This window comes from Mangifera indica, chromosome 13 (assembly GCF_011075055.1).
Source record: "Mangifera indica cultivar Alphonso chromosome 13, CATAS_Mindica_2.1, whole genome shotgun sequence".
In the NCBI taxonomy this organism is placed as follows: Eukaryota; Viridiplantae; Streptophyta; class Magnoliopsida; order Sapindales; family Anacardiaceae; genus Mangifera; species Mangifera indica.
Genome location: NC_058149.1, coordinates 657,128 through 708,766, shown reverse-complemented (window position 1 = coordinate 708,766; position 51,639 = coordinate 657,128). Strand labels below are relative to the sequence as shown.

Below are 51,639 nucleotides of genomic sequence, written 5' to 3'. Positions count from 1 at the left end.
CAGAAGCACATTCACATGCACTTACCCAAAAAAAAAAAAAAAACCACATTCATATATAATTGAATTATATGGGAGATTACATCTATCATTATAACTATTTAGTATTTCCCACTCAAGAGCAAGGAAAAGTGTCGAACATATCATTATTTCTCAAATGTTCGGTTAATGAGTGGACTCATATGCATGAAATATCTTATAAAGAAGCGATTGAATATAAAAATAACAATTCACACTTCAACCTATGAATAGATTTTCCGTATTAAGAAGACACAATCTTTTAGTTGGTATTCATTATATGTCATTTGACTACAATAGGTAAAATTAATTTTTTGTCTTATAAACTTTCGATTGTTATTCCATTTCTAATAAAACATATTAGAAAGTTATAATTTGATAGAAATATTTATATATTATAACTTATTTTAACTTATCAAATAAACATTTTTTAACTTATTTTTAATATTATAGTTGAGTTGAAATAACTATTTTTTTATTAAATTGTTATAATTCAACTAACATCGAATAAATCTATGGGTATGTTTGTCACTTTTGAAACCCTTAATCACTTTTGAAATTGTCCTTCCTCAAATAGTCTTTGGCGTCTGAATTGATAACACATCTTTACCGAGTAGATTGTTCAATTCATTCTTAGTGACATCCTCATGGGAAACATGTCCTAATTCGTACCCCACTAGGTTGACAATTGCACCTTCCTCCTAAGCTTCCGCCTGTGAATTAGATAAAAAAGAAAAAAAAATTAATAATTTGATAACCACCAATGAGAAATCGACATGTTTCGGATTATAACCCTTAATCAAAGATTGATTATATTAAATGTTTGAATATCCATGAAATGGGTCATACTTAAAATGGCGGTGGTCTATGTGCAAAAGTCATGGAAATATGGAATCAAAGTGAATATCCTCTTTCCGTCAGAGAAGTTCTTTCGAGAGATAAGATGATACTTTGTCTTTTTTCATCCTTTTCTCACTTTAATGTATTTTATTCAGACACTTAATCAAATTTGTCTCATACTTAGGTAGAGATAATCCTATTTAGTTCTATCGGTCGCTTTAACTTGATAGTTTTAATTAAGGATAAATTTGAAATGAACTGACTCTAACTTGATTATCAATTTGGCTTGAGAAAATTTGAAACAAGTTTGATTTAGACAAGCTCAAGATTGAGCTTAAAGATTTTATATTGTTGAGCTCCAATTTGAAGGTTGTTTAGCTTACTAAACTAGTTAACATAGAAAAGTTCAATTAGAATCAACTATAAGGATATTATTTTGATTAATATATATCAAAATAATATTGTTTCGGTTAATACGCATCCAAAACAACATTGTTTGGGTTAATGTTGACTCGGCTACAATATCGAATCTAGCTTAATTCAAATTCAATTCGATATTATAGCCAATCTCAAATCGAACTTAAGTTCAGTTTCTTTCAAACCTAATTGAGTTTAAGCTGGTTTAAGGTGAGCTCAACTTTTTTAAGTTGAGTCAAACTCAAGTTGGTTTAAGTTTGAGTATGACTCGATTTGAAACTATCTCTAGCTTGACTTGAGATTGACTTATTTTTTTATTTAATAATATTGATTATCTTGTTATCGATATTGTTTATCTTTATCAAAAATGATACTATACACTACAAACTGAGTGTTAAGAATTTGATCGGAGCTTTAATCAACCTTAAGCTTGACTCATCTCTGATCAAATCCATCCTAATTTAAGTTGATTACATCAAGTCATAGTAACTAATTATATATTATAACTTTCTTAGTTGTTATTTACAGTTTAAAACAGACTTGACTTTTGACCCTGATGTTGTATGCTTCTATAAGACACTTTCTCAAAATAACTTGTCCTCATCCACTTTCTTGCATTTTCTTCTGGTTTTCATCCACACCATTTATCCAAATTTGATGGTTTCAATAAACCATTAACAAACCCTACCAGGACCAACTACCAACTTGGCTTCCATAAAATATTGAAGTAAAATAACAAACACCTATGCACATGCCTTGATTTATGGCTCTATATTTTTTATATATATATTATGTTGAACAAGGCAAATGGAGGTGACAACAACATAATGTTGTTGCATGTAAGACTAGAAGGAATAAGAAAAAATAATAATAATAAAAGCATGCAATTTGCAATAAATTATAGATATTTGTTTGGGTATTTTAAGGTGGGGATATGTAGAAATTGATAGATCAAGTACATGTAATTTTAGTCTTTCTTATTGTGGTTTCAAATTGCCCCAAACTCTCAACTTGTATTAATGGAATCAACAATAGAATTTAGGGGGTCTAAGGTTTGAATAACAGTATAATATAAGGTCAATCAAAAAATAATAAAATTTAGAGGGTTACATAAAATTTTGGAGGTTTTATTGATAATATATTACACTAAAATTTTACAAAATACCATATCCGAAGTTTTATGTTATTTGATGTAGTTAATTTATACTAAACTAAATATTAAAAAAAGGTAACAATTGATTAAACATGAAGAAGATAGTTTAACTCGCATATTAAAAAAAGGTAACAATTGATTAAACATGAAGAAGATAGTTTAACTCGCATCTTTTCAAACTTTTTTAATTTTAACTTTAAATCTCTTTTTAACTATTAACTCTAATAGTGATACCAAATATTATAACTAATAATTATCGGAAATCCTACACTAATAATAAAATGATTATAACACTGGTATTTATAAATTATTATTGTATTAGGCTCATATATTTCAGGGTGTGTTTGGTTTTGATACCTTTTATTTATAAAAAATAAAATTATTATAAATATAGATTATCTAGAATATTATTAGATACAAATTATTATTAAATTTGATAAAATTGACATATGTAAATGATTATTGTATTTAACTAGTAGAATAATGAGACATTATTTTATTTATATGCCCAAAAAAAATTGTTTTGTGTATCTTTTAAAATAATTTTCTTATTAATAATATATTATGATTTTTTTTTCATATTATCAAATTATTAAATTAATTAACTAAATTATGATTTCAAGTTGTCGTTTTATTGCCAATATATTTTTAAAAAAAAAATGTGTTTGATGTCACTTGTTATTTTTATTAAGAACAAGAGTATTTTTATTTTAAAAAATAATATGTAAAAAGTTGTAACAAAATTAAGACTGGTAGGTCCCTTATATGGATAATAGACATTCCAGTTGATCAAACCTAATTTGAATTGGTTTGCTTAGAAGGAAAGATATCCATAAGGCGGTTCACCCTATTCGGCTATTCACGACCAAGAAGAAGAAGTATTAGATTCTCTTTTGGATGGGTCTTGAAATGAGAAAGAAGGTTGGAATACCAATAGACGTTTATTATTGAATTCACCTTACCTAATAGTACCAATTTTGGGAACATCCAATGCCAAAGTCACTAAACTGACAAGTCGTTAATCAGTAAAATAAAATATGTAATGTACCTTATGGTAAGGTGAAAGTGATAAACAAATTACTCTATATTATTTGTCACATCATCCGATTTCTAAAATTTTATCATATGTCAAACCAGATAAAATAATACTAGTAATAAAAATAAATTATCTAGATAATCAAATATCACCTCAAACCAAATATCCTCTAAGGTGGTATATATTTTACTAAGTAATTTTATTATCTTTGGAATATTGTATGAATATATACTATTGTATGCATGGTTATTTATTGAGTTCAATGAATGAAATGGGAAAAAACAAATAAACAAGTTACTTTTTTCTTTTTCCTTTTTTAATATTACTTTAAATTAATATAATTTCATTAATAAGATATGAAACATATGTGTTTTGCGGTCAAACTTCTCTTAATAAAATCAGAGAGTTGCACTAAATACGCAACTAGCTATGTAAGTGGGATGCAACAACTAAACACATCATCTATGTACATGTTAATCCGACTTGTGAATAGAAGTTCATCCAAAAACATAATAAGAGTGATTCTTGTCAATTTCAATCGTTTTCAGGATTTTCTTAGCATTTGATTTTTGTTAATCATTTGTTGTTTGAAGTGAAAATTCTTGATAAGCCCCCAAGGGATAGTTTAAATGGAAAAAATAATCACCCCAACAATAAGGAAAACATAAATTTGAAATCTGTTGATGATATATCAAGTTTAGAATCTTAATTTACCTGATTTAATAGTTATAATATTGAATGTTGGACTTTCAACTATACCTGCTTGATGTATTCAAATCATACAACTCATGTAAGAGTCCCTTGTTAACCAAAAATAAAAAAATCTCAATCACTTTATTTTCAAGATAAAATCTAATTGGTCTCGAAAATTATCCTTTTTCCTCTAATTGAAAGATGTGGCAAATTCAGGGGGTCTAGCACATTGGGCTTGTAGCCTTGTACGCACAAGGCACACTATGGCGGGCCTTAAGCGGCAAATTTTCATCAAAAGCATGTTAAAATATGATCGAATCAAATTGGAGTTTCATTACATCTAACAATATAACTATTTACCCCTCAAGAGTTAGGAACATTACCAAACATATTTAAGACAAAATAATAATTATTTTTCAAACATTTAGTTCTACAGTTGATCGTACTCATCAAAAGTGACTACAACTAGCTTCAAAAGTGATAGCTCGTATTTTGACTTGTGAATGGACTTCCCTTGTCCAAAAGATGCAATCGTTCAATTGATAGTCTAATGCCTGTGATAGAAAACATTAATTATTTACCTTATCAACTATCTACCATTATCTTATTTCCAATACAATGGATTAAGAAATAATTATTTGAACTTAAAATATAACTAATAAAATTGTAATATTTTTTTGTTCGTTCTATAAATATAATGATTATTAAAGTAAAATGAGGAGGGAGAAAGAGAAAAGAGATAAATGCAAAGAGACATAGCAATTCGAATCTCATACTTAGAATTGGACAAACATCATTTTAAGTTGGTCAAAAGACTTATTCCCACCTAAGGTTTAGTCTGTTATCAAACTCTCACATAGTATATGTTGAAAGTCTAAATATTCACCTGTTAATTGTTACTATTAAAAAAATTTGTTAGTATCAATGGTATAATTGTTATTTAATTAATAATATTAATAAAAATAAAATTTTATCTCTTTTTTCCACTTTAATTTTGAAAATTGATAATTTCCCCCTCCAACTTCGTTTTGAAAACTTACTTTCCCCCTTGGGTTTCATTTTTCTTCCTTCCTTCTCTAGTGACCAGACTCTAGTTGAGATTGTCTTCAACCCATCTTCTTTCTCTGTCGATACTCTCTTAGTCTTCAAAGACGATGAATCGATAGAAAATGTCCTTTGTTTGAAGATGGCTAAGACGACGAGAGTTTTCATTTTTTATTGATTTGTCATGAATTGACAAATCGACACCCTAGGTTTTTTTATCATGAATCGACGAACCTCATGAATCAACGTTTTTGTTTTCAATTTTTGTTGATTCATTATGAATTGACAAATCGATGCCTTAAGGTTTTCGTCATGAATCGACAAATCGATGAACCTCAAAAATCATCTTTTGGCCATCTTTGGATGTAGGACATTTTTTGTTGATTCATCGTTTTCGAAGATTGAGAGAGAGCATTGGCAAAGAAAGAAGATGGGCTAAAGACGATCTCGACCGAAGTCCGATAGTCGGAGAAGGAAGGAAGAAAAATAAAACCCTTGGGGGAAAAGGTAAGTTTTTAAAACTAAGTTGAGGAAAATTATCAGTTTTTAAAACTAAGATAGAAAAATGAGATAAAATTTTATTTTTTAATATTATTAATTAAATGACTATTGTACCGTTAATACTAATATATATTTTTAATAATAACAATTTATAGATGAATATTTAGATTTTTCAAAATTTAACAATGAACTAAACCTTGGGTGTGAATAAATCTATTGGCCTTTTAAGTTATGCAAAGAAACTCTCATAAAATCTAGCAACTTCCTTCGGGATCGAAATCCAAAATCAATATCTTTTTAATTTTTATAATTGAGGGGATATGATAATTATATCCTTTGATTGTTAAAGCTCAACTAACATAGAATAAACCTATGAGTATGTTTGTCACTTTTCAAAACCCTTGGTTACTTTTGAGATTGTCCTTCCTCAAGAGTCTTTGGCATTTTAATTGAAAACACATCTTGAACGTGGAGATAGTTCACTTCATTCACAGTGATATCCTCATGGGAAACAAAACATATCCTAGTTCATACCCCACTTGGTCAAAAATTGCGCCTTCTTCCCAATCTTTCGGTTGTGAATTAGGTAAAAAAGAGAGGAAAAAAAAATTTAATAATCTGATAACCACCAATGACAAATTGACACGTGTGGTATTAGGACTCTTAATCAAACACTAATTATATTATTTTTGAAAATTCTATGAAATGGGTAATTCTTAAAATGGCGGTGGTCTATATGCAAAAGTCATGGAATCAATGGTGAATATCCCCTGCCGATTAGAAAGTTCTCCCAAGAGATAAGATAATAATTTGTCCTTTTTCCATCTCTTTTTTCACTTTAATGTATTTTATTCGAACAGTTAGTCAAACTTGTTTCATAAGCAAGATGGGATCGGGGTATTTTTCGTTAAAATCGATTTAACACAAATTTATAATTTGATTTGATATTAATTGATTAATTAATTTAATAATATTATTTATTTTATTAATAATATTATTTATTTATTTATAATCTTTTAATAATATTTTTTTTAGAACTCAAATTTAAATAAGATATTATGAATTTAATTTTAACTTAAATTATCTCAGAACTCGACACGGCGGTGACTATTTTGCAAAAGTCATGGGATCAAAGAAAAATTCCTCTTTCAATTAAAGAATTAAAAAAAAAAAGGTAATGATATTGTCTTTTTTATCTGTTTTTCTTTTAATTTTATGTATCTTCCACAAACAATTAGTCAAATTTGTCTCATATTAAACTACCGGTGTTTCCTAAGTCGGTTTTGTTCAAATTTATTATTTGATTTGATATGGGTTCAATTTTTATTTAATAATATTTTTATTTAATTAATAATTTTTTAATTTAATTGATAATTTTTTAATAATATTATTCTTTAAACCCTAAATAAACTCAAACTCGTCGATTGAAGTTTAAATTGATCTCAAATTTAATTTAGTTTGAATTAAAATCCATGCTAATTTAAGTCGATTACATGAAGTCATAGTAACTAATTATATATTATAACTTGCTTGGTTGGTTATTCTCCGTTTAAATTAGACTTGACTTTTGACCCTAATGTTCTATGCTTCTAAAAAAGAATTTCTCAAATGAACTTTTTCTTATCCACTTTCTTGCATTTTCTTCTCGTTTCCATCCATTCCCTTTATCCAAATTTGTTTGTTTCAATAAACAAAGGCTAAATGACTATGTCCCACCCAAGGGTTAATGAGACGATAAGTCATATACTTTAAATTTTAAAAAGTCAAATTTTTATATATCATACACTTTTATTAATGAATTCGTTTGAATTTTCATAGAAATGACTATTTTGTTATATTATTAAAATTATAAAACTATTATTACCACTTAATATACATGTCAAATTACCTATGTATCCTTACCCAATTAAAAATTTACACTTAAACCCATAAAATAGCAAAACTTTAACCAATCTTTAATTGTTCAATTCTTTGAGGTGTAACTGTTATTTTTCAAATTATTGAGGGGCACATAAAAGTTTAAAATTTTTAGAAACACTTCAAACTTTTTCAAATATCTAAAAAAACTGTGAAAATTTCATTAATGCTTGTACCATTTTCAAAAATTATAATCTACTCCCAAACATATTAAAATAGAAATATTTATGTAAAATGAATTTTTTGAAATTTAATTAAAGAATCACTATCCCTAATGTATGATGAATGAGAATTTGGCTTTTTGAAACTTGAAGGATGAAAAGATGACGTTTCAACAAACCTTTTTGGGTGGGCAATATTCTTTTGGCTATAAACAAATAACAACGTTGAAAATACCGGTAAACTATGAAGTAACAAACCCTACGGAGACCAACTACCAACTTTGCTTCTATTTAAAAAAAAAAAAAACAGAAGAAGTAAAATTGAATAGAATAACAAACACCTATGCCCATGCCTTGATTTATGGCTTTATATTATGTATATTGTGTTGAATAAGATAAATGGAGGTGACCACAACATAATGTTGTTGCATGTAATACTAAAAGAATAAGAAAACAAAAAAAAGTAAAGAGCATGCAATGAGCAATAAGTTAAACAATGTCAAAAGCACATAGTTTTAAATATTCAGAAAAATATATAGATAATGTATTATCATATAATTGAGAATTATTTTATACTTAATCAAAAGCATTTAATCACATAAATAAATTATAAGTATTTGTTCATGTATTTCAAGGTAGGTATACAAAAATTAATAGATAAAGTAAATGTAATTTCAGTCTTCTTATCGTGGTTTCATTCAACTTGTCTCAAGCTTCGAGACTCAAAAATAAAACTTAGGTAATCCTAAGAGTTAGCAAAATTGATGGAGTATTAGAATTTTTAAAGTAAAAGTCTAGATTTAAGTCTATATCACACTTATGAAATCTTGTCTTATCTAGTGTAGTGATTGTGGGTCTAACAAATATGAACAGAATTTCTGATTAACCAGAAAAAAAAAGTAATAAAACGTAGGTGATTAACATTGAATAATAGTACCTTGAGACGTTTTTCATTACCATTACAAGATATGATAATAATCATATTTATCTATTAGCTTTTGATATTAGGGAATAGGGACGTGAACGTCATTCTTAAGGTACCTATATATGCGCATCAATGTGTCCCAAACTTGGCCATTATTTCTTATTGGCATCATTTAATCATTGTGTCGGTGGCAAATGTAATACATAATACCCTCCACGATTTTTGTAACTACCATATAAAATGTAACATGCGTACTCAGTTAAAAAAAATCAAACATATCACCTCCCTGATTTCGATTATGCTATGAGTAAAATTTCCCTTGTAAATGTTGACACAACAGTCTATTTGGCCAATACTGGATATGAAAGATAGGTGCGAGCCTATTTTGGAGAGTTACGGTACAATATCATGATTATCAATATTGACAAGCCCTTTAATGTTTTATCACAAACCGCTCGCATTTTGCCATTACCATTTGGGTTGAGTTTATTGGAAGCACATTACATCATTAGTTTTACAATAAACAAAGCCTAACAAGTACCATAGGGTCTTGCAAGTAATACATATGTGTGATCATTATTTGATGCACTATGATACCATCAATTGAATACACTATAAACCTATGCCAATGACGTGTTTAGTATAATAGTGGGCACACTATCCTTCAGGGCATTAGATATATCAACAAATATACTCTCCTTCGCTGCAATGATCCTTCGTGTCTTTGTCAAATTGGTGAATAGACTAATAAATTATTTTCTTTTCCATAAAACATGACTAAATGTTAACCTTTCTGGGCTAGTCTAAGTCGGTTGGGCTTGTGTGTAGAGAACCTCTACCAATTGTGATAGGTCCTTATGTTGGGGCACATCTTACAACACATCTTCCTACACATATTGTATATAAGTCACATTTGGCCAATATTAGGTATGAAAGATAGGTGCAAGCTTAGATAAAATATCATGACTACCAATATGATCAGTCTTTCAATGTTTTATCATAGACTGCTCGTGTTTTGCCTACCACCATACTGGTTGAGTTTATTGGGAACATAATACATCATTGGTTTTACAATAGACAAAACCTAACAAGTACCATAGGGTTCTACGAGGAATACATATGTGTGATCATTATCTAATGCATTGTAATACCATCGATTGAATGCACTGTAAACCTATGCCAATGACATGTTTGGTACAACAATAAGTGTACTCTCCCTTGGAACATTAGATACATCCATAGATGCACTCTCAATCGCTATAATGGTCTTTTGTGTTTTAATTAGATCGATGAATAGACAAATCAATTGTTTACCTTTCTGTAAAGCATGACTAAATGTTAACTTTTTTAGGTCAGTCCAAGTCAGTTGGTCTTATGTGTAGAGGACCTCTTCCAGTTGTGATGGGTCCTTATGTTAGGGTACATTTTTTAACGCATTTTCCTATACATATTATATATAAGTCATTGCAAGATAACAAATATAATAACATGTAAACAAAGTAAATCCTAATCGCTTACACACCTAAATTGCTTGGGATGCCTAAGGTGCTTCAAGTTTCTGATCATATAAAGCCTTAACAAATTTTTAACATCAGGTCAAATGATGAAATTAAAAGTCTATTCACTTGTGCAACTATGAATAGCTTTGCATCATCTCCTCATACAACATGGAACTTTGTTAGTGAAGGACCTGTTACACAACCTCTTGCATCATCAATATCTATCGATCGATGAGTTGTTACATCAAATCTGTCATCATTAAGGCATGTTGCAAAGATATGTTATAGGCACTCATTTGACACACTATTGGAAGAAGCGCTGTGAAATGATTATCGTGCAAGGGAGGTGCTCGGATATTATCGTGTAGTAAAGGTGCTCAAATATTATCATGAGATAGAGGTGCCCAGGCTGGGCACCCATACGAGGGATCTCAAACAAGGGATGAGGCAATAAGGTGTTGAGGGCTCAGAACCCCTAGGGTGGAAGATTGACACAACTCCCCAAATGGTGAATTAAAAGCAATAGGACGTGCCAAGTCATTATTCTCAGACTTAGTGGCCTTATCATCTAATAAGGTAGCTAATGCCCTTTCTTACATGAAATCCAATGCCCATATATACCACTTTATCTCCTACTTAGTATTCGTAAGACGTAGTACATGAGTAATAATCTCTTGGAAAATAATGGAAATTCGTTAATATTAAACAAATGTAATATGAACTAATCAACTGTAAATGTATGAATGATTTTTCTACTTATAGGAAAAACATCCAATATTGCAAGCACATGAACCCATGTCGATAGTATAATGATCCTTCACTTAAGCATATGGGAGACCTTATCGTCTACTTGGAGATAGACAAAAGTACCTAGGTTTCCCAATGTCTTATAAATCCAATATTAGATAATTGACAAAAATTATAGTTAGTATTAACAATTGTATATACTAATCTAACTTGATGGATTAAGCCATGGTTCCTTGGAATGCAATTGGGAACCCTATCAATGGGTAATTAAGAAATAGGGGTGAGCTCATGTAAGGCAGGTAGTTCTTTGAACATTCCTCATACCTAACATGTATGCCTTGCCTTATCAAGTCTATTGTCTTAGTCTAGACCACTAAATTCAAAGGGTAGTGACTAAATGCATCAAGGTTGTCCACTAAATGTAATATGCGATCTTGAATAACATTTCTATTGTTTGACCCTAACAGTCTAACATACAATAAATATAATACCGCAAAATTCATAGTACCTTTGTCATTGTCTCCTTATATCTATGGCTCAACTACCCTTTGGACGTCCAAATAAGTTAATGATTGAACACCCAAGAAGTATTCAATTCTGAATAATCAATATACTTTGACACATTTGTATCATGCTCGAAAATGAGACCTATGACCATAGCAAACTCTGTTGGGCTGAAATAGACATCAACATCATTTATTCTAAGCCAAAGTTCTCTCTCTACATCTCAATGGTTAATTAAACAAAGTAAAATTGAATGTATAAGTATGATGCTAAACCAGGTGTGCTCCAATCCCAAGAAGTGGCCAAAACATGTTGTTCGGAATATCTCTCTTTGGATTATCCTTAATTTATTGATTATGATGCTTATTGTGTTCTTCCTATAGAGTGTCATTTGGACCTGAAATGCATAAGCCTTATGAAATTTGTATGCACTCTCTTGATAATTGATCCCACATCCCTAACAATATGACAAAAGCATCAATTACTTTGTATAATAACACAAATTTCCACCAAACATTAAAATTTATACATTTTGTGAACAATACAATCAAGCGAGCTCGCCTAGCTGTTATATCTCGCCTAGGTGAGACTTTCCTTACCAAGCGATACTTTTTTCTGCCTACCTATTCATCCATTCAAAACCCTTAAACCCAACTCAAATCAACTAGTTTCTATCGTAACACAACCAAAAAATAAAACATAAACATAAATATTTGTGTTTCCAACATAAACCTTTGATTTCTAACAATAAAAATGCAATTTTTTTTATACCAAAACCCTAAATCTAACAAAAAAAACCCAATCATCATCAAAATCCATTAATCTTAGTTCCAAACGCAAAGAAGGAATTACCTCATCTATCATTATAACCTCCCCTTCTAAATGCAATTTCTAGGTGTGTCTGTATCGACATTGGCTATGTCTGTGATTCGAATGTATCAGTTATGTCTAAGATTCAAATGCTTCGGTGTCGATTGTGTCTACAATCTAAGTGTGTCTGCGATCCAAGTGTATCGTCATTAACTATATCTACGATTCAAGTGTGTTGGCATCAATTGTGTTTGGATAGAGATGAATGTGGTGTCGGTTGTGTTTGGGTGGAGATGAATGCTATGTCGAGTGTGTTTAGGTGAAATTAAATGATGAAAGAGCAAATATCACTTGCCAAGTTCGTGAAATGAAAAGTCATGTGTGAACAATTGCTTTGTACGGATTCAAAAGATTAGTTAAATGCAAGGGTGTTTTAAGGAGTCTATTGATTTTGTGGTATAAATGTTTAATGAGTATACAATGTGGTAAATATGTACAAGGAGCTCTAAAAGTGATAAAATTTTCAATTTCTTGTATGATCACATGATTATGTGATTTTAAATTAAAAATTTTAAAAATAAATAAATAATATCATAATAGAATATCTAAAAGATCAAAGAAAAGATATTTAACATATATCTTAAAAAGAAAAAAATTAAACATAAGAAAGATCAAACCACTCTGCCTAAGCTCCTTCCTGAATCTCTTAATGTGTGTAGTATGAAACTTTTGACATTATTAACACTAGTAAAAACCAAAAAAAAAATATATGACAATCACAAAGATGTTATTATACATAATAATAAAAATGAAAAATCTCAATCATATAAAATAAAGTTGAAATTTTGAAAATACGACAAAAGGAATATTATATACACTAATAATAAATACATATATTTATGTGTCATTACATGATTGAATATTACTTTATATATAATAATAAGATTATATACATCAAGTTTTTAATACATAATTGGATACTCATATGATATGTTACTATGTGATTAAATTATTTTAAATTAAAAATAAAATAACGTTTAACTACATGATAACATATAATTTAGATATCTAATTAAATATACAAAACTGGATAGAAATTACATTGCTCTATATATAATTCAAAATCCATTGTTGTTGGATTAAGTAATATTTTGGGTGGATCCGATTTGAATTGATTCAGTTTAAATTTATAATTTGGTCTCAAATAAACCAATATTGAACTAAAATTTTAATAAGATAACTAAAGTTGAGATTAGCTTATGTATATATATTCTCTAATATTATTTATCTTATTGATAATATTATATACTTTTTCGACAATCTTGTCAATAATTTGTTAACAATAAAACTATGTGTACCCACTTTGGATATACAAATATATACACATTTATATGTGTCATTATGTGATTGGATGATTTTGAATTAAGAATAAAACAATAATCAATCATATGATGATATATATAAATATGTATATATTTGTATACCCAAAATAGGTATACATAGTATTGCTCATTTGTTAATGACACTGTAAATCATCTCATACATCCTCAAATTTGAAGTTACCAACTTGATTCAAACTCAAGCGTGATCGCTACAATGGTTAAGTCACTTTCTTAATTGAACTGTCCTAAGACGCAAACACATTGCATGAAACACTCCACGTGCCATCGCCCCTTCACCCTCCGTTCGCTTTCTTATAAACTAAGAAAAACCAAACACAACAAATACAAATTTCAACACCACCAAAACTCTTTATCTATTTTCTCTATTTCTTAGTTCAACCTTCCCCCACAAAAATCCAAACCTTTATATTAAAAACTAGCAACCAGCGACAGAATCTAGTAACCGAGAGATGGAGAGAGAAACAATTGAGCTCAGATTCTGAATAAGTAGGTCCTGAATCAAAAGCTTGTGCCAGCTTCACCGACTCAATCTTTCTCTTTCTCTCTTTTTTTATCTCTGTCAATAGCAGGTACCCATTTCTTTGTTTACCCTATTTTTATTACGCTTTTGTAAAAAATAAAATTCCCCTTTTTGTTTGTGTTGTCGCTGGTTTTGTCTAATCTCATTAGGGTTTATCAGTTTGCAGCTTATTACGTCGTTTCAACACGATTTTTGCTCTTTAATGTGAAAATAATCAATACCCAGAAGTGAAAGATTTCAGCTTTACATTGATTCAGTGACGTTTAAAGTAAATCCCATTTTGTAGATATGGCTTTTGATCAAAATTCAATACCAAAAGATCTAAGGCCGATAAATATAGCCAGAAATGTTGCTGAAGAGCCCCGCATTGTGGTTGCTTCAACTGCCAATCAAGGGTTTTATCCTAGCACGGTTCGTGAGCCTGGTAGCCCTAGGTCTATACCTGTATTTTATCCAGCACTAGTTCCTGATGCTGGCTTTGTAGGTGTAGGGTATAGCAATGCGGTGGCAGCTGCTCCAGATGTGGCTCCTACCGTTTGGGGTTCACATATGCCCGTGGCAGTGGGTGTTGGGCAAGCAGGTGTTAATCCGGTTGTTGGGTACACATATAATCCCAATTTAGGGACTAGGGTTGTTGGGAATGCTGTTGATCAGGCTGGTAGTGAAATGGGGGCTGGGTTTGGTTATAGTCATAATTTGGGGAATAGGGTTGTTAGTGGTGGTAGTGATAGCGATCAGGTGAATAACAATGATCTAGCTGTGGGTTGTGGTGTAATTTCTAATTTGGGAAATAGGGGTAGTGGTAATGGGATAGATCAAGCTAGTGATGAGGGTCGGGAGGATTCAGTATCAGGGAAGAAAGTTAAGTTTTTGTGTAGTTTTGGTGGCAAGATTTTACCTAGACCAAGTGATGGTATGTTGAGATATGTTGGAGGGCAAACGAGGATCATTAGTGTGAGGAGAGATGTGGGTTTTAATGAACTAGTACAGAAGATGGTGGATACTTATGGACAACCTGTAGTTATTAAGTACCAACTTCCTGATGAGGATCTTGATGCATTGGTGTCAGTTTCGTGCCCTGATGATCTCGATAATATGATGGACGAGTATGAAGAAAGGTCTTCAGATGGATCAGCTAAATTAAGGGTGTTTTTGTTTTCGGCTTCAGAATTTGATCCTTCTGGGATGGTGCAACTTGGAGATATACATGATAGTGGGCAACGATATGTGGAGGCAGTGAACGGGATTCCAGATGGAGGTGCTGGTGGTATCATGAGGAAGGAGAGTATAGCTAGTCAGAGTTCAACACAGAATTCTGATTTTAGTGGGACTGAGGCTATTGATGCTGTATGTTCTGGTCCAGTGGATGTTGGTGGGCCTTCGTCAAGCAGCATAGTATCACCAAGGGAGAATTTCAGTACTTCTTGTGAAATAGCTCCAGAAATTGTGTATGTGGATCCTAGTAATGGATTTTATGCAGATGCTTCTGGTGTTTCATTGGGCATTCCAGTTGTTAAGTCCAGCCCTCCTCAGACTTTATCTTCTCAGCCTGAGGTTGATTCAGAGAGGGCAGCAGCTTTCTCTGTACAGCAGCAACAAATGGGGGTTGATCTGCATCAACCTGGAGGGGATATTCCTCCTCCCAGGACATATGTGCAAGCTTATGTGGATCCTTGTCAAGAGGCTATAATTCGTCCTGACTATCTACATCTTCCTCCACAGATGGGGTTCCCCAATCCTGAACTGTTGGGGCATGCTGCACCTATGCTTAATCAACAGCAGCTTCGTGATAATGCACCTGGTCTCCCTTCCCAACATTTTATTCCCACGGTGCATATGACCATGGTTCCAACATCATCTCATGCTGGTATAAGACCAACTATGATTCAGCCCTTAATGCAGCTGCAGCAAACTCAGTTGGAGCGTTGTCCCGATGAGAGTACTTTGGGGACAAGGCTTGTTCAGTTTCCTGTTGATCAGAGCTACAATGTGTACCAGAGCCAGGTTCCCCCTGCAGTAGTTGGAGGAGCTTATGGTTGGCCTCAAGTTTCTTCATCAGAGCATGTTGTCTTTTCTGATGGATCTATGTCTCATCAACAAGTAATCATTCCTCAGAAAATCCCCAAGTTGGATGATTGTCATATGTGCCAAAAAGCATTACCTCATGCACATTCAGATCCTCTGGAAAGAGACAGTGTTACGACCCCCTTATCTGATTCAAATTCAATCTATCATAGTCTTCCCAAGGAAGATGCAATGAGAACTCAGCCAGTAAACAGGGTTATGGTAACTGGAGCCTTGGGGGAAGGTGTTACTGGACAGGGAAGTATGCCTCAAACGGTAGTCTTCAGTCAATTGGATCATCAGGTTGGATCACCTCAATCAGAGGCTGTTGGTCTCCCTCAGAATGTTGAGGCTCCGCGGGAAAAAGATCGAATCCTCCATCAAATAGACAATTCCGACCATCCTAGGATTGCAGTGACCCATGGTGGGATTGGAGTGGCAGGTGATGTACAGCCATCTTACAGTGTGTTCACAGGTGCTTCCACTGTTCCTCAGTCTTGCCAAGAAGAACGTTCATTGCCACCAAAATACCAGGTCAAACAAGAGGCTTTACTCAACAAACCTGTTAACATTGATGCGCCTATTGCGGGCCTCACACATGTAAAATCTTCAGAACGGCTGACTCATGAATCTCCAAAAGAATATTCTAGCAAACTTCCTGTTGTCTCTAAAGAAGATACCATAAACCCTTGCACATCATTTGAACATATGAGGCCAATTGATGGGGTGATGGAATCTCTCCGGGTATGCCCCAGTGACAATATAAAGAATGAACAGAATAATTTACCTGTTGATATAATAAGAAAGGATTATATCTTGGGTAGCAGACCTCAGCAAATAGTGGGAAGGGAGGTGCTTATAGATAATACCTTTAGCCACCCCCCTTTAGTTCTTGACTCATATCAGAATAAAACATTTGAAGTGCTGCCTTGTTCCAATGCAGAAGTTCTACACGTGAATAATACTCAACCCATGGAATCCTATGAGGTAGCTCAACCTCCCATTATTGGTAATCCAGGATTATATCAACACTCAAACACTGGAACTCTTCACGTGGATTCTGGTGAAGTTTGTTTTGTCAACCCTGCATTCTCTGCTGCTGAACCAGTTCATTTAGTTGGTAGAATCCAAAATGCTGCTGATTACGAAGCCATCCTGGCAAATGTTAATACATCGTCTTTAGCACCATCAAGCAAGGTTGGGGATGTTCAGGATTCCTCTAACTCACTGTTTAGCAATCAGGATCCTTGGAATTTACAACAAGATACTCATGTTCTTCCACCTAGACCTAACAAGATTGCAACAAAAAGGGAAGCCTTTCTTCCTGTGGATCCTTTCAGTGAGAATCGTTCAGGGAATACGGGGGAATTAATTACAGCTGCACCGTTTGAGGATGCAGTTCAACAGCCGAGTGATGCAAACAAGGATTTCAATTCAGAGCACACAAGCTCAAAAAAAGGTTAGAATTTGGAGTTGAGTGGTTTTGTCTGCTTGTTAATGACATAGTTTCAAATCTCTTAACATCTGTGGAGTGGTTATTTATTGTTTTGTACATCATTTTAAAGGATCAGCTGAGGATCTCATCAAGAAAGAGCTTCAGGCTGTTGCTGAGGGTGTGGCTGCTTCTGTTTTTCAGTCAGCTGCAAATTCTAACCCAAAGTCAATGACACGCGAGAAAGAGGAGTCTGTTTATGAAAGCAATCAAGAGAGAGAAGCTCAGGATAATGATATTGAAATGATGCACAAAGCAAAACTTGAGGTGCTCAATTTAATTTTTCATATCCCATGTGTCTGCCTTGTTCTTATGACTTCTTTAGTGTTTCTGCTTGTTTAATTTTTTAAGTTGCCCTTTACTGATTAATTATGCTAATGTTTCCCAAATGGTCTTTTACCTTTTTTTTTGTTCTTTTCAACTTAGGTTATGAAGAACAAAGCGCCAGATAAGTTGAGTTTTGGTTTTCCAGCTTCTGATGTTGGCCGCTTGCAGGTTGAAGACATATATTCATTTGATTTCTCTTTTTCTATGGTTTTACTACCCTATCAAATTTTTTATTTCAGCTATATGTTTTACTTTGCAGATAATAAAGAATAGTGACCTTGAGGAGCTGCAGGAACTGGGTTCTGGAACCTTTGGCACAGTTTACCATGGGAAGTGGAGGGGTACTGATGTTGCAATTAAACGGATCAACGACAGATGTTTTGCTGGAAAACCTTCAGAACAAGAGCGCATGGTTTTTGTCTTTTCTTTTGGCATTAAAATCTCCAATTTTATCTATTTTGCATCTAGTTAATGATATTTCTTGTAAACCTTGTGTCCCCATTTGATCAGATTGATGACTTCTGGAATGAGGCCAGTAAGCTTGCCGATTTGCACCATCCTAATGTGGTGGCATTCTATGGTGTTGTGCTCGATGGCCCTGGACGCTCTGTAGCAACGGTAACAGAGTATATGGTTAATGGTTCTCTAAGAAATGCTTTGCAAAAGAATGAGAGGTATGGATTCTGTATTGGTTTTCTTCTGTTTTACGTAGTATATGTTCATTTTTTCCTGGGTAAGGTTGTTTGGTTGGAAGTATTTTTTCATAGTGATTAATGGACTGTTTCATAATTGCTTTTATCATTCATCAGGAATCTAGATAAACGTAAGCGTCTCTTGATTGCCATGGATGTGGCCTTTGGAATGGAGTACTTGCATGGAAAGAATATAGTGCACTTTGATTTAAAAAGTGACAATTTACTAGTTAATCTTAGAGATCCTCACCGACCAATATGCAAGGTGAGTAATCGAGGCCTGGAATTAATTTGCAGTTCATTTTGTTGAAAATTTGTAGAAGATCATTTTTCATATGTTTAATTTTCTAATAGGCAACCAATTTCATCATATTGGTTAAGGGGTTGAAAATATCTTCTATGCACTTGGAAGGTCTAAATATTTGAAGTGGTTATCTCCCAAGTCAGTAACTGACTTTCGTCTGTAGCTTCTGAGGGGAAGTTTGAGAAATCAAGCTAATATTTGATTTTGTTTTGAATAGATTATGCTAAATAGATATTGTCATTTATCTGTGTGCAGTTTTGGGGTTATTCTGGTTTTTATTCTCTTAATGGATTGGTGCAAGAATGAAAACAGAAGTTAGGGTTTGAGGTAGTTTTGAGATCAGGTCTCTTATAATTAAGTTTGGTGCACACAACAGTTTCTAGTAACACAGCCACTGATAAGGCAATCACAATAGAAGGCTTGAAGGTGGATATTTTAAGTCACTGCTCATTAGCAGGGATAGACTTTTATGATTGAATAATATATAATGTGGTTCCTCTCCATTCTCAGCTTGTCACTTGAGTGAAAATGTCTTCCATCATATGTAAAATCTTTCCCCAAATAAATTATTTACAAAGGTCAGCATAAGAATCTCTCCATGTGAACCACTGCCATTAATTTGCAAGCATTTCAATTTTAATCTTGAATTGGAGAAACTTATTTCTTTCTCTTGTATGCTGTAGTTTTTCAGGTCGTGCTAATGTAAATTTGTGATGCTTTGGCTGTTGACAATTCAATTGCACAATCAGTTAGCTAAATGATTCCCAGAAGTTCTTTCGGAACCTTCTCAGTTTTCTCTCATGACTGTTGACAATGTTCTCTTTGCTTTGTTCTGTTGTTGGTTACACTGCTATGTATTTCTACTGTAATCACTTCTGATTTCGCATATTGAACACAGAAACGATTTAGCTCTGTTCTGGTTGTGGTACTAGGTTGGTGATTTGGGTCTATCTAAGGTGAAATGTCAGACTCTGATATCAGGCGGTGTTCGGGGAACACTTCCATGGATGGCGCCAGAGCTTCTGAATGGCAGCAGCAGCCTTGTTTCTGAAAAGGTTTGCACTCTTTTATCTATTGTCCCAGATCATTCCTTAACCTGATTCCTCAAAACTTTAAAACCTATTTTTGCATTTCTTGTTATCTAGGTTGATGTGTTTTCGTTTGGCATTGTAATGTGGGAACTTCTTACTGGAGAAGAACCGTATGCAGATTTGCACTATGGAGCAATTATTGGTAAACTGATACTCATTTACTTTGTTTTTCATTGATGGGTACAGAACTTGAAATGCCGATTGTTTGACTTGAAATGCTAACCAGGTGGTATCGTGAGCAATACATTGCGGCCACCAGTGCCAGAATCTTGTGATCCAGAATGGAGATCACTGATGGAGAGATGCTGGTCATCTGAGCCAGCAGAGAGACCAAGCTTCACGGAGATTGCAAATGAATTAAGATCAATGGCAGCCAAGATTCCTCCCAAAAGACAAAACCCACCACCACAGCAAGCCTCCTAGGCACAGCCCCAAGTTGAAAAATAATTTATGCCAGTGGCTTTCCTGCTTTTCTTGTTGAATTCTTTAAATCTTTCACCATACATAGACATGCTGAGTCTTTGCCTTGAAATATATCCCAGAAATGATTTTCTTTTTAGCACTTCTTCCTGATACAAGTTATAGGTCTTACACCTTGTGAAGAGGTTTCCTTCTGTTTGAAATGAAAGAAAATTTTCTCAAGATGTAAAGTAGCCATCTCTTTTTGACATTCTTCAGTTTCCCACTCTTATGGACCTTGTCAAAGCCTTATCATTAGTTTCAGCAGTATAAACTCTTTTAACGGATGATGTCAAGAGAAGATATTCTTGCTTGAAATCTGGAAATCTCGAGCTCTTGGTAGTGTTTGTGTCATGTTATTTTGAGTTTTTTGTCAAAATACAATCTGAATGGAAATAGAATCGTATTGAAAATATTTAACTTGAATACAATTTGAATTATTAACCCATTCAAAAAATGAGTTAGTGTTAAAGTTGGATCTATTTTGTCTTGAAATGATATGTTTTTCTATGTTTTTAACATATGCTCGTTCCAAATTGACTTGATCTGACATCATACAATTGCAATACGATATAACACTTATTTACATTGTGTTTAGAATATGAAGGGTCAATTCAAACACAATTTGATTGGCAAACAAGGTAAATTAGAATTTGCATAAAAAATACTCAATTCAAACCATTTTTTTCTCGTTATGTTATGTTGGGTTAATGGCCATATAAAAAACTGTTAGCTTGGGCTAGATTAAAACCAAGTTAGCGTGGCCTTAAAAGTTAATTCGATTTAATTAAAATTTATTTAGCTCGAATTCAAATGTAATTCAAGTCAAGAGAGTTGACTTGTTTTTTAAATTAAGTCGAATTCAAGTTAAAAAAATTAGGTTTGATTTGACTCATAAATTGAGGGATAGTTTGATTCAATTTGAATTTGATTCGTAACATAATTTGGATTATGTTAAGCAATTATCAAAATGACATTTGACAAAATAATGTTATTTTGTCAATGAGCACCAAACTCAAGTCACAAATCAAAAGCACATGTTTGAGCTATAAACTTAATTCAAACTCGAACTGAGTTATTTTTTATTTAAACCAAATTTAAATCATTCGTTGTTTTAATTTGATAAACTCGAATTATACTTTTTTTTTTTTCAAACCAAACTCGAACTAAAAAGTATTCAAACTCTGATTTGATTTGTATACATCCAATGCTTGCAAATATTACAGGGTATTACCATTAGCCAAATGTTTTAGATATATTTTGTTTTGGTTTCTTATTTCTTGTTTGACTGAAACAAATTGGTTTCGGATTTCGATATTTGATATGTTTTTCTGTTCAGTTTTTCAAAGAAACCGTGTGAAGTAGCAAATAAGAAAGCAAGCCGGCAAAATACTGGGTCAATGCCAATATTCAGATTTTCTTCTTCTGTTATTTCTCCTGAGCTTCCTTCTAGACTCTCAATAAAAACCTCTTCTTTTTCATTTCTTCCCATATTCTTCCTCACCTATGGCTCTTTCTCAGGACAAAGTCACCTTCATCTCGCCATTAAACCAGCATGAACAAGGAGAAGATGTTGATGACTACTATGAAAACAATGTTTCTCCACAAGGGTGTGATTGCTTTCCTCTCTTCTGCTTCCAGTGGCGGCGAGGCAGTGAAAGCAGCCGGCTTTTGCACCAGAATGGAGGGGAGTACAGAGAATCATGGCTGATACAGAAGGTGAAGAAAGTTAAGGAGGCATCTGAGGTGTTTGCAGGGCCCAAATGGAAAACTTTGATCAGAAAAGTCGGTGGATATGTTAAGAGAAACAAGTACAAGAATAGATTTCAATATGATCCTCAAAGCTATGCTCTCAATTTTGATAGTAGTGTTGATATGGAAGATAGAGGTCTAGTTTCATGATTTGTTACTGTTGTTCATATATGATTCTTTCATTGTTGATATTGTTTCTGTTTTATGAAATGAAGTTGATTTCCATATTTGTTTTTTATTTATTTCTCTTCTTTTTCCTGACTTGACTGCATGTGCTTCTCATTTGAGCACCAATTGGGACTAAATATTGAAATTTCTTGAAACACAAAACTCCACAACTTGCTCAATACCTTGTCAACAATGCTAAAATAAAATGACTGCTTTTATATGGTTTTGTCTTCTTTAATCTTATCAGTTAGTTTTTGGGCGTGGATTTCCCAAGGGTTATTGAACTATTATTATCACGTCTCCCAATTAGCATAAAGTTAGCCCATAGCTAACCCGTGTGGGCAGTTAGGGCTGCCAGTATAATTGTATATTACAATCCAAGTACCATACTCGAAAGTAGGAATCAGACAACCAATATTTGTATCAGTTTGAGTAATATTATGTATATACATTTTTAATTATACAATTATATGCACAAATGATATATCCTGATTTGGTATTCTTTTATTCTCAATTCAAACTCACACAATCACACTGTTTACACAATTGTGTACTAAAAAATATATACACATAGTTTTATTTAAAGCAAAATGTAATAGCAGTAACATAGCCTAACTATCAAGAGCCTGTTAAATTTTGTTGAATTTTAAATGTGATTGCCTTTAGCTTTGCATTGGAGTATTTGGTACTGATGAGTGGTGATCATTCCAATATGCTTCTTGCACATTAACTAATATGTACACCGTCATTGCTTACATCTTAAACATAGAAATTGTACAGCCCAGAGTGTAGAAAAGGCATTCTTATTCCCAGATATAAAAAGCAGAAAGCAAAGGCAAAGCTTCTTCAAACTACAGGACAGGACCATGATCTGAAAAAGCTACTAAGAAGAATATTGTTCCAATCTCATAGTGCTTGAAATTTGAACCTCTAAAATGAAAAAGCATTGACATCGTCAGGCATACCTATACATGATAAGAATCAATCTAAGTTTTGAGTCAAGTGCTATTGTAAGTATAAAAAGGCAGCCTAGTTTGCTAGAGATATATGCCAACAGTCTTCATAACTTTCCCTTTCAGTCTTATTTACCTCTAATAAGCGTTCTGATTTTGCTTCCCACCAAGATTTGGACATGAAGTGAAAACTAGTAGTCGTGCTTCAATCCTTCGTTTACGCAAAACTGCTAGACTTGCCTGCATTACTTCTTTCCCGAACTACAGTTGGAAGATATCGTAGAAAAATAAGATTGAATACAGGAAACACTGAATAATAGCCTACCTCTTGCGTTTGCTCTTGGAAGAAGTAGAAGATGAAGGATTACTATGCCAATTCCTTTTTCTTTGGTTTATAAACCAGTTATTTATCTGCTTTAACTGCAAGCCAGTTTCCTGCACCAATTTAGCCTTGTCTTCCTCCTGCAAAAATAAGTTTGAGAAGCTGTTGAATTTGGCTGATGGGTATATATGAGTTCAATATATACTTACTGTTGGGTATGGCCACTTAGCATGTGACTGCCACCAAGCTTTTAAGAGTGAGGTGGTGTCACCTGGCAGTTTTCCAGCTCTTCTCTTTCTTAGAATTTCTTCTCTAACGTCCACAATCTTCTCCTTATAACCCTGAAAGAAGAAATTGTATCCGTTGCACCAACAAGTAGTACACCAAAAGAATTTATCCATCTTACCTGTTTTAACTCATGCTTTAGTTCTATCCGAACACGCTCCATCAATGATCTCTCGGTTTCAGTTGGAACAAGAGGACCGAATCCCATACTATCAGACCCATCTAGACTTCCATCATACAAGTTTAAGTCACTATCTGCCTGGTCTTCATCATCATCTGACATAGTTGCACCTGTGCCTTCACCCGGTGATACACCTGTTCATGGATCATGGTTTAGTATCAAGTTGAGAACTTTGCCTCTGAATCTGATATGAGGTGAGAACGAAGATTTAACAAATTTAAATGAAAGAAAGCTAAGTAGACATTGACTATAAATTTCATCACTCAATGGCAACTATCTGCAGCCAAATTAAAGAAGGGTGTCCTATAATTTCTATGAGCTATATCTGTTGTTAAAGACAACAACTACAGTGAGAAAATCAATCTACACAATATGCAGAAAAATCAATTTGAAGTTCACCAGGGGAGAGTCCATAAGCTGATGTATCACATTAACCGAAATTTCTCATTCACCACATACACAATGGTTTAAAGATGAAACAGAAGAATTCTGTCAAACAAAAAAACTGCTTTATAAGTCAATTCTAGTGTCATGCTATGGCAAATCCCATAACAATAAAACACAGAAAAGATCCTAGGTATATACGGATATCCCATATCATTTAAAGATGATAAAAGAAGCTTGGTTAAATAGCAGATAATGTGTTGATAATGGGTCTCACTATTAGACCAGTATGTTAGTTGCATCTAGTCTACAGCAATTTCTCATAATTTCTTTTGATGTTACAAGGCCCTTAACTGGATAGAGAGGAGGCTAAATCAAAGTTGGTAATACCAAATATTGTCTTATCCTTTTTGAGATCTGATATATATTGCACATAAAAAAGCAACAGAGTAAAGTAGTACCTGTTAAGCTTTGCAAAGATTGCTCAAGCTCCCAACAAGCCATTACTGCTTCCATTGCATGAACACGGACATGTTGTTGCAATTGGTCTTTAAAGGAGTAGAGCAACAGAACATAATGCGTCTACATCAGAGAGAACAAAGAAACGGAATAGGGAAAAAGGGTAATCAGATGAAAAAGAACACAATGTGTCTACATACAATATATCTATGTCTAAAGAACCATATGGGCATAGACATATTTAATCCAAAAAAGAAGATATAGCTTGATTATCAGTATGGGAAAGTTCTAAATTATAGATATAAGAAAACTACAATTTCATAAAAGTTTTCTAATTCTGAAACAATCTGTTAAACTACAAAAGAAGTTAAACATAAACAGTGGCTGGAAGTCTGTGTATGCTTTGTATCAATCTACTCTGATAAGAAGAAAATTTTTCCTCAAATTTGAGCATATCAAGGCTTTTTAAAGTATCATTTATGTAAAATTAGTATTGAAGAAGTTCTACATTGTGGTTCGAGTCACAGTGAAGGGCAAGCTGCAACAAGGAGAAATAACTACCAATGACTAGACCATAATTGCCTAAATGCAAGCCACCATCTAGAAAGGTAAGGTAATACAGAGAGGACTATCAGGAGTAGACCACCTTTTTCTTTTCAAAGGATGAAACTTTATTTTTTCCTCTATTAAGGGGAGTGAACACTTAAAATTTTTTTAATTAAAGAGACTAAAATTTCAGTGTATTTTATTTAAGGTACAACAAATACATAATTAAGATTGTTTGTGTTGTTTTGGAAACAGGATAATTAATTTAGTATCTTTAATAGAAAACAGTAAAAATTTAGTCCCTTAAATTAAAAAAAAAATGAAAGTTTTGTCACTTTAAAAAAAAAATGTCAAATTATAGTCTCTTCAATAGAAAAACAAAAGGTTTAGTCCCTTCAATTAAAAAATAGTGATAATTCAATACTTTTAAATATATTTATCCCTTGAGAATGATTTCAAATAGCGAAAAGGTTAACAGGTAGTTTAAAAATCAGTTTGCCATCACAAATCAGTTTTATATTTTATTTATAGAAGTTATAATTGAAAATTGATCCCAGAACCTTATCTTCAGCATGATAGCTTCCATTCTCATCACAATAAAGGAAGCATGAGTGTTGAGAGTTGCAGAAGGGATAAACTAGGCTATCACTGTCCTATTGTCACAATAATAACCAACACTTTTGCATTTGCAAAAGGCCAACTTATATTTTCACAAGCATTTATTTTTCCAAGAAGCAAATTTAAAAAAATACAGTTTAAATTAAAAATTTACTGAAGGGTGGAAAACAATCCACTAGGCAAGAGTTGTTGGTAGACTGGGGAATGGAGTAAAGAAAAAGCAGTCCTGCAGCAGAGAGACTTGAAATTGGTTCAGTGAAGCAAGCACAAATTCAACAAGAAACACCAACAGAGAAAGGACTACGTACACTAACGGATCTATATCAAGTGGAGTAATAAGACAAGTTGATCATTAACAAAGAGATTCTCTAAAGTACTCCAAAAGGCGTAATTGTTAAGTGTACCCAATATCATGATTCTTATAATGATGCCATCACATACCACACAAAACACCCCACCTAATTATCATCATCATCTTCTTCTTCTTCTTCTTCCTCTTCTTCTTCTTTATCATCATCATCCTCCAGAAATAAAAAAACACCTCACTACCCTCTTGACATAACCCTTTTAACATCTCACATAAAGACAGTCTCAACTCTCTAGTCTAAAACCTACCATGGCTTTCACAGACCAATCTAGTAAACTGAAAAGGGTGTCTCACACTCTTCATCACTTACCCTCTAAAAACCCCAAGACTAAAAATTTATCAAAATTCTTATTCATCTCATATTGAAAACCATCATGAAGATAATCAAAATTCATAATAAAGGTAAAAAAAAATAACATAAAAAAGCAGACTTTAACATAATTAGAAGCTAACCATGAACTGATCGAGCTCCTTACTATCAACCAAGTGTCCAACTCCATTTCCAAGAGCTGAGTACTTAGCGATGACATCCTGAGACTGACCCAACTGAGCGTCTATCCTGGGCAACTGGTCAACAGGCGTGGCGATCCTTAAACAAGACACATGTGCAGACAAAAGTTGTTCATACAAAGGATGTCCTAATATCTCAGCTTTACATTTTACGCTCTCCCAGTCCTCTCTAGAGTTATTACTATCACTGTTGTTGTTGGGTGCCGAAACAGAACCCGGGTGGTGGTGGTGGTGGTGGTCAACGTCATCGTTTTGTTGCTGGAGAATCGCGTTGTTGAGCCACGTTGGTGGTGGAGGCGGAGGAGAAGGAGGGGGATTACCAACAGTTGAAGCTGATGTTGTTGTTGTTGTTGCTATGTGAAGAATGTCAAATCTTTGTTGCATGTTGTCTTTGGCGTTAAAGGCCATTTCTGGGTCATGAAAAGCCATCAGATTTGAGTGTAAAAGAAAGTGGTTTACAAGTTTTCATGCAACAAGAACGGAATGGAAGATGTTGCTCAGAGACGAGTTTGAAGAAGAAAACTATGCTAGATAAGGTCAAGTTTTGGAAGGAACGAGGTGGGTGAAATATCACATTTTTTACTTGTGGCGGGTTAATAGACGGCGTTTATTATTGACGTGGTACTGCTAAAGACAAAAGGAGGAGCTAATCATGTAGTCAGAATTGCATATTCAATAATATATTAAAACACCAATTTTTTATATTATATATCATATTATATTATAAAATAATTTTTTTTAAATAATAAAAAATTTTAATTATCTTATCATTATTTTAAAAAATATTACGAATAACCCATAAAATTTACTATAATAATTTAAATCAAATTAAGTCTATTTATGTTCAGGTTCAACCTCATTAAAATCCTAGTATTATTTACTGTCTCCGGTTGATTAAGTTGAACTTGGGCCCCGCTCCTTTCACCCCAGCTTTTTAAACTTCTTTCCAACCCTTTTTCACTGCACTAACTGTTAAGGTAACCGCAGACAACTAAAGTTTACCGTACAGAACTGAACAAAACACATGACATTGACGTGGTTATCTTTGTTTGTTTTGCTGGTGCCTTAACTTGAGCTATTGTGCGTTTCGTACAGTGAAACACGTGTCGACGTCAGGTTTCAAGGACCACAAAAAGTGGGGACCATATTGGGAACACGCGTCGAGGAGTAGGCTAGCAGAATCTCGACACGTCAACCTGTACGACTCCTCCACTGGCACTCTATCTTTGAGGATAGAGAACCACGACACACGTAGCGACAGGTGGCGGCGGCTGAGCAATTTCACAGACTTCACGGGCCTGCTTTGTGGTCCCCGCTTAGTGGGTTGGCCCACCTCCCCCTTCTTGCCGACGCAGCTACTACTCACTATTTAGTTTGAAAATTTTGCCACCCGAGTCATAAATTACACATTTTACCCCTCCAAACTTGAAGGCTTGGAACTATACATTACAATTTTACCCCTATAAATTTATGTCCGTTTTGAAATGTAATTCATCTCATAGGAGTGACCATGGACATATAAATACTCTTGAGAGAGAGAGAGAGAGTTTAAACAATAATAGACCAGCTTTATCGGTGTAAATAATTATTATATTTAGTTAGAAATTATAAAAAAATATTAATATATTATTTTATTTAAATATCTTTTAGTATAATTATTTTAAAATATTTTTTATATTATGTATTATATTAATTAAAAATAAAATTATTTTTATCTTTAAAAAATTAATAAATATATATATAATTATAATAAAATAAAAATTATCTTAATAATTTTTAAATACTTAAGATTGAAATGTTAATAAGATTATACTTATACTATTTGTCACATCAATAGAATATTATTGAAATTTTTTATTACTTATCAACTAAACAAAGTAACGAAAATAATAAAAGATAAATTACGAGAATAATATTTCTTTACCCCTAACCAAACCCCACTAAAAGTTATTTGAACTTGTAATCAATATCAATTTTAGTGTTAATGATAATTGTCATCATGTGATTTATTATTAATATTCAAATCGAAACTTTGACATTGATAATAGATTTCCCAATGTACTTCATGTACTAATATAATAGATATTAGCAAATATTATATCGTCGTATAATTGAATAATCTTAAATTAAAAATAAAATAAATAATTAAATTATTCAATCCAATTATATGATAATACGTGGGCATCAATACTTAATAATACCCATTTTATTATTACATGTAATGTTTCCCTTTATTTATTGACATGAATTTCAACAAAGGAGGGCATTTTTTTAATGGCATTCCAATAAAATATGAACCTATTGATTGGGATTTGTTAGTTGGGTTGGACTTCTTTTTATCTATTATAAAAAGTACCTTGTTTCTTTCCCAAGTGCAAAATCACAGGGCAACAATTTTGTCTCTTTGTCTAGTGTTGTTGTTGACATTACATCCCACATTAATTTCTTCATGTAATAGTAGAAAACCAATTAGGTCTTTTTGGGATTATTAGAAAAAAGAAAAAAGGAGAGAGAGAGAGAGATTGGATTTGATTGAAACCATGAAATTAAAAAAATAAAATAAATAAGTAACAGGGAAAGTTTCTCATGAACATATTTTCCACTTGAGCTGAATGAGTATTTCTAAGCTAAAGTTCAGCTTGATAGTGTGATACACGACTTTGTTTAAGTTTGGGAGTTACAACTTGAGTGAGAGTTTGAGATAGGAATTGTTAACTCGAGCTAAAGTTTGGTGTCGAGTTGTGTGTGCTAATTTTAAAAGTTGAGAGGGTCTAATCAAAATTTTTAATATAAGATATAAAAGTTTAGGGGGGATAAATATGAGATTTTGGAGATTTAAGATAAAGATTTCAAGCCTTTTAAGAGATTATAGATATACAACTTAGGCTAGGCTAAGCTTGTGAGTTCACAAGCTGAATATTAACCTACCCGAACTCGGCTTGAGAAAGTACTCAAACCATTCAAGCTAGAGTTCAACTCATAAGTTAGTTTCTATGTTTGTAGTAGAACAATGTTATATATATTTATAATAAGTATTCATTTGGGTATCAATAATAATATGTCTATATTATTATTTTAATTTTAATTTAAAATTACTCAATCATATAATAATATATCATAATTAATACCTAATTTGGTACTCATTATAAAAACACGTAGTTTTATTGTTTCTAGTATATACTTATAAAATCTTTCCAAAGAAATGATGTCAAACAAGTTTGATTAACACAATGAATAATATGAAGATGTGATTTGATGGGTTGGTGTGGTATAAATTAGAAACTAAGTGATAATGTTTGAAGGGTTGATAAAGAAAGAGATAGAAATAGTTATGATGATGCTCTTGAAAAAGATTGAGAGGAAGATGAAAGGAATCTTCATACCTCACTTTGATTGATCTTGAAAAAGATTGAGAGGAAGATGAAAGGAATCTTCATACTTCACTTTGATGGATCGTACGTGTCATTGCTTAGCAAGGGAGCTTAAGATAAGGAAATTTTAGTCTATTCAATTGAAAAATGTGAAAGTTTGGTTTCTTCTATATAAAGATTTGATAGTTCAGTATCTTTAATTAAAAGAAAAATTTAATCTATTTAACAAAAAAAAAATGATAGTTTGATAAATTCAAAAGTTAATAAATTAAAATGTCATCATTTAATTGAATTAAATAATTAAGGTATTTTTAATTTAATCCGAGTCTCGGATCAGCTTAAGCTCAAATTAAATTCATAATGCCCAACTTGACATTCAATATGATGCACAATATCATCGAAAGGGCTACTAATAGGAAGAACAATATCATACAAAAAGGCCAACAATATTACTTATAGAAACCCTTCTTAAGTCAAACCTCCTTTTTAGGACTGTGTCAACCAGGCCAAGCAGGACTTGGATCAGTTTAAGCTCAAATTAAATATATAATGCTCAACTTGACATTTATTATGATGCACAATATCATCCAAAGGTTGCTAGTGGGAAAAACAATATCATAGAAAAGGTTGAACAATATTACTTATGGGATAAACAATGTTAACCCTCCTTGAGTACCTCCCCTTTGAGATTATGTCAACGAGGCTAAGCAAGTCAAACCTTTGATCTAATAATCGATCTTATAACTATCACACTAAATAAGTCAAGATTTGATATTGATATGGTTCGTTGTGTCTCATAACCAGACCTTCTTCTTAAGAATCCCAAACTAATATCACTCCAGCTACTTGGGCTTTTTTTTTTTTAATAACGAAAAACCCCATCCAAGTCAAACTATCTTTTGGGACAGTGTTCATTGTGTTTCATACAAAAAACCTTTTTCCTAAGAATCCCAAACTAATACCACTCAAGCTACTAGAGTGTTTTTTTTTTTGTTTTTTTAATTAGGAACACCGCTTGAGCCAAATTGCCATTTGAGACTATGCCAACTAGGCTGAGTAGGTCAAACTTGTATCTAATTATCTCACAATTATTACACAAGATAAGTCAATATTTGATCTTGATATGATTTGTCAAGTCTCGTATCCAAGACCTTCTTCTTAAGAATCCCAAACTAATGCCACTCAAATTATTTGGGATTTTTTTTTTTTTATAATGAGAAATCTTATTTAAGTCAAATTATCCCTTCAAGACCAAACTAATCATATCAAGTATGACAAACCTAAATCTAATGATAGACCTCATAACCAATGAACCAAGTAAATCAAGAAAAAATTCAAATCTATATTCTCTCATATATAAAATTTCCTCTTCTATCACTTAAATTAACCATGAGAGGTTACTTGGGGGTTATTAATATTCACTTTTGTATGCCATCGATTTGGTCAGATTATGAGAGGTTACTTGGGGTTATTAATATTTGAGTTAGATTATGAGAGGTTATTAATATTTGAGTCAGAAATCTTATTTGAGTCAGATTATCTCTTCAAGACCAAACTAATCATATCAAGTATGACAAACCTAAATCTAATGATTAGGGGTGTTCAAAATTATCCGATAACCGAATCAAATCGATTTTTAAACCGAAAATCGAACAAAAAAATAGGTTATTCAAAAAATCAGTTCAAAAATATATAAAAACCGAATTTTCAATTCAGTTACCGGTTTGCCTAATTTTCAAAACCGGTTAATCGAAATGAACCGGTTTTTAAAAATCGAATAAAAATTTAATAAAATATTGAATAAATTTTCAAAAAAATAGAAAAAAATAATAAAATATGATAATTTTTAAAAATTTGGTTAAAAAATCGGTTAACTGAAAATTTAGTTCGGTTAATTGATATTTTTGATTCGATTCAAAATCAGTTAATCTTAAAATCGATTCAGTTTCGGTTTATGATTTTTTTCAAACTAAAAATTCAATTCGGTTCAAAAAATGGGCAAAGTAGTTCAGTTAACCGATTTTGAAATGATCAATCTGATAATCACTAAATCGAATAAATAAATAAAAATTTAAATCTATATTCTCTCAAATATAAAATTTTCTCTTCTATGACTCAAATTACCCATGAGAGGTTATTGGGGGTTATTAATATTCACTTTTGTATGCCATAAATTTGGTCCCCAGGCTAAAACATTTATAGCTGACCTGCCCTACCCTGCTCCTACGACTTTACCTTTCCTTTTAAAGCTCTGGCTCAGAGTTGGGATCTGGTTTGCCAGTGTGGTCCCCTTCCATTATCTTGTGCACAATGTGACTTGATTGGAGGGCCCTGGACCGGACCCAATTCTAATAAAACCACGTAGGGACCAAGACCCCCTGCTTCCTTCCTCTTTGCTCACAATAAAACTGTTTATAATTAATTTTTAATTTTTAATTAGATAACTAGATAATATATTATTATATAATTATATAATTTTAAATTAAAAATAAAATAATATTTAATTATATGATAATATATTATTTAAGTATCAAATTAGATATTCAAAATTAGGTATACATAATATTATTCTTTTACTGTATAGTTGTTAAATGGGTTATTTACTATAAACAAAGCAAAAGTTCTGTTTGAATTTTTTTTGTATTTATGAAATTACCATATCACCCTTCATGTACAAAAACACATTGCATATACGAATACACATTTGAGTTGGAATACTGTCAAAGTTTTTTTTTCTTTTTGGATAGGCTAATAAGAATAAATAACTACTCTTTTTTTTTTTTAAATAAAACTATATATACTAAGTATTAATTTTTTACTAACGACAATGTTCTAGTTATATAGTAATATGTTATCATTAATATATAAAAAAATTAGTATTTTTAGTTACTGCACATAGTTTTGTTGTTTTTTCTTGGCCAAATGAGCTATTCTCACCCAAAGATTAGTGTTTTCTCAAATTTCCACTATTAATTTTGAAAATATCAAATATCCACCTATCTATTTATTTTTATAGTTAGTATTAGGGGTAAAATTGTTATTTAGCAAAAATATTTAAAAAACTAAAAATTTATCGCATTTCTCTCCCTAAGTTTAAAAATCTAACAATTCCATCGCCCACCCCCACCAAAGGTTTGAAAAATCACTATTTTCCCCTTAAGGCTTTGATCTCCTCTCCAACAATCCCTTCTTTGGCCATTTGTGTTCTCTTTCCTAGTCAACTTATCTCTCCCTCTCAATCTCTTCGTCACCTTCCCTTGGTCGTCTTCATCTCCGCCACAAGAAAAATTATCATCATCTTCATCTCAGATGAAGATGACGAGTCGTCTTAGTCTGAAACATCTTCATCTCCAATGAAGACGACATGGAGATTGTTGGGAGAGACCGAGAGGGAGAAAGAAGTCAAGAGGGAGAGAAAAAATTGATGGTCGGAGAAGGGATTGTCGCCAAAGAGATCCTTAAGTTTAAAAATGTAACAATTCCCCCCACCCAAGGTTTGAAAAATCGTCATTTCCCCCCTAGGGTTTTGATCTCCTCTCTCCGACAACAATCCTTTCTTTAGTCATCTATGTTCTCCCTCTTGGTCAACTTATCTCTCCCTCCCAGTTTCTCTATCACCCTCTTTTGGCTATTTTCATCTCCGACGAAGATAAAATCATCATTATTTTCATCTCAAATGAAGACGATGAATCATCTTAGTCTGAAACATCTTTGTCTCTGAAGAAAATGACATGGCGACTGCCTAGAAAGACCGAGGGGGAGAAAAAAGTCAAGAGGGAGAGAAAAAATTGATGGTCGGAGAAGGAATTGTCGTCAAAGAGATCCTTAAGTTTAAAAATCTAATAATTCTCACTACCCCCACCTAAGGTTTGAAAAATCACCATTTCCCCCCAGGGTTTCGATCTCCTCTCTCCGACAACAATCCATTCTCCATCCATTTGTGTTCTCCCTCCTGGTCAACTTATCTCAGTCTCTCTGTCGCCCTTCCTTGGTCATCTTCATCTCTGACAAAGACAAAATCATCATCGCCTTCATCTCATACGAAGATGACAAGTCATATTAGTCTAAAACATTTTTGTCTCTAATGAAGACAACATAGAGACTACCTAGAGAGACCAAGAGAGAGAAAGAAGACAAGAGGGAGAGAAAAAATTGAGGGTCGAATAAGGGACTGTCACCAAAGAGAAAAGATTGAAACCTTAGGGGGCAAATGGTGATTTTTCAAACCTTAGGTGGGAGAAAAATTGTTAGATTTTTAAACTTTGTGAGAAAATATGATAAATTTTTAGTTTTTTTTTAATATTTTTGCCAAAAAATGATTTTACCCTTAACAATAACTGTAAAATTTGATAGATAGATGAGTGTTTGAGATTTTCAAAATTAATAAATGAAAATTTGAGAAAACACTAGTATTTAGATGGGAATAAGTCCTTCGGCCTTTTTTCTTTGTTTCATTGATTGTGTTGCACCTTAACCAAGGTACTATGTGTTGGGTTTGGCCCAACTTTAGTTTGCTTGGGCCAAAATTTCACTTCACATCCGTGTTGGATTTTAGAGATATATAGAGACTCTCCAGCATAAGATTGGATTCGAATCATACCAATTCAAACTCGAATCACCATGTTTAATTTAAATGAGTCAAATTAGAATTAAAACTTTAACTTGATAGCTTAGTTCAAGTTTGTGGATTCATCGACAGCATTGCATTGAAGTTCTTTTTCAATAATTCTTATTTTCTGATGACTCTTTTCTTCTTCAATAATTCTTTTTCTCCTTCAACGACTCTTCTTTTTCCCTGGAAATTCCTCTTCTGTAGCAACTCTTTTCTTCTTCCAGACATCATTATTCACCATTCTAGCAAGCACAGACTCTTTCAAACTTGACGATGTGGTGAGACTATAGTTAGACATGAATGCTTGGTCATTTCAATTACAAGCAGAAAAACAACCTTTTTTTCCCATCTTGTGAGCACAAAATCTGAGAGTACAAAATCATTATCAAGATGGAAAGGTTTATATATGCAAGAGTATACACAAGTGGTGGCCCAGAAAGCCTGAAAAAATGAATAATGGTATCAAGGTAAACTAGGAGAAAGGGAAGGTCTTGTGACTTTGAGCTCGCCGCAGTCGCTTATATACACAGTTTTAAGAGGTCTGTTCCAGATTGTGCGAGCTTGCTGGGCTCTTTTGTCTCCCAGAAACGCCGCCAGATCATTGTATTGCTGGATTCTTTCGGATGGTTTGTATGTTGGAATGGAAGCAATGGTTGTCACAGTATCCAGTCCTGGAAAGTGAACAAAAACTCAACAATGAAATTGACAGAGTTCGTAAAATCAATAAAGCAAACAAATATATTTAAACATGACACACGATTTATCTTGATTAATCCAAAAAATAAGATTACATACTGCAGAGTCGAAATTAGTTAAATAATTTCACAACTCCCACTTATAATTAATATATTTGTTAATAAATTATTATATCATTCATACAATAAAATAATATTTATATATATTAAGAGTCTTATATCTAATAGAAGCTTTACTGAAACCCAAATCGCTTATGGGTTTGGGAGCATTGTCCTATGCACTCACCAAAAAGTGGGGCTCTCGTTGACTAATGAGGCAACGAAACCACAATATGCATAGCACCTTATAATCGAAGTGATTGTCAGTTTCAACATAAACTACATACCATATCTACAAAATCTAGTAAGTGTATTCGATATATTTGGAGCTTTAGCTCGTTAGTTCAATTTGAATTCCCCTTCAACGATATTATATATTTTTTTGATAACCTTTCGATAACATTTTTAACCAGTTCAATCTAATTATTATGGATTCGAGTTAGTCTATGTTCAAATTTGATTCGTTTTGAATCTAGCCTTACCTTTGAAAAGAATACATACATGTTTTCGTATATTATTCTAATAGACAGTTTCAATTTATGAAAAACAAGCTGCAAATAGATGGACTCAAAGTAACCCCAGTTGAGTGTTAACCTGAAAAAATGCAGAGGCTTTAACCTCGATGCAGCATCACTAGATTGCAAATAACAAAGCTAAGCAGAGTCAATTGATGTAAGGAAATCAGGCAAATGGCAAAGATTACTAGAACCATGAGCTTGCTCAATCTGTCACGCAGTCAAACTCCTTGGTTAAACTCATAGATACAATACCAAGGAAGCAACAACCTACATGATTCAATGTTCAGCCAAGTTATCTACTAGCGGGTTAGCATAAGATGTGAGTATAAGACCTTAAATCTGGAAGTAGTAGAAAGAGTGAAACTTGGCATTATCACCCTTTTCTATGGAACTTAATTTCTTATATTCACAAGATTATATTTTGATTTTCTCCTAAACCCTTATAGGATAACAATCACTTCCTATCAAATTAGAAAAATATATTTTCCATAAAAGATGATCGTTTACACTTAATCGCTTAATTATATGTAACCCTATCTCTTTGTACATGACGATACACTATTAATAGCTTAATGGTGAACATATGCTTCCGAGAAATGGATCGAACAACCTTAAAATGTTTTCTTGTTCTTACTATTTCGTTATTTGTTTGCACTTAATTACATCTCTAATTTGGTATACTTTTCGGTTGGAACAAATTTCCTAATCAACACAATCCAATCTCTAAAAACTCATTATCAACATTATAAATGCACAAACAAAAATTAGCCCTCAAAAAGCACAATCTGCAATCATTATTTCAATAAAAAACTGACCTTCAAGAACTTCCCCAAAAACAATGTTCTTGCTATCCAACTGTGGGCAAGGACCCGGCCCAGTAGTGATCAAGAACTCAACGTTTCTATAATCAGGATCCAGCTTAATCTCTTCCTCATCATCATTCTCAGACAAGCACAGAGAAACAACGCCACCTCTCGAATGCCTCAACAAGAAGGCCTTAGACTCCACAGTCTCTGTGTTGCGAGCCAGGAACTCCAATGGCGGATGCACTTCTCCTGTCGAAAAGACTTATTTTTATATTTATAACTAGTTGAAACATTGATGATATTTAGGAAGATATTACCTTTGGTTTCTCTGCGGCCTTGCCGTCCGGCCAAGAAGAATTGACCAGGGAAGATTTTGTGGACGAGCGTGTTTTTGTAAGTGGAAGAGGTAATCATGGACTTGAAGTTGGAGACGGTGATGGGAACTTGATGGCCGTAGAGGCCGATGACGAGGCGGCCTAAAGGGGTGGAGTCAGTGCACAGAGAGTCACTTTCAGGGCGGAAGAAGGTGGGGCAGAGGGAGAAGTCCATGAAGACACGGTCGGTGATAGTGGTATCAAGCTGAGGTTGTGGAGGAAGAGAGAGGGAGGACGAGGAGAGGAGAAGGAGGGAGCGGCGGGAGAGGGTTGCAGCTGGAGAGAGGGGCGGTGGTGGCCGTACTGGTGGAGTGAAGGAGGCCATGAGACATGGCCGGTGTGGTCCTAAAATCTCACTGGATAAAGATATATATTATCAATAAAAATTATATATATTCATTTTGATAAATACATATATGTATATATATATATATATATATATATATATATATATATATATATATTACCATGTAATTAAGTTATTTGAAATTAAAAATAAAATAACACTCAATTTAATTATATAATAATATATATAAATGTATATACATTTATATAAAATATAAAGAGAGCCTTAGGCTCCTTGGGTGTTGGTGATCATATTCATATACCCATCACCTGCAACTCAAAATCATCACTCCTGTGTTCTACTATTTTTGAGCGGCCAAACGACTATTTTCTGCCCAAGGTTTGATGTTTTCTCAAATGTTCTCCTTTTAACTATAGAAATATCAAACACCCACCTATGGCTGATTAAATTTAACAGAACCCTAACGCCTAAAATTTTTATCTCTTTTTGCCCCCCTAAACTTTAAAAACTAAAATTTTCCTTTAGCTTAAGTTTTAAAAAATCGCGATTTCACCCTAGGGTTTGGTTTTGAAATCTCCGGTGACCTCTTCGGCTCCGTTGCCGACGACTTCTCCCTCCCGAAGCAACCTCTCCTTCCGACGATCTCTTTTCTCCCCCTTGGAGGTCCGATCGATGTCGGTAGACGCCTTGGGAGACGAAGAATTTCGTCGGGGAAGACGGTCGTCTTCCTAGAAGAAGACCTCTGGGAAAACGACCGTTTTCCCAGACGAAGACGACGGCTTCGTCTTCGTCTGGGAAGACGAAGAACTTTGTCTCCCAAGGCGTCTCCGACGCCGATTGGACCTCCAAGGGGGAGGAAAGAGATCGCCGAAAGGAGAGGTTGCTTCGGGGGGGAGAAGTCGTCGGCAACACAGCCGGAGAGGTCGCCAGAGATTTCAAAACCAAACCCTAGGGTGAAATTGCGATTTTTTAAAACTTAGGCTGGGGGAAAATTTTAGTTTTTAAAGTTTAGGGGGGCAAAATATATTCTATTTTAGTTTATTTTTAATATTATAGCGAAAATGATGATTTTACCCTTACCACCGTTAAGGTTTTGTTAAATCTAACCGGTCATGGGTGAGTGTTTGATATTTCCATAGTTAAGAGTGGAAACTTGAGAAAACATCAAACCTTGGATGGGAAATAGTTGTTTGGCCATTTTTGAGCTGGGAAAGCCAAGGGAACAAAATAAAAAATAGGTAATTACTGGTAAATTCTTATGTTCTTTAGGAACAACCCAGAAAGTTTGTGAAACCAGTAAAATAAAAAATCAGGTTCAAACCAATCCAAATAATTAAAAGAAAAGACTCACAATTTATCATAGTTCATTCGAAATAGGACTACATACAACAGAGTTAATATTATTTTAATATCTCCTCGTATTTCCTATTACAATGAAAATATTAATTTGTTAATGAATTATCATATCACTATTTTAAGAGAAATATATATATTTATATATAAAGATTCATATATTTAAGAGAAACTATGATTCTTATTTTTAACAAAAATTCTAAAGTCCAAATCTCATATGTCTTGTGTTAGGGTTGGATTCGAATCGAGTTCATATTATTTCAAATTTAAAATTACTTAATTATATAAAAAGACGTCTATATTTGTATTGGTATTTGTATTCTTTGTTAATGTATAAAGTATTTTTGATTCAAAATACATGAGATACATGGTCCGACATAAACATATGAATGCATAGATCAAGGAGATAGAAAAAAGACGTATATAGAATAAATTAAAATTGAAGTTACAGAAGAACTATATGTCGAAGATAGAAGATTAATAATCCAAAGAACTCTTGCCTCTTGCCATTTTCTGTCATCTATCCGTTGAAGTAAGGCTCTAATTTGAATCTTCGACATTCCCAATGGACAAAAACGAGGACGAGGACGAGGAAGATTGAGAAGAGAAGTCTTCATGAGAAGCATTCACATTCACATTCATATGCAAACAACCCTGATTCCATGGCCGTTTCTTGCTGCTGAAAGAAACATTCTTCTTATGAAGAGCACAAGCTGCAGCCTCCCCCACATCGCCTTTCAGCTTGTGCAACGCACATCTGCAGTTGCTGTGGTACGGCCGACGCTGGATCTCCCAGTGAGCGCACGATAAACTTGCCACAAACAAACACCCTAGCGTCATCATTGATATATACAAACAGTACTCAACCTCTTTTCTCTGAAAACCCTAGTTGAATGTTGGAGAGTTTATATCGAGGAAGATGGCGATTTTTCTCGAGAAAATATTGGTCGGAAGAGTCGTTACGCAACCAAGAAGATGAAGGGATGATTTAACCTAAGGATTGATTGTGCCAAAGGCTTGATTTGGATCGACTTATAATTGGAAGTTTGTCGGCATGCATTGTTTGTAACGTAGAGGTATTTTCTGACTTTATGAGAAATTAAGTTTCAGTTGGTAAGAATGGACCTTTGAATTGTCAATCAATCAAGTTAGTCACTTCATCCAAGACTTTGGAATGTACCCAAAGTATATTTTGCACTCCATTTTGAGCATTCAATTGAGGATTCAGATGATATATTATCATATAATTGGTATTATTTTATCGTTAATTTAAAATCATTCAATTATGTGATGACACATTAAATTGGACACTCCAAATGATAAACACATATATGTTGTGATTTTCATTACTAAAATATGATCATTATTGGATGAGTCTGACTATGCTTAAGGGTATAGTCGAGCAAAGGTTAGTTGAGTAGTGTTTGAAAAGAACTCAACTTTATCGCATTAAGACAAAGCTTGAGCTTGAGTTTAAGTTAGAAACTGTTGACTCAAACTCGACTCCAAAATTTCACTTAAACCGTGTAAATTGCAAAACATTATATTTAGACCTAGTAATTTATATATTTATCAATTATCTTTTATATTCGAAGTCAAATGGTAGATTTTAGGAGTACAAATGTAAAATTTGAAATTTTTAGAAGTCTATTGATGTTTGCTCCAATCAATTTGTAAGCTCACGACTTACCAAGCTAACCAACAATAAACTTGAGCTCAATATGATTCCAGAATCGAACTTAAGCCTCTTGAACTTGGTTCGACAGTAATCAAGTCAAACCCAACTCGATTACACCTCTAATCATATCTAAAAGACATCTTCACAGGATTGATTGAGTGTCAATGTGAAGGTAGCACCGCAACCAGTGGTCAAGGCGGTGGAGGCATTATTAGGCTGGTGGGATAGTGAGTATGAGTCTCGGTTCTTTAAGAATGGACCTCTAAATTGTCAATATCATAGTTAGCTAGTTCATGTAAAACTTCGGGATGTACAAAATTTGAAATAGAAAGGGATATTCATTTAATATACATGTAATCGAGTAGTTGAGATTTTCATTACTAAAATAGGACTGATGTAGTGTGGAGTTAAATCATGTCTAAAGATTTAATCAACCCAAGTAATGTTTGGTTCGAGATTGATTCGAAGGTATTAAGGTAAATCTTGAACTCAAGACGAAAACAACTAACTCAAACTCAACTCTAAAAATAATTTAAACCTGATTTTTTAAAATTATATTTAAATCTCATAGCTAATATATTTATCAATGATCTTATATTTTGAGTATCAAAGGATAGAATTTTAGAGGTTTAAATATAAAATTTGAAATCTTTAGAAGTTTGTTGATATTTACTTGAGCCAATTTGCAAGCTTGTAACTCACCGAGCCGACCAATAGCAACTTTGAGCTTGACTCAAAAATTGAACTCCAGTTTCTCTAGCTCAGTTTGAGAACCAAACTCGAGCTGCTCGAGCTCAATCTCAACTTAACAATTATCAAGTCGAGTCTAACTTGAGTACATATCTAAATGACATCTTTGCATGGTTAATCGAAAGTCATTGCAAACGTAACCCTACAGTCAAAGGTCAATAGGGGCAAAGACATTATTAATTAAACTATGTAAATTTGTCTTGCTGTGTGTCTTGCTCTGTGTTGCCATAATGCCTTATATTAGAAGTCATAAATTCCAACGAAAACAAGAAATATATTATTAGAGAGATCGGCAAGGAGATGTTATAGAGACATTGGATTCCTTTCTTGTTGGGAAGTTATAATTTAGAGAGTGTCTGAGTACGTAGTTGTTTGGTTAATTAGCTGAATAAATTAAGAGTTCGGTTGTTAATTATAGTTGAAAGAGAGCATAGTTTTCTCAGAAGAAATGTTTTCTAAGAAACCTCCTGATTTGGAAAAATCGATGGAGGATTTTAATACAATCAATTGATACATGCAAAGATCTCCGCGGCAACAATTTTCGTTTCGAACAGTTTGTTATTCAATGTACAAATAAATTAACATGTTATTATATAATTAGAGTTCTTTTTTAATTAGAAATAAAATAAAAATTGATTCAATCACAATTATAATGTCTTGTTTAAACTTGTTTGACTTAGTGTATAATATCATTGAAAGATTGATGATGAACCGAACAATATTGTCAAATAGTTGAAAAGTGTGGTCGATGAGATGAATAGTATCATAGAATGAAAAAACAAGTTGGTTTTGAGTTGAGTTACTGAACTAGAGCTCTAACTCGAAATTGAATCTTTCAAGCCAATTTATGGATTCACGTTGAGCCAGCTTGGATAAGATACACTTTTATGATAAAATAAAAAATTAGATAATCAAATATCATAATGACATATCTATTTATTTGTACTCGTTCATACCTACTATTTGGAGATATGTGTTAAAATATGATATTGCCTAGAAAAAATAAATTTAACGGTGTTAAAGGATGTTTGCTCCAAATGTGTGAGACAAGGGAGGATCCGATTCAAGCTAGTTTGGCTTAAATTCATGCCTGGGCTTGAACAAACTAAATCAAGTTAAAGCTTTAGTTCAATAAATTGATTTAAGATCAGTTTATTTATTCATTCAATGACACTATTTATCTTATTTACTCCTTTGACAATATTATTCATCTCATTAGTTGCCCTCTAGTGACACTATATGTCAATTCGAATAAGCTCAAATTTAAGTTGGATAATATGGATTTGATTCAAGCTCAAGTTGGTTTCTGACTTAACTTATGTCGGATTGAATCTACCCCTGATTTGGGAGGAAAAAAAAAAAAGGCGGAGATAGTAGTTTCCTCTAGAACATGTGCTTTTCTTGTAACGAAAACCTTGTTCCAATGAACAACTTTGAATTTGTAGAAAAAAATCAGCCTAGTAATTGACTAAAACTTTGTTTGACATGCATATATAGTAATAAAATGACAGGAAAAGTGAGAAAGTTAAGGCTGAAACTTTGATTCTTGACCATAGGTTAGAAATCAAGTTGGTTTTGTCTTCTTCTTGTTATCAATATTGTTGCCGTGTAGAACTCGAATCCATTCATTTGTTCTTCGTTCAAGAGTGTATAACTAACTTCATTTGTCTCTTTGTTAGGAATATAATTAACTTAATTACCGTAACCACCGCACGAGGTGAGGTTTTCTTTCACACATATGAGATGAGAGTCTCTTCAATCTGCAAAATTAGTCTGACACCTCTCACAATTGAATCCAGTAACTTTCCCCTCATTTGGGTCTTTAGATCCAAGATAAACGGGGAGTAAAGAGCAAGAAACATTCCCTTACCTCTCACAACCGAACCCAACAATCTCTCTCATCTGGGCATTCCGAGGAAGGCCATTGGGATCACTCACTCTAAACCTAACAATCTCCCCTCGTTCGGGTTTTCTAATCAAAGCTAATTAGGGAATAAAGTGCGGGAAACCTCCCACCTTATGGGCCTTGGGGACCTCTCACAACCAAACCAACAACCTCCCGTTTATCTTGGGTTTCAGATCCAGGCTAACCAGGAGTAAAGTCCAAGAAATCTCTCCTCATTTAGGCCTTTTAGGACCTCTCACAACCAAACAAAACAATCTCCCCCTCGTCTAGGCCTTCAGATATAGGCCAACAAGAAGTTAAGTGTATAAAAGTTGGGATTTTACGAGTATAAGTTATAAGTGTAAGATTTGAAACTATTAAATGTCTATTGGTATTTTGCTCAAATCGATTTGTGAGCTCACGTCTCACCAAATTAATGAACAACAAACTTGAGTTTGACTCAACTCAAGAATCGAACTCAAACCTTTTGAGTTTGGTTTAAAAGCTAAGCATGATTTGTCAGTAATTGAGTCAAACCCAACTCAATTACACTCCAAATCATGTCTAAAAGACATTTTCTTATAATTAATTGAGAGTCATTGCGAGCATAGCCCCGCAAGCAGTATTCTAGGGGCGGAGGTATTATTAGGTTAGTGGGTGAATGAGTATAAGTTTCAATTCTTAAGAATGGACCTCTAAATTGTCAATATCAAGTTAGTTAGCTAGTTCATCCAAGACTTTGGGATGTTCAAAAAGCATATTGAAATAGAAAGGGAAATGTATTTAGTATACATCTAATCAGGTAATTGGGATTTTCATTAATAAAATGGGCCAATGGACCAATGTCAAAGTGTGGAGTTAAATCATGACTAGAGATTTAATCGAGTGAAGTAATATTTGATTCGAGGTTGGTTCAATGGTATTAAAATAATGTGATCATGGGATGAACCGTATCATTAGATAAAGACACAAGTTGATCTCGAACGAAGTTATTAAACTAGAGTTCCAATTTGAAATTGAATTGTTCAAACTGATTTGTGGATTCACGCTAAACCAATTTGGATCAGATACACTCCTAAGATAAAATAAAAAATTATATCATCAAATATCATGACAACACTTCAGTTTATTTATACTTATTATTAGCTACAGTTTGGACATGTATTATTCAAATAAAGTATATAAGGGAGTTAAAATATAATACTAATATATTTAGTCATTAAAGTCCGCTTATTTTTTTTTTTTCAAAGTTCAAAGCTAGCAAGAATTCTGATTGTATTAAAGGATGTTCGCTCCAAATGTCTGAGATAGAGGTGGATCTGATTTAAGCTAACTTGACTTAAATTCATGTCTCGTCTTGAATAAATCGATATTGAGTTAGAGTTTCAATTAAATAAATTAGTTTGAAATTGACTTGTTTATCGAGGTAATACTATTTATTCTATTAGTAAATTGTTCACTTTTTTATTGATATTGTTCACCTTATTTTTTGCCCCCTAGTGAAATTGTATGCCAATATAAACAATCTCAAACTTAAACTGGATATTATAAATTTAATTCAAGTTCAAATCAACTTCAACTCAACTTAGTTTGGATAGAATTCAACCTTGGTTTGAGATAAGTAAAGGCGGAGCTAATAGTTTCTTCTAAAACAAGTGTTTTTCTTGTAACAAAAACCTTGTTCCAATAATGAACAACTTTGAACTTGTAGAAAAATTAGCCTAGTAATTGATTGAAACTTTGTTTAACATGCATATAAACATAAATAAAGATTATTAGCTCAATATAAAATGACAAAGAAGTGAGAAAGTTAATGCTGGCACTTATATTCTGAATCATAGGTTAGAAATTAAGTTTGTCTTCTATTATTTTTGTTGTCAATATTGTTGCAGCGTGGAACTCAATGCATTCATTTGTTCTTTGTTCTTGAGTGTATGACTACCTTCATTTGTCTCTTTGTTGGGAATATAATTAACTTAGGCATCCCAAAAGGTAGCTTAAGAAGTCAGGTTTTCTCTCACACTTGATGAAATTCTCAACAATCCGCAGCCCCTCATTTGAGAGGAATAAAGTGTAGGAAACCTCTCTTCAACTCTCACAACCAAACCTACCCAACAATCTCATTCTCATAGGAGCCTTCAGAATCCAAATCCAGGCTAATTGAGATATAAAAATGTAAGAAATCTCCCCCCTTGTTTAGGCCTTAGGCGATCTCTCACTCTAAACCTAACAATCTCCCTTCATTTGGGTCTTCAGATCCAAGGTAACTTGGGAATAAAGTACGGGAAATCTCCCCCTCATTTAGGCATTCAAGGACCTCTCACAATCCAACCCAACAATCTCCCCTTCATCTGGGCCTTCAAATCCAGGCTAGCCAAGAGTAAAGTTTAGGAATTTAAGAATTGTTTAACATAATTTGAATTGAACCACAAGTCACATTTGAACCAATTCGAGTCATTCATTTGGCTCATAAGTTGAGCCAAATCGAACTCTCTTTAATTCAAATTTAGCTCAGTTACAAAAATAAGTTGAACCATTCTTACTTGAACTTAACTCGCTTTTAAGCTAAATAAATTTGAGTCAAACTAAACTGAGTTGAGTTGGCTTTTGAGGTCAAACCAACTCAATTCAAGTCCAACCCTAGAGGAAACTAACAGATTGGACTATTTAAGTTCTTATTCAAGCTAGTCCTTTTGTATTCGAGTTGATCTTAGATCAAACGATTTGAGTTTGAGCTAAGAATTGAACTCATTTTTGTGAAACAAATTGAGTTCAAATTGGCTCAGATCAATCCATAATTCAAACTGAATTCTATTCTTATCAACTTATTAATCTCAAAGCAGTCTCAAACTTGCCTTTTTAGCTTCACTTTGATGTCGAATTAAGTTTTATTCGGCTTTGGCCCAAATAGAATCCAGCCCTCTTAAACGACTGACCGTCCACTAAACCTACGGGGAAAAGAAACAAATTAAAATCCAGTTGGATCCAAATTAATTTCTTCAAACTATTCATCATCTTCTTCCTAGCAAAACAACCCCAACAACAAGAACAAGAAACGTTGGCAGGAAAATGTATACATAACTAGTTAATAAATTTATGCACAAATATTATAATATTGTTATGATCCTCACAATTGAATTCTCACACACCAAACACGGAAGAAAAATCCAGTGTTGATCCAAAACAACCAAAATGAACAACAAAATCAAGAAACCTCAAACCTGAAACCGTAAGATCTTCTTCCTCCAAGCTCCATCAATGGCGAAGCAGAAGGAGAAGAGTTATGATGAGAAGCACCCAAGGCCAAGTTGCCTTCACTCCAAGACTTCTTTATAGGATAGGACACATTATTCTTGCACTTAGGAGATCCATTGGGACAATTATAATTATTTCCTTTGTTATTGCTCTTGCTATGTAGGGCACATCCACAGTTTCGATGGTACGGCCGGCGCTCGACCTCCGAGTCACCACCGGAGATGCAACCCTCATAGACAGGCCGGACAAAACCATCGGCAGCTCCTGCGGTAGCCATGGAATAATGAAGATGGAATTTTTTTGGGTGTGCATGCATTTATATAAAAATAGTTATACGGTTGGTTTAGTTTGCTGGATTTAGCGTTGTAAAAGCCGTCTATAAAGGAGTTTCTCAATGTCCCCTCAAGGTTTTACATGTATTAAGAAACCCAAGTATTTTGGAAAGTAACAAATACACCCAATCATTTAAAAATTATGATACCTTTTGTATAATTATAGATTATTTCGGCTCTCAATTTTTTCAGCTTATAAAGATTAAAAAAATATAGAATAAAAAGAATTTGTTTCGAAAATATTGTAGTATTCTTTTGTATAATTTAATTACGATTGGGTTTTAATTTATTTTTAGTATATTGTATAAAATTATTGTTAGGAAATGGACCGAGCGAAAAAACCTAAAAATCAATATCACACGTACAGAACAAAACCAATTTGCATGGTTCGACCCCTTATTAGACTTAGATTTTGTGGGTGTTATTCCTTGACCCTCGCTTACTAGCCGAGCAACAAGACTCCTGATTGTAGGGTTACAACCATAATAGCTCTCGGCCAACCTTACAGAAATGTATTTTAAGTATGATTAGACTTTATATTTTCAATAATTACATAATAATAATTTAAAATTAAGTTCTAAATATAACTATTCATGTAGTTAGAATAATTTAAGGAATAAAAACTAAATATGATAAATAATTAGAAAACGGTATTATATTCTTTATAAATAAAATAACAAATTTTATTGATATTTGTGATTTATTGGGGGTGTATTGTTACTTTTCCCAAACTTTAAGGAGGAAATTGTTCTTTACCCGTATATTAAGCTTGGTCACACATTGTTAGAATATATGGCATATTCTATGGTTTCTGAGAGAAGGGCTAAAATTTGGTTGAATAATTTAGTTGAAGTTACCAACAAGACACTCACAGTTAGCTTCAATGCCAAGAAATTCACTCCTATTAATAATTAAGGCTAAAAAACTATTTCCCATCCAAGGTTTGACGAACTAACTATTTTCACCTTCTACGTTTGAAAAGATTATTTTTTTCACCTTTTTAATCAAAGTTAATAACTAATTTTAATAGTCAAATAATATTTTACGTTATTTTGTTCCAACATTATAACAGCGTTTATATCATCTTCATTTCATCCTAAATAAATTTAAAAATTAACAGTTGCACTGATATTCATAATTGGCTCAATCAAAATCTAATCAAATTGATACAATTTTAATTTGGAATCGCATCAAATCGATGCGAAACTAAAATCATACGGTCTTTTTTAAATTAAAATTATACTAAATCAGTGTAAGACTGAATTCACACCTATCCATGTGATTTTCTACTAAATTTATACTAAATTAGTGTTATTTTAGTTTAGAATTACACTAACTGATTATTAATATTACTGACGACAAATAATTTAAAATTTATTATTTTTATCAATTTTAATTGAAATTATTATAAAGTAGGAGTCTAAATATATTTAATAAAATGTTGGGCAAACTTTATTTATTGATTTTTTTTTTTTTTGGTTTTTGATAATTTTATAAATAATTTAATAGATGTTTTTAACAATTTTAATAGCTAGGTGTGAAAATGACTTTTTTTAAACTGAAAGGGTGATATTAGTTCATCAAACGTTTGGTGGGACACAGTAATTTGGTCAATAATTAATTAGTTATTTTATGACACGATTATGCTTTATGTAAGTCCAACATAACGCTGTTTAAGGTGGGATAATATTTAGGTATAGTTCTAGAATATTTTGGGAGCCTAAATTTAGATAAAAATTAGGGTTTGTGCCCTTTGTATGATCCGGAGCTGGAAGGTTTTATCAAAAATTATCTTGTGCGTAAGAGGGGCGTTTAGTTTGAATAATAATTTATTATAAAAATTTAAATATTATTTTTTTTAAAAATTATTTAAAAAATTATTGGGTATAAATAAACAAAATTTGATAGATATAAATAATTATTATATTTTGTTAGAAGTAATAAAAGAATACTAGTAAATTATTTTACTTAAATGTCTTTAGATATAACTATTCTAAAATATTTTTTATATTACTTAGTATATTAATTGAAAATTAAGTTATTTTTGTCTTAAAATAAATAAATAAATAAAAATATAATTATAATAAAATCAAGATTATTTTGATAATCTTTTAATACCTATTGTATAGGTGATAATCAGATTATCACTTACATTACTTGTCACATCAGCATTGATAATAAAATATTACCGTAATCTTTTATTACTGATAAACCAAACATAATAATATAAGTAATAAAAGATAGATTACCAAGATAATTTTTAATAATTGGGAACAAAATAGCCCCTTAGTGTGTCATAATTTTCTGGGGAACTTCGATGCCACTATACATTGTTTTTAGACCCAGATGAAGGGTTGATCCTATGTTAAACAGTTGGCCCAAAAGTTGACTAGCTTGATAGCCGATTAAATCGATGATGTTAGTTTGACATCATTAAAAATTTTAAAACGAGTTTTAGTTATATGACATCAATATGATGGTTGAATAAGTCTAATCAAATAGTTGAACCATAGTTTGACCCTATTTATCTAATTCAACCTCGATTAAACCGATTCAATTTAAAGATATATTAGTCATGTCCTAACCAGATCAAAATAGGCTACCAAATCTTAATCAAACTAGACCATCGTGGTCTAGTTTGCATTACCATGACTATTATAGTTCTTTTGTATTCTTTTACTATTATAAAATATAACATATATATAATTTTACGGACTGGCTTGCAAAGGGCCTATAAGGGCACGATCTATGTCTTGAGCCTTGACTTATTAGCGAGTTTACCTGACTCATTAAGCTTGCCAACAGGAAGCCCTAGGCAAGGTGGATTGTATCAGAATCGGTATGATATGATCCATTGTCATATCTAATTCGAGATTTGATTTGAATTCCTCTACCATGTATATTGTGTCTACAGATTTTTCATGGTATATTTCGTTACTAATGTTGACACATAATCTACCTTTTTTTCTTTAGATTTTGGAAACTAAAAAAGCATATACATTTATGTACCTACTTTAAGTACATAAATGTCTACACACTTATATGTATCATCACATGATTAGATAATTTTAAATTAAGGATAAAATAATACCTAATCATATGATAACACATATAAATATATATAAAATTATGTATCTAAAGTAGATACAAATAGAATTATTCATTTTTTATTCTCTCTATGATATTTCTTGTATGTATAATTTTGTGTGAAGCTATGTAATGAACATCTTAATTGAGTACTTCTATATTCTCTACCATTGGCTTTTGTTGTTTAGTATATATTATGATCATGCAAAGAGAACCTATTTATGGGCATATCCTATATGAGCTAGCTCAACTTTAATTCGCAATTGAGCTCAAACAAGTTGACATCAAATAAGAGCTCCTACTTGATAACTCAGCTTGTTTGTCAATCTGGTAATACTGTTTATCTTACAAAAAAAAAAATTGTTCACCTTTTTTGATGTAATATTTTTCTTATCAACAACCCTATAGTGAAATTATATATTAACTCAAATTACTTGGGTCTTAAGCGTATGTTAAGTATTATAAATTCAATTTAAACACAAAATGGTCGGAAACGTGATTTAGCTTGAATTGAATTTACTCTTAAAATTATAAATGGAGATTAATTAAGAGGGAGGAAGGTGAGAGGATGGGCAAAGAAAGAGATTGAAGATGATGATCCCACATGAAATCATGACTTGCGCAATTACTCAACATGGAGCGAAGTTGGTAGCCACAAAATGAAATGAAATAATTAAGGATTAAAAGTAATTAATTACTAGTTATGAGACACAATTGGAAGACTTAGGGCTTAGCTAGATTTAAGTGTTGTTGTTTGCCCAAATTCCGTAACCACTACACCTAAATGAGTTCGCCTGACAGTTGAAGTGTGATTAAACCAAGTATTAATATTGAACTGGTTCGAATCACTGAAAAGAAGAAAGATTGTTTGAAAAAAAAAAAAAAGAATTACCAATGAGACAAACTTTTATGTAATCAGAAAGTTCAAATTGTGCAAAGTTTGAGCTAAAATTTTTTAACTGAAACTTGATTCATTTAAGTTAAATCTTTCTCTATCCTTTAAGCGAGGCTTGGAAAATTAAGATCCTTGGGTATTATCTTATCCATCAAATCTATTTGATTAAAACTGTTTAAGATCGAATCAAATAAATTGAGTTTAACTCAAAGATTGAACTTATTTTTATAAAATGAGTTAAACTTGAGTCAATTTGAACATACAAGTTCAAGTTGACCTGGATTAAATCCAACTTTACATTATTTTTAAATTGAGTTTTAGTTTTATATCATCAATCTTAAGTTAACTTTTTTTTTTAATCTAATCTTGAGTTGAGTCTTGTTCATGCTCAGTTCGATTCAAATCTACCTTCTATTTAAATGAATGAACAATACCATACCAGGACCACTTGGGTTAAACTGAG

General features: G+C 32.7%; 5 protein-coding genes across 13 annotated transcripts; 2 read left to right on the top strand and 3 right to left on the bottom strand.

Moving 5' to 3' along the window:
- The first annotated feature begins 13,990 nt into the window (after positions 1-13,990).
- Positions 13,991-21,029, top strand: LOC123194465. 3 transcript variants are annotated; one of them, XM_044607671.1, is made up of 10 exons: positions 13,993-14,234; positions 14,472-17,708; positions 17,815-18,008; positions 18,168-18,236; positions 18,328-18,480; positions 18,579-18,742; positions 18,878-19,025; positions 19,997-20,119; positions 20,210-20,297; positions 20,382-21,029. In XM_044607671.1, exons 2-10 carry the CDS (start codon positions 14,474-14,476, stop codon positions 20,576-20,578), a joined length of 4,371 nt encoding a protein of 1,456 aa, XP_044463606.1. In that variant the 5' UTR covers positions 13,993-14,234; positions 14,472-14,473; the 3' UTR covers positions 20,579-21,029. The 3 variants fall into 3 exon arrangements, 2 of the variants coding, with proteins under 2 accessions (XP_044463606.1, XP_044463604.1); XM_044607669.1 differs by having other exon boundaries at positions 14,345-17,708; XR_006497279.1 differs by having other exon boundaries at positions 13,991-17,708; positions 19,748-20,119; positions 20,382-20,714.
- Positions 21,030-22,120: 1,091 nt separating this feature from the next.
- LOC123194904 lies at positions 22,121-22,516 on the top strand. The gene has a single exon (XM_044608408.1). It carries the CDS (start codon positions 22,121-22,123, stop codon positions 22,514-22,516), a length of 396 nt encoding a protein of 131 aa, XP_044464343.1.
- Positions 22,517-23,321: 805 nt separating this feature from the next.
- On the bottom strand, positions 23,322-27,736 carry LOC123194741 (homeobox protein knotted-1-like LET12). Of its 6 annotated transcripts, none has more exons than XR_006497322.1 (7): positions 27,103-27,736; positions 25,121-25,241; positions 24,216-24,409; positions 24,019-24,150; positions 23,813-23,949; positions 23,624-23,735; positions 23,322-23,464 (listed from the first exon to the last, which is right to left on the bottom strand). XR_006497322.1 is itself a non-coding variant. In XM_044608119.1 (6 exons), exons 1-6 carry the CDS (start codon positions 27,586-27,588, stop codon positions 23,705-23,707), a joined length of 1,101 nt encoding a protein of 366 aa, XP_044464054.1. In that variant the 5' UTR covers positions 27,589-27,736; the 3' UTR covers positions 23,322-23,704. The 6 variants fall into 6 exon arrangements, 2 of the variants coding, with proteins under 2 accessions (XP_044464054.1, XP_044464055.1); XR_006497323.1 differs by having other exon boundaries at positions 23,322-23,499; positions 23,624-23,727; XR_006497324.1 differs by having other exon boundaries at positions 23,624-23,727.
- A 7,696-nt stretch (positions 27,737-35,432) lies between these two features.
- On the bottom strand, positions 35,433-38,035 carry LOC123195285 (peptidyl-prolyl cis-trans isomerase CYP28, chloroplastic). Of its 2 annotated transcripts, none has more exons than XM_044608947.1 (3): positions 37,578-38,031; positions 37,270-37,509; positions 35,433-35,813 (listed from the first exon to the last, which is right to left on the bottom strand). In XM_044608947.1, the coding sequence occupies exons 1-3, from the start codon at positions 37,957-37,959 to the stop codon at positions 35,605-35,607; spliced, it is 831 nt and encodes a 276-aa protein (XP_044464882.1). In that variant the 5' UTR covers positions 37,960-38,031; the 3' UTR covers positions 35,433-35,604. The 2 variants fall into 2 exon arrangements, with proteins under 2 accessions (XP_044464882.1, XP_044464883.1); XM_044608948.1 differs by lacking the exon at positions 35,433-35,813 and adding an exon at positions 36,576-36,721 and having other exon boundaries at positions 37,578-38,035.
- Positions 38,036-46,388: 8,353 nt separating this feature from the next.
- On the bottom strand, positions 46,389-47,188 carry LOC123195345. Its single transcript, XM_044609039.1, has 2 exons — positions 46,829-47,188; positions 46,389-46,555 (listed from the first exon to the last, which is right to left on the bottom strand). Exons 1-2 carry the CDS (start codon positions 47,176-47,178, stop codon positions 46,531-46,533), a joined length of 375 nt encoding a protein of 124 aa, XP_044464974.1. The 5' UTR covers positions 47,179-47,188; the 3' UTR covers positions 46,389-46,530.
- Between the last annotated feature and the right edge of the window lie 4,451 nt (positions 47,189-51,639).

What these genes read in the sequence shown, in the direction of transcription:
- LOC123194465 (XM_044607671.1), top strand. Translation starts at nt 14,474, where the DNA reads ATGGCTTTTGATCAAAATTCAATACCAAAAGATCTAAGGCCGATAAAT. An exon ending in GCACACAAGCTCAAAAAAAG is followed by an intron (nt 17,709 to 17,814) that starts GTTAGAATTTGG and finishes ATCATTTTAAAG; the next exon opens with GATCAGCTGAGGATCTCATC. An exon ending in TGCACAAAGCAAAACTTGAG is followed by an intron (nt 18,009 to 18,167) that starts GTGCTCAATTTA and finishes TTTTCAACTTAG; the next exon opens with GTTATGAAGAACAAAGCGCC.
- LOC123194904 (XM_044608408.1), top strand. Translation starts at nt 22,121, where the DNA reads ATGGCTCTTTCTCAGGACAAAGTCACCTTCATCTCGCCATTAAACCAG.
- LOC123194741 (XM_044608119.1), bottom strand. Translation starts at nt 27,588, where the DNA reads ATGGCTTTTCATGACCCAGAAATGGCCTTTAACGCCAAAGACAACATG. An exon ending in AGGAGCTCGATCAGTTCATG is followed by an intron (nt 25,242 to 27,102) that starts GTTAGCTTCTAA and finishes TCTCTGATGTAG; the next exon opens with ACGCATTATGTTCTGTTGCT. An exon ending in CTAAGTGGCCATACCCAACA is followed by an intron (nt 23,950 to 24,018) that starts GTAAGTATATAT and finishes TTATTTTTGCAG; the next exon opens with GAGGAAGACAAGGCTAAATT.
- LOC123195285 (XM_044608947.1), bottom strand. Translation starts at nt 37,959, where the DNA reads ATGGCCTCCTTCACTCCACCAGTACGGCCACCACCGCCCCTCTCTCCA. An exon ending in AGGCCGCAGAGAAACCAAAG is followed by an intron (nt 37,510 to 37,577) that starts GTAATATCTTCC and finishes TCTTTTCGACAG; the next exon opens with GAGAAGTGCATCCGCCATTG. An exon ending in TTTTGGGGAAGTTCTTGAAG is followed by an intron (nt 35,814 to 37,269) that starts GTCAGTTTTTTA and finishes TTCACTTTCCAG; the next exon opens with GACTGGATACTGTGACAACC.
- LOC123195345 (XM_044609039.1), bottom strand. Translation starts at nt 47,178, where the DNA reads ATGCATGCACACCCAAAAAAATTCCATCTTCATTATTCCATGGCTACC. An exon ending in AGAAGATCTTACGGTTTCAG is followed by an intron (nt 46,556 to 46,828) that starts GTTTGAGGTTTC and finishes TTTTCCCCGTAG; the next exon opens with GTTTAGTGGACGGTCAGTCG.